The sequence below is a fragment of the Chenopodium album genome, chromosome 11 (assembly GCF_948465745.1).
Source record: "Chenopodium album chromosome 11, dcCheAlbu1.1, whole genome shotgun sequence".
Lineage (NCBI taxonomy): Eukaryota > Viridiplantae > Streptophyta > Magnoliopsida > Caryophyllales > Amaranthaceae > Chenopodium > Chenopodium album.
Genome location: NC_137844.1, coordinates 59,507,436 through 59,571,152, shown reverse-complemented (window position 1 = coordinate 59,571,152; position 63,717 = coordinate 59,507,436). Strand labels below are relative to the sequence as shown.

The 63,717-nt window shown below is 32.3% G+C and overlaps 3 protein-coding genes, 2 long non-coding RNA genes and 1 pseudogene across 5 annotated transcripts; 1 reads left to right on the top strand and 5 right to left on the bottom strand.

Moving 5' to 3' along the window:
- Positions 1-11,380: 11,380 nt before the first annotated feature.
- LOC145569487 (organic cation/carnitine transporter 3 pseudogene) lies at positions 11,381-13,389 on the bottom strand (annotated as a pseudogene).
- An 8,198-nt stretch (positions 13,390-21,587) lies between these two features.
- LOC145567019 (21 kDa protein-like) lies at positions 21,588-22,314 on the bottom strand. The gene has a single exon (XM_081626251.1). It carries the CDS (start codon positions 22,312-22,314, stop codon positions 21,655-21,657), a length of 660 nt encoding a protein of 219 aa, XP_081482377.1. The 3' UTR covers positions 21,588-21,654.
- Positions 22,315-28,897: 6,583 nt separating this feature from the next.
- Positions 28,898-29,733, bottom strand: LOC145569486 (pectinesterase inhibitor 9-like). Its single transcript, XM_081628828.1, has one exon. It carries the CDS (start codon positions 29,706-29,708, stop codon positions 29,070-29,072), a length of 639 nt encoding a protein of 212 aa, XP_081484954.1. The 5' UTR covers positions 29,709-29,733; the 3' UTR covers positions 28,898-29,069.
- Positions 29,734-31,987: 2,254 nt separating this feature from the next.
- Positions 31,988-33,545, bottom strand: LOC145569485 (uncharacterized). The gene is made up of 3 exons (XR_014096116.1): positions 33,396-33,545; positions 33,086-33,246; positions 31,988-32,546 (listed from the first exon to the last, which is right to left on the bottom strand). It is a non-coding gene; the product is annotated as an uncharacterized LOC145569485 (long non-coding RNA).
- Positions 33,546-34,924: 1,379 nt separating this feature from the next.
- LOC145569484 (uncharacterized) lies at positions 34,925-37,547 on the bottom strand. Its single transcript, XM_081628827.1, has 8 exons — positions 37,413-37,547; positions 37,051-37,200; positions 36,848-36,945; positions 36,322-36,394; positions 36,168-36,228; positions 35,999-36,084; positions 35,804-35,893; positions 34,925-35,135 (listed from the first exon to the last, which is right to left on the bottom strand). Exons 1-8 carry the CDS (start codon positions 37,500-37,502, stop codon positions 35,073-35,075), a joined length of 711 nt encoding a protein of 236 aa, XP_081484953.1. The 5' UTR covers positions 37,503-37,547; the 3' UTR covers positions 34,925-35,072.
- Positions 37,548-57,316: 19,769 nt separating this feature from the next.
- LOC145569483 (uncharacterized) lies at positions 57,317-59,782 on the top strand. Its single transcript, XR_014096115.1, has 3 exons — positions 57,317-57,481; positions 57,754-58,032; positions 59,735-59,782. It is a non-coding gene; the product is annotated as an uncharacterized LOC145569483 (long non-coding RNA).
- The last annotated feature ends 3,935 nt before the right edge of the window (positions 59,783-63,717 follow it).

The following is a 63,717-nucleotide window of genomic DNA, read 5'->3' as shown; positions in this document are numbered from 1 at the left end:
TCCTACGTACTAACATATTGTTGCTTTTGTCACAACATAGTATTCGAGTCATTGGTTGATGTTCCACTAGACCATGGAATTGAAGCCGTGTTACTCATTGTTGATTGACCTGCATTTCCACTATACACGAAAGCAGGAGGTTGGGGCATTGACAAAGCTCCAACTGCGAAATTAGAGTTGAGCATAAGAGCAATCGTCGACATGCTAGGTCTCTTCCTCATATCTTCTTGGACACATAACAATCCTAGGTGTATACACCTCGTTATTTCGGTTTTCGAGCAAGAGTCTCTTAGTGTTGGATTTATAAACTCCAATGATCTCCCATCTTTCCAACATTTCCATCCCTGCAATTATAACACCAATATTTAAGTTTAGTGATTCCTTTTCTACAAACTTAGATTTGTACATATCAACATAGCTTAGAAGGTTTTCAGTCATGCCAGATTGATAGCTCGTGGCACTTATCCTTATTCCACTCAGAATCTCTAAAACTAGCACGCCAAAGCTGTAGACGTCTGATTTTACGTTGAATTGTCCATGGACAGTGGCGGATCCAAGAATTGGACCTAGGGGGTTCGAACTTTATCAAACACCCGATATCCAAATGCACGGATATAAATCGGGTGTACAAGTATAAAATAGAATGTTCAAATAAATATCAATACACAAGTAAACAACAAAATAAGTCCAAATTTCAATAAAATTGCAAAATAAAATGATCCGATACAACAATACATAACATCATTAAATGTCAAAATACAATACATAAAAAAAAAATGCAAATTACAAAAGTATTCTTCGAGTTTTCATATTCCAAAAATGCTCCAAACTTTTCATGGTCACAACTAATTAATTCATAATTCATAGATCAAAACTCAAAATTAATCAGTACTACATCTACTGCAAATTAATTAGTACTACATCTACTGCATTACTGCAAATTAATTAGTACTACATCTACTGCAAATTAATCAACATATTATGATATTAACAATTAAGAAACTCAAAACTCAAAATTAAAACTCAAAAACAGAAATTGAAAAGAAAAAACAGAAATTGAAAAGAAAAAACAGGGAGTAAGTGAGAGAATGTTACCTCGAGTAGATCGTCGGCGTCGCCGTCGACCCTCGTGGCCTCGTCGGTGAGCAGTGGCGACAGGCGTGGTCGCGTGACGTGCGGCTTGAGATTTGAGAAGTGAGAAAAAATGGAGAAGAAAGTTAGGGTTTTAGCAAGCAGCAGTGTATGAGAATTGAGAAAAGAAAGGGAACAATTGAATAGAACAAAGAACGAAAGTTACAGGGAAAAAAAGGGAGAAAAGAAAAAAGAAAAAAAATTAAATAAAGTTGTGCGTCCTGGGTTTCGAACCCGCGATCTGTGGTACAATTGAGAGTCATTAAACCAACTGAGCTAGCGCCTAACATAGTAAATATTTGTTTAAGATATTTTATTTATAGGTTTATTTATTTTTTTTTTTAATAACTTTTAATTTTTTTTCCGGATCTAACGGGGTTCAACTGAACCCCCTGAACCCCCGCTAGATCCGCCACTGTCCATGGATTATATATTCCGGAGCCATATAACCACTGCAATTAGTGAAACAGAGAAACAATATGCTTAGTAACGCCACACATTTACATATCCCCTTGTATAATTTTTTTATTTTTTTTCATTTTGATCAAGCTTATAGAAATTAATAATTTTAGCTTACTAAGTCCCAATAATTCTGCTTGTATGGCAATAGGTTTTTTCGTCAAAGATCCTAGCCATGCCAAAGTCTGCAATTTTAGGATATGATGCATCTCCTCATCTAACAAAACATTGGCTGCCTTGAGATCACGATGGATAATTCGGATGGGAGAGTCTTCATGAAGGTAGAGCAATCCCTTTTATAATGTCATATCGCTTTGGCCAATCCAATTGTCTTTGCTTTTCAGCATCTGTAACACATTGAAGTAACTAGATGAATCATAATTTAACATGATAAAAGGGAAAACGTATATAGAATATGTAAAGAATACGAAGGAACAGAAAGAGTAATAATAAAAATATAAATGTTACCAAAGAGGAAGTAGTCAAGACTTTTGTTAGCCACAAACTCGTACACGAGTAACTTTTCTTCTTTCTTTGCCAATCAAAATCCTTCTAGCTTCACTAAATTTCTGTGTTGAAGCTTGGCTACCAATGCAACCTCATTTTTAAATTCTTTTTCACCTTGGCAAGAGCCGCTTGATAGCCTTTTTACTGCAACTTCTTGTCCATTTTGTAAAGTGCCCTAAACAAAAAATAAAGAGCCAATTATTGAAATAAATTAAGTACTACATCTACTATCTAGTAAATCTATATGTTGTAAGTACAAAAGAATCATAGAAACACGAGATTTTATTTTGGTGTGGATGTCAACTGTACTAGTCTATTTGGTAATTTGGTATCATTCCTCCTTGTATGTACCTTGTAGACGATGCCAAATCCCCCTTGACCAATCATGTGATCATCGGAGAAGTTTGTAGTGGCGGCCTTGAGGGCTTCCCATTCATATTGCAAGGACTCAACTATAACATTTTGATCGTCTGCAAGTGGAGGAGGCACATCCCCTGCTGCAGCATCCAAAAAAAAAACTAATAAGCGAGATTTCTTAACAACATTATTACTAATTTAATTAAGCTCATGTCTTTAATCTACAAGTTTTCATGATTGTTACCACTTTGAGAAATTGCAACATCTTCAGGCTTCTTCTTGCCTTTCCGACACTTAAGTGCTATAACTATGCCTATTACCAAAACTATGATGGCCGCTGATGATGCAGCAACAGGAATAATAATTTTGAGTTTTCCTGCAGCAAAACAGCCAGTCTCAAAACTCAATTTAAGAATTCATATTGCCTTAGCTTGTGAAAAGTTCATTCCAAAAAGATATTTTACCTGAAGTAGGAGTTGGAGACGATGATGATCCGGAAGCAAGAGCATCTGGAGGAGGTGATCCATCTGTGAGACAAAACAAATTATCATAATTGCCCTTCAAATATACAACGCTTGTATTGGATAATGGATATTACAAGTATATTATACTCCCTCCGTCCTTTTATTAGAGTCTCATTTCTCTTTATTATGTGAGTGATAAATGTTAGAAATGAGACTCTAATAAAAGGACGGAGGGAGTATTATGTAGCAATGTAAAGAAAAACTTACCTTGGCAGTAGGTATTAAGAGATGTAAGGGAATTCGCAACCTGGCAATAACTCAAGACCAATGTTACATTGGATTCATAGGAGGGATTTTGATTAAGGAAGGTGTTGACAAAACAGAAACACTGCTTCTCTATCTGAGCAGTTTGTTGTATGAGAGGGCAGCACAGGAACTCGCTCAAGTTAAACATCGAGCTTGATGAATTGAATTGTGACTCTGATCCACTGCGGTCTAAATGATCTTGCATACAGTTTGTAATGTATACCCAACACGCCGGCATATCTTTCTCGTTATCTATATCTTGGGCTGATGAAGGAGTAAGTATTGACAAACAAATAATTCCTAACATCATTGACAATAACACTTCCATGTAGGAGTTGTAACTGTTCCAGTTCTCTTCTTTCTTTCTCATATTTTTAGCTTTCTTTGGCTATATTTCTTTCTTCTATAACTTTCTGTAATCATATACTTGTATTCTCTAACTTCCATTAAATTTTTTTTCATAAGGTCAAGATGAAAGATGTATCAAAAGTCGCAGTACTACTAGTAGAAATGAGGTCACGTTTGAATGAATAAAAAAATATTACCAACTTGCTTTCTATTAGAAGGTGTCTGTACTAATTGGTCAACAGCTAGCTACATTCATGGATGGCCATCATATTAGCTCTTTCTCCACTTCAATTAAAAAAATTATGTAAATATTTTGCTCTGTTTCAAAAAAAAAAAAAAAAACCCATAAATTTTGCTCATTTTCTTATTTGAGGTGCTTTCAATAAATATATAAGCATATAAAATATGATACTATGTAGGATATATATCCACATAATAAATTAAGGTAAAAAGAGAATATAACATTGAAGTGAAAAATGGATACATACTCCGTACTTTATAAAGATGCCTTGTATAGTTGAAAAACAGGGGAAATTTTGCTTATATATAGATGTTTTCCAAGAAAATAAATTGTTTCATCAATTAAGATCCAAAGTGAATGAAATTCCTATTAGTTTGTAGACCATGGTAGTGAATGTGAGTCACTTCTTGTTGTTGTAGATGGCAATGAACTAGTGTTGCTTCTTGTTGCCGATAGGTCTGAACTGCTGCTGTACAAGAACGATGGGGGTTGAGGCGGCATTGAAGGAGCCTTAGACGCGATATAGTTAGAGCTTAGTATGTGACCTATTGTGTCCATTGTAGGCCTCCTAGTAACGTCCTCTTGTACACACATTAGGCCTAAATTCACGCATTTCATGACTTCGTCATTTGAGCATGAATCTCTTATTGTTTTATCTATGAGCTCCAATGTTCTTTCTTCCAAATAACATTTCCAGGCCTGATATATACATGATATAAAATCTATCAGCATAATACGGTAAGGTACAATTACATGTATAATATTTAATAGGTACCTAACTAAGCTTTATTAGCAATAATTTTAATAGGTAGCCTAACTAAGCTTTATTAATTTTTCTTTAGCAAAAACATGTACCGAGTATAATGTAAACTCACATAGATCAAAAGGTTTTCGCCTGCTTCAGATTGGTAAAGAAAACTGTTGACCCTTCGCCCACTTACAATTTCTAACACTAACACGCCAAAACTGTATACATCTGATTTCGTGGAGAACTGTCCGTGAAGTAAATACTCAGGAGCCATATAACCACTGCAATTCATGAAAACATAAAAAAAATAAGGCACACATATATAGAACCATACTCTTACAATTCAATAAGCGTAGACTGTATATATAGTTGACTTACTAAGTACCAACAACGCGACATGTATCAATATGTGTCTGTTCAAAAGAACATATCCTGGCCATGCCAAAATCAGCAATTTTTGGATTCATCTCCGCATCCAACAACACATTGCCAGCTTTCAGATCGCGATGAATAATTCTAACAGGGGAGTCTTCATGAAGGTACAACATTCCTCGAGCAATGCCTTTTATAATGTTGTAGCGCATTGACCAATTCATTTGCGCTTGTTTTTCAGGATCTGTATGTCATTAGTCATACAGATTCCGAAATTCCCAAGTTAGGAATCACATAAATGACATAAATCTCTCGAGTACACTACACTAAAACAGATTAACAGGTTTTAGAGTACAGTACCAAATAGGAAGTAGTCTAGGCTCTTGTTAGGCACGAACTCGTATACGAGTAGCTTCTCTGTATCTGCTACACAAAATCCAACTAACTTAACCAAATTCTTATGTTGAAGCTTTGCTAATAGTACCACCTCATTCTTGAATTCCTTTTCACCTTGCCTAGAGCTGTTCGATAGTCTTTTCACAGCTATTTCTCTACCATCCTCTAATGTTCCCTGACCAAAAACAAACATAAATTTTTGGAATTTATATTAGTTTCTATAACAATAGAAGTAAATGAATTTGAAATTGGTCATATAATGTGTAGTATTTGGACTAAGGTGAACAGCGGCGAGCCAAGAAAAACTTAGTTACCTTGTAAACAACACCAAATCCACCACGACCAATTTTTTGATGATCAGAGAAGTTGTTAGTGGCTGTTTGGAGAGTTCTTAGGTCATATTGTAACGACTCAACAGTTACAAAATCATTCTTTGATGCTGGAGTTTGAGGCAATTCACCAGAAACCATATTGCCTTCTACAACACATAAATAAAGAATTGAAATATCGAAATTAACCATAGAATTCATACATATATATGCCCTTTCTTAGTCTTCACATATAGATATTGTAATTTAAACTAGTGATGTGACAACTGACAACTAAATTTAGACGAATCATAAAAGCATTACCATAAATAGAATCATTTGTGACATTTGATATTGGAACTACGAAAGATGGAGTCATAGTTGGAAGGGCGGCATCATATTTTTGCACAAGTCCATGTACTATACATACAAAAGAAAAAATAAAATCAAGGATTGCATTACATAAGTAAAATTATTAGGCATTCTAATAATATATACAATTATATTAGCTTTGATGATTACCATCTTCAGGTTTTTCTGCTTTCGATTTTTTCTTACAAACGCATAAGCATATGACTAGTGTCACGATCACAACCACGGCCACGAATGCAACGATGACAGCAGGGATTATTATATGAAGTTTCCCTGTACAATGACCAAACATGATAAAAATCACGTAAACTACCTTTTGCTGTAGAATCCAATAATATATATTACCTCGAATTGACGAGGATGATGTTGAATCTAGAGAACTGGTCTCATCTGATGAAATATCTGCTATGCACAAAGCAAGTTAGTGATTAATGTTACTAATGCTCAAATTTAACTTGCATCTCATGTTAATGTCAAAAATACAATATTAATTATTTCAATCCCTATTTTTCATGTACTCTTTACGTGTTTTTTAAATCAGATCAAGCATTGCGTGCATTTAAATCTATTTATTTATAAGTAAATTAATATGTAAACAGTAGAATTGAAGATCACAAGGACAATATCACAATACTATACCGATTGGTGTAGATGGCACATCCAAGGTGGAAGGGCTTTGCGATGGCACACGACGTAAAGTTGGTGAAGGCGCTTCGTTGTCTGACCAAGGCATTTGGAGAAATGGAAGATCATAAGGAAATTCATCATCAAATTAAATATTCCATACTAAAAAATAAAACTAATCCCCCTTCACAAATTGTATGAAATGTTAGATAGCATAATAGTGTTACCAAAATTACATTACCAGGACATAATGTGTTATAAGAAGATGGGACTCCACAAACCAAGAGAAGTTGTGACATAGTGTTGGCAAGAGTGGCATTTGCATTGATAATAGACTTGACGTTGCAAAAACATTCCCTGTCTTCTCGTATATCTTCCTTGAGTACATTACAGCACATTGACGGAGCCGTCGACGCAGCATTACAATTTGACAATCTCTGCCAACACATCCCTAACATTGTAGAATCTTCTTGTGCTGATATTGCCATAAATTGCATTGTTAGCAACACTAGTGCTAGCCTTATAGCCGTTGCGATTGGTACCACCTTCATATGTTCTGCCGTAGACTTCATGATCGACTAATCGTCGATTATGGACTACTTAGCTTGTTCGTATATTTTTTTGTACTAGAGAAGCAAAGATATGCGTGCATTGAGTAAGATCATAACTTCATAAGGAGTACATTGTTAATAATAATAATGGAGTTTAAGTATAAATTTGAATTGACTTTATTTATTGACTTGTTCTAATTCTTGACAAAGATGTCCCATGTGCATAACTACGACTGTACTTATAGAATTATACTACTTCAGTTGACTTTACATTCATCTCCCTAATATAGCACTATCTGTAACATGCCAGCTAAATTTAACTAGTTAAGACATTTTGACAATTGCTCACAACTAACTTCTCCTCGATCGATCATGAATTTCCATGCTTTTAGTTTCGTTTATTTTTGTCAATTTGATCTCTTATAATAAATGTTATAGTTTCTAATGATAACCAATAAGCCATGCAAATTCTATGTATTTATTAGTTAATTCTCAATCTTGTACTGCAACACAAATCATAGACTAATAAATTAATTATTCAAAAATAGTGTCATGTCCATACTCGTAAAATGCACGTAACAATACTCTAGGCGCACTAGCTAGTTGGTTTCATGGTAGATAAATTGATGACTACCAAGAGTGAGTATTAAACTAGCTACTCGCCGTACATAATTATCTTTGTTCTTCATACTCGTTAGTTTCTACATTGATTAATTATTTTCTTCCTCTCATGCTTTAGCCTAATAAACGGAAGTACTTGCTAAGTTACTAACGCAATGTTTGCCATTGATATAGGATACTGGACATACATTTCAAAGTCAATTATGGTTGGTAATTGGTTAATTTAGTATTGTTGTAAGCTTGATTAAGATAATCAAAGTTATGGTGATGCCTGCGAACAGAAGTTTACAGGCGTTGAGGATAAATTTTAGCATCATTTTTAAGTAGCAAATTGCTTAATTCTATGTCAATAACAAGATTAGCAGCTTCAACTTGCTGTTGAAAACTAATATCAATATCGACAATATAACAGTATTATTCTGCACCTCGTTGTACTCCGGAAAGCTAATACACCAACCAACAAAACTTATGCTAGTACATTTTTTTAAATATTTATTACAGGTACTTTGCTAACAACTCAGCCCATTAGGCCCATATTTTGAGGTTTAGTGGACCAACAAATAACGCTACCATCTAAAGCACAATAGGCCATATTTTGACTTTCACTAAAGCCCATTATGCCACTTTCATGCATTAGCGATTCAGGGACATTGAGTCCAAACAAACAATATGGGTGTTTGTTTTGATTATTAACAGACATCATCATATCCCTAAACACTATTTCCTTTTTGTTGAAGACTTGAAGGACCAATTTTGATCTTTTTTAATTATATTTTAGTTCTTACCATTCTCTTGTCAATTAATCAGTTAGCCTTAGCCTCTCCGTTTCTTTTAAAATACAACAGTTTGTCAATTCTTATACTAACTTTGAATTATTTTTTCACTACTATATCAAAATCACAAGCTATTATGTAATACGTTGGATTAGTCACAATTTAGTTTTGAAATACCTTATAATACTACCTCTATTTCATATTATTTGTAACAATTTGATATAAAGTGTGAGTAAAAAATATCTTATCATTGAAAGTAATATGAAACAAATTAAAGGTAGTAATTATTATTAATACATAATTAGAGATATTGATGGTCAAAGTTATGTCTCGACACAAAGGATTCAATCAAAGTATTGTTATAAAACAACAAATTGAGTATCACTAATTTCATAATGTAATGATATTCACTCTAAAATTTTCAAAATTTTGGATTCAAGTTTGGATTTTAGGCTTCAATATATCGAGTCTAAACTAATTATATCCTAAGTACTTTTCAATTACTGATTAATATATTAATTTGCGTGTGTGTGTGTTGGATAGATACAGACTTTCTTCCTTCTTTCTTAGCCTAATGTGCGTGTTTGGCATGGAATCATAGAGTTTTTGTTGATTATATTGACGACGTAATGATAATGATTGATTCAGGGAGCTAAGCTAAGCTAAGCTGTCTGCACTACGTGCTGCTAATGAATTACTTTCAGTTGCTATTAAATTCATAATATAACTTCCTACTTTATTCGACCTTATCAAATATCAATCAATTAAGTATTCAAGTTAAAAATTCATAGCTTTCGTTTCTTGAAAGGGATGCTTTATAATTGAAAATTAAGTCGTGATTGCCACCCTTAAATATTTGCATGAATTTTGAACATAAAAAAATTGTCCACCAATATTAATGTTCAAACATCCAAATGAAGTAATGAAGCTGGCAATTGGAATGGTCGGTATAAGTTGCTTTCGATAAAAATTAGTTCAATTTGTAAGATCTTCTACGATTCTTTAGCTCAAGTTGTTCAGATCTTCAGCTCTGGACCACTGCTAACCTCCCCTTGTTTTGGAGATAAAGTGATCATCTTTGTCAATTCTAAACAATGACGGACAAGTATCATATCGTGTTTGAATTAAATTCTTATATAGAAGAGAGTGGTTTTAAAAATATCACATACCTAAGATGTTTGGGGCCATACGTATGTAATCCAATAATCCATGCATGTATTTACACATCAGCGATTCTGTCTACTACACATTTTATTTAACGATTCATTGTTGACTGGTTCACTTGACTTGTTTACCTAACATCAGTCATAAATTTGAGTCAATAGTTTGCTTTGCCGAATTTATGAAAATCTCTACCTATTTAATTTGACTTGAAGCCAAACCAATAAAGATATTTACACTGTTATTATTTAGCCTCTTTGTCTACTAATTAATACTCCCTCCGTCCCTAAATTAGATTCTTACTTCTAGCATTTATTCCTCACATAATAGAGAGAAGTAGGAATGTAATTTGGGAACGGAGGGAGTATCTAAAGTTTGTAGCTTATTTGAGCCAATAGGAACTTATTCTCTTCGGTGTCTTTTCCTGCTTGAGTTGGAGGAAGGAAGGAAGGAAAAAAAAAAAAAAAAAAAAAAAAAAAAAACTATGTATTATTTATTCTTGAATTGAGATTATATTATTACTGCCATACAATGGCTGCCTTTTCCTTGTCCTCATCCATTCATTAAAGCAATTCATCATGTTTACAGGACACAATTTTATCCCTATCTTTACATTATTGATCAATGTATAGTAGGGAAAAACTGTTGAATTACACATCTAGTATTTGTTTGCGACTGACATTTTTACAATAATGTTGCTAAGATCGAGTGATGTATGGGCTATCTAAAGTGATCGGGTGTAAGAATACTCCAATCATTGCAAAATGTTAGAATATAATCATGTCATATTCTTAATTAGTTGGTAAGATAAGTATAATTAATTTGATCATTAAGTAGAGAAGGAGGATCTTCAATGAGATTTAAAAAGTTTCCAAGTCAAAATCGAAAAATAGGCGCCCAACATCAAAGACAATTTGAACTGATGTTGTCTATTAATTGGGCTCACTAAAGACTAGTCTATGAAGGTTGCCAAAGCTATAGTATGTGAAAACAAAGCATCAGGATAATTTGCATTATACTTGTACAATTGCACATACATCATCCCATTTCTGTGAATTAGTTTAGGTTAGCTGGCATAAATCTTAGGCTTAATTTCGATAGCATCTTCCCCACCTGTCTTGTGTTCTCATTTGAACATAAAAGGTTTATCAAGTACTTATAGAAAGTGATGTATTTCCTTTGACCTCGCTTTTATCCCTCCCTATCATATCACATGATACACATTTTACAACGAAGTACAGTATTTAAAACATAAATGTTTTTAAGAAAATTTCTCTTTTCAATCAAAGAAATCAAAAGAGGAATCCACACTTTATAAGACTTCTATTTAATTTAATCCTCTAAATGTTCTTCTAAAACAAATACATATGAATAGAAAATTAGGGAATATTATATTTTAGGATGCTCAATGATTGATGGAAATACCAATAGTTCAAGAACATCATAGCCTCATGGAAATCTAGTTGAACCTAAAACATCAAACTACCACTACCAATAAAGTGAGTCAAAGATTCGTCAATACTCCCTACCAAATATTTTTGGAGATAACTTGAATTTTGTGGAATTATTGATTGTCAATGAATACTAGCTTAAAATACCTGTACCAATATCAATATTCGACCATGGAAACACAAACAATAGTAGTAGTAATTTGTAAACAAATAAAGTAATCAAAATTGTGGATCATCTCATACTATAGAGTTGGAATACACCAAAGTATGTATATGTAACATGTTACATTCAATTACCAACTAGCTAGCTCAACCTAGCTATAACATCTATGGTATTTATGTTTTTTTGCTCAACTAGTATTACTTGCCCACAAAAATTGACCCCATCCTAAGAACAAACAAACCAAAAAAATCTAAATTAAATAATCAATGACAAGAAACAGATCATCAATCATGCAACTTAACAAGCAGTCACCTTAGCTTCCAAAAGAATAATTAATGAGTTGCCCAGAAGCTGCCTAGCTTTTGTGCCTTGTCCTCCTCCTCGTCCATGGTATCCGCTAGCGCGGTTCCCCTGGTCTCCGGTAAGAATATCGCGAACATCCCACAACCGGCGATCACAATCCCAAACACCCCGTACGCTATAAACGGATCCTTACGCCCTGCTGCCACCAACGGCGGGGCAAAAGCCCCTCCAAACACGAGGGCTTGACGTGCCATAGACACGGCTGAGTTGCGAACACAAGTAGGAAATAGCTCGATTGTGAAGATTAACATGAGGTTCAACCCGGAAACAGCACTAAGGAATGAAAGTATCTCAAGAACAGCTTGTAGGATAATCAATTGCTCAAAATATCCTACAACAACTACCAAAATGCTGCACAATCCGCTCAATAATGTGAACCCGACTACAGCGATTTTCCTATCTAACCTATTAATTAAAACAAATGTCAAAAACGACCCTGGCAGTTCTGCCAATGCGTTAAGGGTGACACTCACATAGAGGTTAAACGGCAAATTCCCAAGGGCTAGTGGCATACCATAATAAACCACTCCAATCCCAATACACATCACGGAAACCGTTACTAGACGTCGAAGGGCCCATGCCCTCGACATTAAGACCCTCATCGCGGAGTACACATCAGTGTCATCTCCGCGAGGGGCCTCCTCCTCACCAAAGAAACTCAAAGTGAGTTGGCTTTGGTGTAGGGTCGCGATATTTTTTAACGCATCCATTGCTTCCTCGCGCCGCCCTCGGATAAGAAGCCAACGCGGGGATTCCCTAACAAACACAAACACAAGAACACAATACACCAAAGCTGGGATCGAAGCCCACATATACATCGCTCTCCATGATTCACCATTAGTCAAAAAGGCGATACCGGGTAAAGATAGAAAACCAAAAGAAAAGCAGACGAACCCAATCACACCAACCTGTCCACGCCACTGCTTACCCACCACTTCGGTGGCTAACACCAATGAACACGTCCCAATAGCCGCCCTTCCAAACCCCGAAACAAATCTCAAAAGCGCGTAAATCCATATATTTTCCGAGAACAATGCTGTAAATATACCTGATAATGACATCGCTAAGCACGAGATCAACAATAGATTCTTACGGCCGAGCCATGAATCCGCCAAAGTCGCCAGCACAAGGCCACCAATAAGACAACCGATAAAGAAAGACGAGGCCGGGAGCCCCGTCAGAAAAGAGTTGGCGCATTGCAAGCCATACTCCGATATAATTGTTGCCTTTCTGGGGGCGTCCCACTCCCAAGTGGCGCCCGCAGGAATGGCACAAATATCGGTCCCACACGAGCCCGACGTGCAATGCCACGCGGGCTCAGCATCAGTAAAAATCGAAATAAACGTTTGCTGGGCGTCGAACGCCCAAGCAAACGACACGAGAATACATTGGAAAACTTGTGCACAACCTAAGTTTCCGATGCATTGCTCGATTCGATCATTCACAATTTGATTTTTGTTCCGGGGTGGGTGACGATAATCATATTGACTAGAATTATGATCATCGCTTTGATTTGAAAGCAAAGGAGAAGAATCCCCCATAATTTTTTTTTTTTCCCTAGTTTATATTTTTTGGGGATTTGGATTTTGGAAGAATAATTTGGAGTATATACAAAGTACTCCGTATAAAAATTGAAGGGTGTGAAGAAATTATTTTATAATTTTCTTGAAAGTTGTGAATTTGTGATGAAAAAGTTGGAGGTATTTAAGGGAATGAAGAAACATTTAAGGACAAAAATCAATTGGGATCGACCAAAGCATGTGAGTTAAAAATCGTGAGTCATAGAAAATGACGTGGCGATGAATATGATCCTACGGTGACAGTATAATTCCAGAGATATCCCAGCCAATTATATTTTGACAGCTTGTCATTTAGATTTATTTTATTTAATTTTTTTGGAGTATATGATTTGATTTTGATTAAATGAAATTTTAAAGATTCGCCGTTCTAAAATAATGTTAGTTTTAGTAATGGTAGAACTCTAGGGAGGAGGAGTTCCAAGTTTTGTGGTGTATGTATTTACAATTTTGGAGTTTCCATTTTGTCCTTACAATAAAGGGAATTATGCAAATTTAGGGAGAGTGATTAGGGGTAGTGGGGATAATTTAACGATATTAGTGGGTTTTCTGTTTTTTTGTGTGGTCGATAAGTATCAAAAACACTGATTTTAGCTCAAATTTTGTAAACTTTTAAGTAAAATTATATTGGTTGCGCTTATATTTATTAAACACCCCACAAAAAATACTGTTAAACATAGGCAGGTTAAAATTTTGTTTTATTTCTATGAAGTGTCAAAGTTAGTTAATAAAAACACTCAATTTTTAAACATATTAGAAGTCTACAAATTTAATATTTTTGATACTTGATGTCAAAATATATCGAAGTTGTCAACGATTCCACACTATAAATTGATAATTAATAAATATTTACATCCAAGGAGGTGTGTGTATATATATATATGTATATATATATAAAAGGAATGAATTCTTCTTGAATCCTTTAATTATTTTCTAGCTATAAATTGCAAAAATGTACCTATTCTATTAATTCAGATCAAATTATGTATCTATTCAATTAATTAATTTTCAAAATATGTATCAAATTACAATTTTTATGAGTTGCACAAATCATTGGCTCAAGCTAAGAAGCTTGATTTTTTTTTTTTCAAAAAAAAAAAAAAAAAAAAAAATATTCTTCATGTTATAGCATTTAGCCTAAACGGTACTTTTTTCTGTGTCATTGGCCACATTGTATGGTCGAGGTTAATTATTTAGGGGTTACTTATTCTTTCGTTACTTAACCAATTAAGGGTTTTTGTCGGGGTTACTTATTTAGGGTTATTTATTTATGGTTACTCAGTCGGTCAATGATTACTTATTCTGGAGTTATTTAGTCGATTAGCGCGTTTTCCAGTGTAAGAGTAACCCCTGTTCGACCGAGTAACCCCTGAATAAGTAACTTTTGATCGAGTAATCCCTGACCGACCGAGTAACCCCTAAATTAGTAATCCTAAAATAAGTAACTCCGGTCACACGGTACGGTGTGACCAACTACATATAAAAATTTGTGTAACCCTAATTAAAATAAATAAAATTGTTGAGAAACTAATAAAAATTAGAGCAAATATAGTTATAACTAGAAAAGGCTAAAATTAATCCGTTCAAAAAGGTTGAGTTTTATCTATTTAAGCTCCAAAATTTCGAGATTCTGCTTGAATTCAAATGTAATTACAATAAGCCAAATTTCAGCGATCCTTATTCACTCAATTAGCACCTTAAATTTATAATCTTAAAAAATTACGGTATGGGATATAAAAAACTAGTGCACCTCTTTATCATGTATATTTACCGAAACCTACATCTAAAATTGACACCTCTTTTAGTGTCATACTATGCCTTGTGCAAATTTAATTGGTGCATGCCTAACACGTACTATTAGTTATAACTTGCAACCATCTGTCTGTATCAACTATATGGCAGAAGTCTACACTCATTCTTATAGCGAGACAAGTAGTACTACCAAAAAACAAAATGTACAACAAGTACTAATTATACTTTTTTTTTTTTTTTTGAAAGGAATTACTAACTATACTTCGTATATTAAAGAGTAGGTATCTAATCTTGTCAAGCAATGTACCTTACGTACCAATAAATATATCATGTGAGTATGTGACATAAGTGGCATAATTTTGAAGGAGATATACTTCATACATGAATAATATCCTTTTTGTTATTATTTCTCCATCAAAATAATAATAATAATAATGTAATAAAACAAAAAAAAAAAACTAATGAATACCCTAAAAGCGTTATATAAAATAAGTAAAAGTAAAAATATTAAATTAAAAATAAATATAATTACACTGATTGACGCGTAATTTTGATATGCATACTCAAATTAATATAGTAATACCACTTTATAAAATATTTTAAATGCATATCTAACATTGTGAGAACGTTTGTTAGCTAATTTTTAAAAATAATAATATCTTATTTAAAATTTGACGAAGAGAGGTATGATTTGTCCTAAATGCAATGGATCTTAAAAAAGTACAATCTTGTATCATTGTATTTTTAGTGAGTTGTAACGTTAATGTTGTCACATGCGATGTGATGCGCTTTTAGATCGAGTAGCATATAGTGCATATGTCTTTGGTTGAAATTGGGGGTATGGCCTTGTGCAGTATAATTGCGATTTCTGTCCATTTGGGGACCAAATTTCAACGGGGTGATACCTTACCATAATTGAATAAATTAATGTATCACTATAATTAGGGTAGGACAATGATGGAGTATTAAAGAATAATTATTTAATTGATTAATTATGTATCATTGAGATTTTTCCACTTCATAATGTAATAAATGAGTAATAAAGAGACATAGGTGGGACGGATTTACATTTATTACTCCGTAATATATCGTGAAACTTTGCACCAAAAAATTAATATATTGCGAAACTTGTACTATGAGAGCGTTTTCCTCATTCAATAAAAATAAAATAAAATAAAATAAAATAAAAAGTTTTTAGGATGATTTATCAACTACATAGTATAATTAGGGTTGATTAGATTCAATCAAATATAAACATGTGTTATTAGGTTGATTAGGTTCAATCAATCCTAATTTATTTTTTTCAAAATAAATTTAGGTAATAAAAAATTCACGACATACATATGTATGGTGGTTCTTCCTTTTATTTAGTTAGTTGTATGACTTGTATCGTTTTCTTTTTTATGATGTCAGATAAACTATCTGCTTGAAATTTAATTACAATTCCAATAGATGAGATATGCATGCTTGCCCTACTTTATCTTACATCAATAATTTATCTTAAATTCACTCTGCATGTACAAGGTATTAAGGTTATGCTCCAATTCAACTTGAAGTTTAATTTCATTTACATCATTGGTCAACTTATAATAGCTTAATTAGTTATTATACCCTCATAGTTTTTAAATGCATCTATTTTTAATTCTCAACAAACTTCAGTTACACAATATTTTACATCATTCAATTCACTTTCCTATAAACTATAACATGCAGGTCAAATTGATACACTTAAAAAAACAAAAAGAGTAACTAGTTAAATTCACTCATATTATATACTCCGTATTTCGTAGGAATTCACCCTACTCATTATCTTACACAATATATTCTGTTAGTGATGGAATTTACTATACCTAAATATAATCTAATACATACGACAGTAGTCCACATATGACTTGAGATACTATATCAATTTGCTTTGTCATCATCAGAATTATACGAATATTTACTCCATAATTCAACGTATTACACATTTTACGCAATACAAGTCTCACTATACACCAAAAGACAGCAACTACGTGGAACACCCTCAAAAATAGGTGACAAAAATTAATTTAATTCGCTATGAATATGTAAGAACCTTTTATATTGTCAAACTTTTAAACTCATAAAGTCATTAAAGAAATTGAGAATGTACCTCTCCAATACATTAATTAAACGACTAAGGTACATGACTATTGTCGTCTGATCATGACATACACAGTACATTAATAAAACTTCAATTTGCTACACCAGATTTGTTTAGGACTTTTCATGAAACTTTATTGGTGAAGGTACATATTTAGAATAATGGAGAACTACTCATATCAAGTGGGGTATTATTATTTTTTTTATTTGCAAAATATGTCCCATGTTAGTTTATGTGGCAATGGAGTAATTAACTGTATCATTACCTAACAATCTAACATGCATGTATGATTGGAAAAAGGTATCCCTAGTTTTCTTATACTTTTGCAATTACACAGACAAATTATACAGAGTACTAGTTGAATTGAATTGGACTTATCGATTAATTTGTATTTACACTTAAATGAACTCGATGATTCATATATGTTATAATTATCGGTGAAATAAACTTATTAATATTATAAGGGCAAATAATTAAAGAGATCGAACACACCCCTAATACTTAATAAAAATATGATTTTCTAGAATTAAGCAAGGGATAGATAGATCCTATACGGATTTCAGATTTATAATACGTACTGTGTGCAATGTCACATCAAATATAATACCTGTTTTGATGGTGGGGTGGGGGTGACAACTTGAAAATTATTGATTGCAACTAATTTAATGAACTTTACAACTATTACGCATGGAACTACTCGTATTTCATATCAAATTCTCAATGAAAACAAAGTTTTGACTTTGTCACAATATTTTTATTCAAAAAAAACATGTAAGATTAAATAATTATCATGTGTTTTAATCTATATAAACTGTGGGTACCATTAATTTATATACAACTCAATAATACTATCGCTATTCACTTGCAACTCTCCTTATACTACACGGGGTAGTTTCATTACTTCATAGTTTCATTACTTCATATATAAGCGTTCTTTTAGTCAAGTGGTACCACAAAATATATCAACTGTCTAGAGTAGGTGTATAATCCGTGTACACTGTACACAATACATGCCTTTTTTTAAAAATCAATTTTAGTGACTAGTGAGCATACGTACCAATTGATTTATACGCGGGTTTATCCAATAGTAGGCGGCTTGGTGGTAGGAGATAAGCAGTGTTTACTAGTACATTATAGCAAGTTGCCAAATAACTCAATTCTAAGTTGACCTGACCAAAAGAAATATAGTTGTGAAGGTATTGAAGTCTTTTGGATAGTTGCATTCCGTGGAGGTTATCTCATGTAATTACGGAGACATGTAATACTCCGTATACGAGTTGGACTGTTAGTCGTGTCTATGTCTATTGGTAGTTTTTAAAATAATTACGTATTTTTTATGATTATACAAAAATAATTGTGTTTGAGATGTACAGTATAATACATAGTACAGTACAATTTTATAAGGACAATGGTTTTTATAATGAATTTATGAAAGCCTTAATGAAGTGTATCCGAATCTCCTCAATTCCCATGTAAAAACAATAAAGACTATTAACAGGCTGACAAAACACAAAATTAGGCATGAAAATACTTTAAATTTATACTTTGGTATGATGCAACTTAAAAGATAGATTCTAGTAAAGAGAAACTAACGGTGGTTCTATCTTCTATCATCTGATTTTATTGTCTCATACTCAGATTCACTTTGTTTTCTTAAGTTACAACTATTACTTTATTCAATTCATATTTTCAGTCTTTAGTTGAGTTGTAATACGAGTAGATGAGTGTCACATGCAATGAGGCATATATGGTCATATAATTTTCTTTGTCTTGGTGTGGTTATTATTAATTATTATTACTCTATGTTATTATTCAGCAACTTTGTTTATTTTTTACAAATGAATCACAAAGTACGTACAAAGGTACATTTGATCGATTTCAGCAACTTTGTAATTGCGATTTTTAGGGGGCTACTTGGATCTGCGGGGCACAACTTTGCCTTATTCAAAAGGACAAAATAGCGTAGGGGTATATTATAGACTAGTAGTCTAGTAGTACTCCGCCGTATTCTATAAAAAAATATTCTATTTTACAATGTCACTAGCTGTGATTCAATTATTTAAGATGGGTAGATAAGATAAATTAAGCAAAAGTTTTTGACTCGTTATTTATTATCTTGCAAATTAATATTGATTGGTCATTGGCCAAACGCCCAAACCCTTTAAAAGAAAAAATCGAGTAAGGAGATTGATTTATTTTTGGCCGTATATATTCATAGGCCAAATACTTGAGAGCAGAGGTAAGGAAATTCCTATCCATAAACATCCTCAAGTTCAGTGGCGGATCCAGAAAACATATTCAACGGGGTCAAATAACATTTCACAAATTTTAATGGGGTCAAGTGAATAATTTTTATAGAAAAAACTTGATTTTTTTAGGAAAAAGGCTTAATTTTAGAGGAAAAAATTTCCTTCTTCCATGTTCAAGTGGGGTCCCTTGACCCCACTTAGTTGTAATTAAGTCCGCCACTGCTCAAGTTATCTTTGACTCTTTGTATATGAGATGGATTTTAGATTAGATAAAGTACGTGGTCAGATGAGTAAAATAAGTATTGGATGAGGATAGAAATTGAAATGGACGATGACTCCAGTGCGGTAGTGTTGTATTTAATGTTTACTCGATGGGGTGAAGACATAAATGAATTACGTATCTGTCAATCTGTCATCATTGGTATAGGAATGAGGATTAAAAGATCAACTTTCACATCCTAGATCTATAAGTATATCATAATCAAAAAAAATTTCTTAGCAACTCTAAAAATCTAACAAATTATATACACACTATTATTTGAGTAATTGTGAAGAGAGGTAAAGTGGAATGTCAAGAGAGAATTGAACTAAAATTTGGGCTATTTTTATTCGTGTAAACGTTGGTTTATTACAAAATCCTGTTGGAGCCCACATATCACTTGAGTTGTGTTTTGGACAACTGGGCCATGCACGTTCGTTATTTCACTCTAAGCCCACCCATATGTTGTGGGCTTACTTGGGCCTCTCTTGAAAAATTAAGCCCAAGACCAGCAAGATAATGATTCTTGAAAATAATAATAAAATAATAAAAATGCAAATTTGCACAGCTCTCCCCCAAGATCAAGATGCCATTATATACTTGGTTGGAAGACTTGGAACTAAGAACATGTATGTAATGCAAAGTAATATAAGCTTTAATAAGGTAAATATAGACAACCATTTATGCTCGTATCGAATCTCGATTTTGCTTCCCCTAGCCCCTCAAAGTCTCATCATGAGACAAACCAAGTACGAGTCACTTGTTAAGTTGCCAATGCCCGAATACAATTTTAAACAATGGGTTATCGTACATGACCTCCATTGCATATTAGACGCTAACTTGATACAGTATTAACTTTTAAAGTATTCTACCAAATTAAATATATTTATAAAAAAATTAACATTAAGTGTATTTGCCATGCTCGTACATAATTCATAAATACACTAGTCAGTTTATGTCTGGCTCTTGTTCAACAAAAAACAGTTTTCGAGGGATCTTGATTATCGCTCAATTTATTCATACTGTATTACAGTACGATTGAAGAACTATTACTAGTTGGTAGATGCCTGATTATATTGCCAACCCGTTTAGTGCAACTGTGCAAGTTAAGATATTATAGTAATTTTTGTAAAAGCTTAGAATACTCAAATTTGTATGTCTTACATCATAAGAGATAGTTTCCAAACATTTATAGTCAGAAAATTATATGGGAGTAGACATTCTAGTTCTTCCGAATTGAAACCTCTCACAGGTCAACCCGACCCAGTTAGTGTTCGAGGCTCCTTGTGATCTGAGTGAGAGTGGGGTCATGGAAAGGGGCAAGGGAATCCTAGTTCCTAAATTGCCTCTAGTGGGGACTAATCCCGTCACCTTATAGTTGTGAGATAACAATTCTTACCACTTAACCAAGTATTATTTTGGTGAGGGTTTTTGAGTTTATTGGTTGATTAATTAAACACTCACATTAATTTCAAGGTGGTAATACATATACTTAGTATCTGCCATCTTTTAACGTCATTGTTACTCTACTAGTGTCATTACTGTCATGGACTCATAGTGGGTGCAGTGCATTATTTGACTCTTGTTTAATTAAAATAATATTTTATTGGACTTCCTAATTACCAATTTCCAATAACTAATATATTAGAATAACGGTAGATGCTACAATACAAGGTCCAACAATCTAAAATATTGATTTATCAATCATATTTGATCTCTAATCTTATCAAAAATATTTATATAACTACGGAGTAAATGATATATAGGACATATTGTGTCAAAAAAAGATATATAGGACAGATGAATGATTGTGAAATAAAATTCAATATATAGCTAAATCAAAGAAATTAGAAATGTTTACTGTCTTACAAAATAAAAAGTAACATTTACACATTTAGGGGTGATTTTCTTGCCTTTAGGCTTATACATCAACAAGCTAATTGATGATTATCAAAAGCAATAATAATACAACAAAATTAAGGATGATTTTCATGGTGATGACCAATTTTAGCAGCAGCAACATAATAACGCTTAATAAGCGCTAAAGCATTACTAGTCAACTGACTTAGCTTAACAACTTTACGTTGAACTATTAACTTAACATTTCCATTCATACCACTTCCATCAAAAGCATCCCTACATGTTCCGGCATATGTTAAGGCAGTGCTTGTCCATGTTTCGACGTCGCTCGCCTCCATCTCCGTCTCCGTCCAAGCCGGAGCCCCGCCCATCTTCTCGATTGACCGTGCAAGTTGGGCGGCGGAGGTCCCCACTGCCATGGTGCAGTCTGATAAGGCTGCCTTCTCCATGGGCTTAAGTGCACCGGTCTTAGAAAGCCGGGCTGTGGTCTGTGCCGCGGACTTGGCCTCTATGAGGGCTATAACGAGGGCCTTGGTAGCGAGTCGTTTCGGGTTGTTTTGGATTTGTGATGCCTGTGGGAGAAGGGTGGCGTAGCAAAGCGTAGGGTATGTGGTGGTGGAGCAGCACTTTTTGATGAAGTTTGTACTACTTGTGCTCGTGCTCGTACTCGTGCTTGTGCTTAGTTTTGTGGAGGCTGAAGAAGGGTTAAAGGATAGAAATATGAGGACGAGGAAAATGATCGGAGTAGTAATATTTTGGGGAAGTGAAGATTTCATGTTTGCTAACTTAACTATTAGAAGTAGCTAGGACTTGTTGAGTTGATTTGCTAAGTATTTGATACTCTATCTTGTGCTTTCTATAACAAGTGAGTGTATTGTTTACGGTAGGCGTTTGTTTCCCTATTTATAGCCCATTTGCACGTTGCACTTCACATAAAGAAGTGATAGTCTGCTAGCTGGCTTAGCTGCCATTCCTAAAATATTTAGGGCATATCCAATGGGTAGGTACAACGGTTTGTAGTTTATTTGACAATATTTTAGCCTATATTATTATTAGATACTTCATTCGTTTTTTTAGCTGTAATAAAATGCTTCCTTAAATGCATGACAATATTTTTCTTGGCTATGTCTTTTTCTATGTATAAATCACTATGGTAAAATATAAATCACTAACTATGATAACATAAATATTCAAACGTTACTATGGAGTGAAAAGAGTGGAAGATACACAGTATATGTACAATCTTCTCGAGTGGCCTGGTGATCAAGCTACAATGAAAGAGTAGCATGCAATGTCAATCTATAATCAATATACACTACATACCATCATTCTATAAATTGCGGCAAATATAATACTCGTAGTAGAGTACAACTAGTGATAGAAGATGAAACCTATATGGTCTCAACTATTAGATTAAATTTTGGTTGAGTTAGCTAAGATTGTACTAATAAAGGTAGCGTAATAAGAAGGTCACAACTAAATTCAAATTTGATACATCTCTTATTTTAATTTTGCGCTATATGATTTATAGTATTACAAAGCTTATTCATATTACTTTTAAGGACTATGTTGAACAAAATCCTACATAGTAATATACACATTTAAAACTTGTAAAAATCATTAAAATATCAATTTAACTAAAATATTCAACCCTATATAAAAATTTTAAAATGACAGACAATTTCTCTATTGATTCGTGCTCTGAAATGTAAGTAGCCAGCTAAATTTAATGCAGGGGTTTGCTGACTATAAGTAGGTGGACTAGGAATATATAATGAAGATTGAAGAATGATGAAGATATTGAAGTAGTGCTCGGTGCTCGTAGAAAATAGGAGCAATATATATATATATATATATATATATATATATATATATATATATATATATATATATATATATATATATATATATATATATTTTTTTTTTTTTTTTGTTTTTTTATTTTGAAATTTGACATTGCATATTTCATATTTGCATAGGTGGTAAATAGATACTACCTGATCTTAAGATTCGTTTGTTGGGTTGTTGTATTGGAAGAATGGGTTAAATCTCATAATTTATGGTTGTTGGGCCAATTTTATAGTACAATGAAAATATTTTGCATGGATTTTAACTTCTTTTTTATTTGATTTTGGAAGATCAATTACGGCAATAATGTATAGGTTGAGTTAATAATTAATTACCTAGTTGTTGATCATTTTTATTGCATTTTTGTTTTTTTTTTTTTAATCAGACCAATCATACATAGTATTATTCATGTATAATCACAGGTTGGTAATATAATTTTCAGATATCATATACTTCGTATGTAACTAATTAATTTAGATATCACTTTAGCACTACTTGGGTATATTTTATTACTCTATGATATTTAATTTGCAAAATATTGTAAAATGATACTCATGAGATTTTATTGTTAGAGGTTAGCTAGGTTTTTGCCCGTAAAATAAGAAAGAGGGTATTTACAACTGTACAACCTCTAGGGAGTACGTTAGGGTATATAAGAAGTCAAATATGAAAATATTAAGTTAAATAACGACTTATAGCAAATATTGGTTAAAATCTATTATCATTCTAAAAAGTAATATTGCTAGAATACTAGAACTGTGTTTAGTTGAAAAGTAGTCAGAGTATAGTTTATTTGTATAATTGTATACAATATTTAAATTCAGAACGTGTCAGATAATTTGATACCGATAATATAGTAATAGTAGTCCTTAGACTCCTTACTAATTAATCTCCCTCAAAAGTTTCTTCTTAGGAAATGTGCAGCCCATTTTATTGCACATAATATGAAATAGGAGAAGTACATAAATTGCTACGAAGTTACCCATCAATACCTATATACTAAAGTAATCCCCAACATTATCCCCTAATACACGTGTCACCCTCTGAGTAAAAAATTTCCCGCCCAAACTTTTTGTGTGTGTGTTTTTTTTTTTTTTTTTTTTTTTTTTTTTTTTTTATCTTCTAAAAAAGTTTGTTACAAGAGATAAATTCAAAAAAGAAAAACTAAACTTCTTATTAATGAGTTTTATTTTTTTTTTATTTTTTTATTTTTTTTTGCAACATGCGCATATTTATTGAGATACATCTTATGGTATATTACATACATGAATATGTTTTTTTATTTTTTTTTTTAAGTTTTTTACTTCCAATGATTATGTTTTGTATGTAACCTTTCTAATAAAGATAACAAAACACTACTGTAAAAACCGTGCAAGGCACGGGGTTTGAACTAGTAAAATAATGGTAACTTATGGTTCATGGGTGAGCAGAACCATCCATCATTGACTTGTAAACTTATGCACAGGTTAGGATTCCAAAATATAGGATTATTAATCTGGAACCTTCTTCCTTCCTCAAAGACCTAGTGCCCGCAGTTGCTAGCTTACTTTGAATCTTAATTGATTTAATTAACTCCTTAACTACAGCTGTTACGGAGTAAGTTGTAATCAATATCTTTTAGTCCTAAACTATATGTAAATTTACTAATCACTAACTATTGTTTGTGGAATTTTTCTAACAGATTCATTCAAAGGTTTTCTTACAAACTATATATGTGTGCAATTATTACCTAGTATTGCTAGTAACTGTAGTTATTTCATTGATATAGAGACAATAGAGTATTTATAATGATTTTTTTTTTTTTTTTTTTTTTTTTTTTTTTTTTTTTGACAAGAATATATAATGAGTTCTTAAGTAAAACATTGATATTCGAAATTGATTAATAATAGACCACATATTAATTACTTCTTGTAGATAAATTTGTACGGAGTAGATGATATACTCTCATCACAGTACTCATAAAATTGAATGTTATCAAAGTAATTTCACATTACAAAAACCCGAGTAGACAGATTTTGTTTCTACTGCAAATAGTCAAATAGCCTAGTATTTCAGGACCAAGATACATATCACTAATTCATGATATTGTATTGTACAGAGTAACTCTTTCTTATTCTACTCCCAATGTATTAATTATATGTGCACAACTAGCTATACATCACCAATGCAGTAAGAAATAACATAAATTTACAAATTACAATTATATAAAAGCTGCTTCTTACAAAATTGTACTTACGAATCCAACTAAAAGATTACTAAATGTCAACGACTTAAACTCATTGTTTAAGATTAGATGAGTAAACGATGTGTCTTATGCAGTAATTTGACACGAAAGAAGCCCTTGTCAAATCATCACTACTTGGTTCATTGTTTGACTTTTGAAAATTAAAAAAGGATAAATACTTTAGAAGAATCTAGACTAGCTAATAATTTATGCATATGCATTTGTGGTATGACTTCGAACTGAACAAAAATACAGACAAAAGTGTAAGAAGAAGGTTTTAGTAATACAGAGTTTTGTCCTTTTTAACAAGTGAAGTGATCGAGTCAAGCAGACATAAAGAAAGTTCCTAGTTTCAAAGTTTTCGTGCATCCATTTAAGGTACAGCTACAATTACCAATATTAATTATTACTCTCATAAAAAAATTATATTCTTAATATGTAGCTTAGATATCAAATTGTAGTACTATGTCGGAGGTTGTTCTAATCTGTTTGCCAAAAAAAATCTTGTATTCTTTATATTCATTCTTATCTACAGCGCATAATGTAACCCAATTTTTAAGGCAGTGCCTATTAATTTCTATTAACTTCGATCTGCATATTATTGCAACGATTGTTAGGGTCACCCACCTTGATAATTTCTTACTCCACTTGCAATTCGGGCGAGTTGACTAACTTTTTATTTTTCGTACATGTTATATTTAACTTTTTACACGGTTTATATATGATTTCATTAATCACATTTTATTTTACAAAACTATAGTATGCCAAATGCCATGAGTATTTCCTTTGTTTCTATTGAATGATTTTCTTGATTGAAATAGTTTATATGTAATTCTACATCATCATCACTTTTTTTTAAAAAAAATTATAATTGTGCATTAATTTTAATGTATACAGTTCTTGTTTTTATTGAATTATAATTTTTTAAGGCATAAGAGCAAGAGTGAGAATCGATCTCAGAATTGTTTGAAATCGGAAAGAAAGCTCTAACCACTTGAGTTATCCCTCACTTTCTATTGAATTATACAAGTATTTGTGCATCAATAGTTATTTCTAAAATATTACTACAAGTACTGAGAAACAAGCTTGCAAAAAAAAAAAAAAAAAAAAAAAAAAAGTACTGAGAAACAAAGCTCTTATAAATAAAGACTGAGCTTGTTTTTTTTGACTTGTCGACTTCTTAAAACATAAAGTGAATATTATTGAGCCAAAATGACAACTTTTGTCAATTTGTCTAGATAATCATGGCATTAGGCATACTATAGTTTTATAAAAGCCACATAATTTACTGGTATAAAATTATATAGACAGTCTGTCTTCTGCTTACTAATTTACTGGTATAAAATTTGGTCCAAAATATTGTAAGGCCCAATACGATAGTCCAAGTCTACTATTAGAGGGCTAAACCGTAGATATTAGAATAATACTTTTATCAACTGGGCCAACCTACCAAAAGTCCAATCCCATTGCATCGAACCTTCTCTTTGCTACTCTTATGTCTTTTGTGAGTTGTTTGTAAGTTTAATTTTGTGACCTCGTTCAAATTTGAGTTATCCAAAACTTGATAACTATTAAAAAGGTTTTCATTTTACATTCGTACGGTTATGAGATTAAAACCTATAGAGACAATTTAGGGGACATTATTCTGAATTTATAAAAGCCAATAATCCTAATCGAAATTAAATTCAATCCAATTCAAATAAATGATAAGGTCCTTGTCTTTGTAAGGGTTTCCCACTCCATCTGAGGTGGCCCTCTCACCTTCACTATTGAAGATTTTTTGGCATCACAAATTAATGGGGGTAATCTCTTGGGTCCTGGTTTAAGTGTATGACCCACTATAATGCCATTACCATATACTTTGAACTTTGTAGATTCCAAATTTGTGACCCAAGAGAGTAGTACATTAAAGTGAAAACATACAAAATATGGCCTCTAAAATGAGAAGGGCTCCATTTTCATTCAATTATAAGTCATACAATTCTTGTAAAAATTTAGGTCCCTTTATAATGCCAGTATGCAACAAAAGGCTTCATATTATGGTAAAACATTATATCAAAATTATCAAATTATATCATTGTTCATGCTATTCTCTTTACTCTAAGAAAAAAGATTAGAATGAAAACAAAGATGTGTTACGTGTGTCGTACACTCATTGTCTTCATCACTTGTAGATCCGATCATGCCAAGTATATTGCATATATGAACTGCCATACCGCAATTCGCGGAATATATAGACCATAAAGCCAAAAATTGAACTATTGAAGACAAAAATTGTTTGATTGACCTTCGTCTAATTGTCTTGCATGTCACAATAAGTACAAATCCTAGTTGAAAAAACAAGCAATCGTATTTGAATACTCCAATTGAGTTCAATTATTTTATTGGGATAAACCCAATTTCCAACAGTTCATAGTTTATTTCTTTATAGCTCAACTTGGTACAAAAATCAAAGAAACTGACCATTATACCTCAAGACCATAACAGCATAACTTGATTATATTCGCCACATCGAAAACAAACAAAGATGCTAACATGATTGAAGAATCCCACTAAAATATGTCACTTAGATTTGGGATTGCGGGATCGAATTAGTTGAATGTCTTGTAATAGTCGTAGGTGGTATTATATTTATTATTTTCCGAATAATAATTTGCTTATATTGAATAAGACACAATTGAATACTCGTATAGGGTAAAACACGATATCAATCGTAATATTCATATATAGGGTTAGGGTAAAGACGAAGTACTTAAAAGATTCGTCGTTCTTATATTGTTATGCCATGAGTCTCATGCTAGAAATTACCAAAGGAAACCCAAAAAAGCTTATGATTAAACTCACATTATATTTAGGATTTGGACAGTAGGACATCCATACTTTCCAACAAACCAAAGTCACAGGATTGCACCCTTTTCTTTTAGTGGGAATTGTAGGTCTCTCTCCACCCACTTTATTTTTTCTCTTTTGTGGGGTAAAGGGGTTAAGGATTGGGCCAGATTGAACATATATGCAATATATGAGGTCGGTCATGAATGATTAAGATCTATAGATGTGAATGTATTCCTAAAAATTTGAATAAAAATTAATGCAAAAATTCAACATTAATGACTCAAATGTAAAAGATTTTCTCGAAATTTTGTTTTAGTGTTACAAACATTACAAACCAATTCATCAAGTATTCAACTTTGATCAACAAGTGTACTCCCTCCGGCTATTTTTTTCTCAAACGAATACAAATCAAAAGAACAAATAGAGACGAAGAGAGTACAAAATAACACAGGTACTTATCACTCAATTACAACATGATTAAACTACCAAATCACACCATCGATCTTAGAGAACTCAAAACAACAGAATGTAGAAGCTCAGTCACTAACCTTTGTACTTCACAGCTCACACATTATTAATTACTTCCAAAAAGAAATGAAAAACAAAATTAATCCAAAATAAAGGATTTTAAACTTGTAGTTTGGCAAATTTATACCTAGAAACAAAGCGATTAACCAAAGCAAGAGCATTACTAGTAAGTTGCGCAACATTATTAACCCTCTTTTGAACAACACCCTTAACTTTCCCACCTTTATTATGTCCATCTGATAAACCATCAACACAAGTACTTTCATCAGTTAACGCACTACTAACCCAAGTTTGAACATTACTCATATGCCACATAAAATCCTCGCCATTAGTGTACCCTAAATTCGCAAGCTCCTCGAACGAACGTGCTAGTTGATCAACCCCATCACTCATAGTATCGATACAATCTTTAACTGCCTCGAACTCTCTATGTTTGATCCCTTTGGCATTTTTCATTCGTGAAACAAATCGAGCAGCTGATCTGGCCTTAGATAAGCTCACCACCAACGCGGTTAAGGCTAGTTGGCGGTGGCTTCGGCCTATCTTGCTACCAAAGCCTGATAGGCTGTGGTAGCATAGAGGAGGGTATCGCGTGGCACGACATGATGACTGTATGAAACTTGAAGGGTGTTTAGTGTGCTTAGTTGGAGACTTTGGAGGGTGGTGTGCTATGGTTGTTGAGAGTATAGCAAAGAGGGAGGAAAGGATGAGGAAGAGAGTAAATATTGGTTTTTCCATGGTTTATTTGTTTGAGTATCTTTGATTAATTGATTGTGTTATATGAACTTTTAAGGGGTTTAGGGGTATATAATATGGGAAGATTATCTGGTAAAAAAAGTTTGGTTTGTCTGTCTATTTTGGCTTCTTTTGAGGATTGTTATTTGTTTAATGTTTCTTTGACAGTAGTGTTAATCAGTCTAGGAGTATATATCTTGGATCAACTTTACTAATTACTACTTACACTGTCCAAAATAGAACAACTTTACTAAAGTACGAACTTTGTTTCCTAGTACTTTTTCCGGACTAGATTTATTCAAAGGGTAAATAAAATTAAAACTGTTATAAAAATATTGGATGACGATTAAAAATAAGGCAATCATAAAGAGACAGTATGAGAACAGAGGAGGGGTAGATAAGTAGAGCCCACTAATCCAACTTTTGTAGTAATCATAATGGGCAAGGGTGTAACAGATGAATTTGCTGGAAGTAAAAATGTGTAGTTACAACTCTTACAAGTTTACAGCTGAATGTAGCATGTCATGTTCATGTAATATGGTGCGTCATTAGTCTCATTACAATATGATACATGAACAAGAACAACTTAAAGTTCTCCACTGTGGGTCCAAATAATAAAGTTTCAAAATGTTTTTTTAAAAACTTCTTTTTTTTTTTTTTTTTTAGCTTTTCTTTATTAAAAGGAGTTAAATTGAAATTATTGCTTGGATAGCGTTTGGTTTGTCGGCTCGGTTTCCAACTACCCCATGCATAGCCTTTCTGTATTAGTATCGTTGTTGTGTTACTTGTGTATTCAGTCATTTTAGATAATTAGCTAACACGAATAATGAAGTTGTAAACCAAACAAATAAGGCCATATTTTGATCAATAGAAAAACGGATGGATGAAAAATGTTTATAGGTTGCAAAATCAAAAGTAGTTAGGTACAAACATCTTAGTTAAATCAAACAAATTTTTTGATGAAAGGTAATTATAACAAGTAATCTTATTTATTTCATGAAGTATGAATGATTTTTACTAGTACTAGTATTAAAACATAGAAAAGGTAAATTTGTTTGGCAAATCAATCAAGGCATCTCATGTTATTTGAGATCTTAAATTCTTAATGTAATGTACTATACGAAATTTCGGATATACATCGATTTAATTGAAATAATAATTTCTTGATCCCTTTCGGAAAAAAAAAGAAAGAAAAAAAAAAAACTATTTGACCATCATGCACTAATTAAAACAAATCTCCCAAAAGACCTGTAAAGAGAACTTTTGCAAAAGGCAACAATAGGCCAATAAGTAGAATAAAAGAATGCATTTGGATAACTGTTTGAAAGATTTGTCATGATTCTAGGTAAAGATAATTAGGTGAGTGCTTAGTAGTGAGTATTAGCCATTTTAGGGCACAACCGCACAAGCCTTTGATAAGGTCAAAATTCACTTTAGCTAGCAGTACTACATTATTGCTTATAAGATCAACTATTTTATAGATGTTGAAAATTATGCTTAAGTATGTGACGTTTGTAATTTGATGAATAATGCTTAAAAAAAGTATAAAGGAATGAAATATAAGGGAGTCTAAGCTTTCTCTCATATTAAAGGTGTACATCGTGAAATCAACTATTTTTTAATATAGATATTGAAAATACTTTAATTTATGTGATTTATTTAATGAATAACAAAGTTACAAGGCTGATGTAGAAGTACTTTTCTCTCGAAGGTGAACATCGTGAACAGTGGCAGATCCACGAAGGCACAAGGGGTAGCACATGCTACCCCTAAAAAAAACAGTGTTCAAAGAGACCCGACCGCTTATTTAAGATAAGCGGTCTCTTTGGGGCTGCTCTGACAAAAGTAATAAAATTTCGCTGGTTTCCATGTTAGAATAATAAACTGTTATCTTAAATAACAGGTCTCTTTAAGGCTACTATAACAAATGTAAAACAGTTCGCTGCTTCCATGTCAAAAGAAAAGAGAACTGTTATTTGTAAAACAGGTCTCTTAGGTTCTGGGTTTTTTTTTAATATTGAAATAAATTACTTTTAATTGTAATTGTACATAATTTTTTTAAGACTCTCATTTAAGTTATAAAAAACTATAAAGTAGTAGAATTTGTAATTTTGAAATTATAAAATGTATATATTTATACTTTAATTTTTTTAATGACCGTACATAATACAAAACATAACAATAAAAAATTAAAATGAGCAACTTATTATTCTTAAAAACTCCTTCACTCATGAAATTATTCCAATTTTTATTGCATTTTTAATATTTAAAGGCTAATTATTAATAGTAGTATATAATATAGATTTTTTTTCGAATTTTTGTATTTTCTTCTTTATTTTTCTATGCTACCCCTAGTTACAATTCCTGGATCCGCCACTAACCGTGAAATGAATTACACTTGTTGCCACAGACTTGTGATGCAATTTGGGTAAATTGAGATGGTTGAAAACTAGCACTGCACAAATTTGCAAGCACCACCAAATATTTGAAAGTATATGTGGATGATCCACAAAGTGTCTGATATATTTCAAGCTGCATGCATAGAATTAACAATATGTAATTAGCTTATTAACCACAAATATAAAACATTAGTTCACAACTACTAACAAAGTTACATGATCTAACTTGTATATGTACATACTAGATTGTAGCTTAGTAACAACTTGATAAATCCACAAGAGGTGATTCCCTAAGCTTTTTAAGGCTTTTTGCATTGCCAAAATAAGCTTTTCCAATCTCTTGAAAGGTACACTGTACATACTTCCTATGTTGTAATTCATTATTATTCAACTCTTGCCGAGCTCGTTTTCTTTCGAGAGACCCTTTAGGTGTATTCCAAACCTATACATATATACAAAGATAAGAAATGCTCATATAAAAATGTATAAAGAGTAACTTTCACTAACATAATTGATAAGTGGCTTGAGAATTGCATACACATTGTCTTCTAACTTTAAAGGGATAATAATATTGTTTTGAGTTAAGAAATTTCTTATTGTGTTAGCTAAGTCGTTATATGAAATAATATTTATTGTAAGATATTGTAAATGGAAAAATGCAAGAGGATATTAGACAAACCCGACTTGTATAATAGAAAAAGTTAGCTTCATATTGATCAAATGATATGCCATCGCCCAAGATCTTGTACGAAAGGTGGTTCATAAGGAATTTGATATCAAAATACATATTCCTAGATGTTAGATGATATATTGATATGTCACAACCATTAACAACAATCTTTGACAAAGTATAATAATCATAAGAGATAATTGTGATTATCTTGACTAATTGTTAATGAACATACATAATTAACACAAACAAAGAACATCATCAAAACGAAAAACAATTTCACTATACGAGTCTACGGAGGAGCAACATACCCTGATTTAGGCATTACAGAATCCGGCGACACGAAGAGCAAGTTAAAAGTAAATCCTAGCGTTGCTAATCCCGCAAGAGTCAGCAGCAGATTCAGTGGTTTCTTCAGCAGAAATCCCATTTATTTAATTTCCTAATTGTACTAAACCCTAGTTTAACATACCTGTAAAACCACGTTAATGTATAATAACAATTGATTGAATTAATAAGATCATATTAATCAGAATTACTAATGAAACCATAAATAATTAACAATTTCAAACAAAAGGAGAAAGGGAAAATTGGATTGAAAATTTAAAACTCTTTACTTACCAAGTTCGTAATTGGCAAATCGATCTAATTTAAGAATCACAGAGTCCGGAAGATAAAGATAGGGGTTCACAGTATGTAGGGTAAAGATTTTGCAAATATTTATATAAAGGAAATTTTGACTTTTGCTACCTCACAAACACCTCGATTTCACTTTTGCTACCTCGGAAAAATTTTATTTTATTTTGCTACCTAACACTTGCCCTTTTTTTAAATTTTGCTACCACTGAACGGAATCCGTTAAGGAATCCGTTAAGTGGGTCCATAAAGACACGTGTCATGTTATTATTGGCCCAAAAAATAAAAAAAAAAAAAAATTAAAAAAAAAATAAAAAAAAAATTTAAAAAAAAAATAAAAAAAAACCTAAACTACCCAGCCACCACCCCCGCACCACCCCCGCGCCACCACCCCCTTCCCCCACCTCACCGCACCCCTCCCCGAAGCCACCAGCCGCGTCGCACCACCACCCCCTACCCACCGGAAGCCTTCCCCTCCCTTTCCCGCAACCGCCTCGCCCCCAAAAACCACCAAAGCCAAAAACGCACCACCACCCCCTACCCAAAAACGACCACGAATTTGGCCTTAAAAGGCCGAAATCGGCCGATCAAGGCCACTGAGCCCCAAAATCGGCCAATTTCGGCCATTTGTGGCCAAATTCGTGGCCAAATTCGGGTCATTTCGGGATCTAGGGTTTTTGGGTTTGGTGGTTTTTGGGGCGAGGCGGCTGCGGGAAAGGGAGGGGAAGGGTTCCGGTGGGTAGGGGGTGGTGGTGCGACGCGGCTGGTGGTTTCGGGGAGGGGTGCAGTGAGGTGGGGGGAAGGGGGTGGTGGCGCGGGGGTGGTGCGGGGGTGGTGGCTGGGTAGTTTAGGTTTTTTTTTATTTTTTTGAACTTTTTTTTTAAAATTTTATTTTTATTTTATTTTTATTTTATTTTTTATTTTTTTGGGCCAATAATAACGCGACACGTGTCATTATGGATTCACTTAACGGATTCCTTAACGGATTCCGTTAAGTGGTAGCAAAACTTAAAAAAAGAGTAACTGTCAGGTAGCAAAATAAAATAAAAATTTTCCGAGGTAGCAAAAGTGAAATCGATGTGTTTGTGAGGTAGCAAAAGTCAAATTTTCCTTATATAAATTCGAAAACCAATTATAGCGGTTATTTTTTTTAATAATTTCTTTTTTTTTTTAATTTTGATTAAGTATTGTTGTTCTTGTTCTAGCTGTAATGTAAATTGTATAAGAAATTAAGAATTAAATACTCCTGTTGACGATTAATAAGTACGGAGTATATTTTATTGTTCATTATTAAAAATCATAAAATAAAAAAAATTATGAAAATAGAAGATATTAATGTTTTGCACAGATAGATGAAAAGCCGTTGCCCAATTTATGTACATAGTAAAACAGAATCCTTGTTCTTGCAATCTCTGAAAATTGATTGTGATATCTTGCAAGGAAAATCTCTTCTACATGCCTTATCTAGGATAATTGCACGCATGATCATTGTTCAGTACCTCAAGATGCTCCCGAAATTTAAGTCATCAATAATATTAATTTTGCTTTACACCAAAATTTTGTGAAAATTTTGAATTTACATAGCCTCAGCTTGAAATGCTAAACTATATAACCCATATATTAGATGATCGAAGAAGAATGCTCTTGCAATTCACTGAAATTCTATACTGTTACATATTTGATAACAGATGCGCGAAGCTTCTCCATGTATTCTGCAGCTTGCTTCTGTAAAGAAAATCAGAATCAGCTTTGTTAGCTTGCAAAATCTTATTCAAGCAGGGATTGATAAAATAAACATTCCTATGGACTGGACTATAGTCCAATCTTGAGCCAACTTTGTGACATTTTGGGTCATATTTACACTTGGGCATTAGACTTTTGTGCTCCCAAACTAGTCTTTAGGTCCATGAAGTTGGTGACTTGGTGGACAGGTCCAAGTCGGTCCGTGCTGAGCCTATACTGGCCCTTTGGCCACTTCTAGGTGAAGTGCAGGGAAACAATAGTTGAACGCCCTGCACTACCATCTAACATTACCAAGAATCAATCAGTAGGATGCCTCAACATAGAACAAATTTCAGAATCCTATAACCTCAGTTGTTCTGGTTCTGCAGTTTTCTTCTGTCACCAAAATTCAGTTTTCTGATCCTAAACTTTTCCTTACCAAAGTAACTTCCCTGTATAACTCATGCTAGAGAATCCCAGCTAATATGTCTTCCAAAAAGTGTGATCAAATGAGAATCACCCTCATGATGTTCTCGGAAAATGGCTAGGCAAATCGATCATGTTTAATATATCTACTCATTATCTTATAAGCTAGACTCTAACCAATGTAGCTTGTCCTGTTATATATAAACACCACTAATGAATTTTAGACAGAATGACTAGGCTCATACCTGATCACTTCGATGTGCACTTGCTATGTTCTCATCAAGTAGTGTCACCAAAGAAATATTCAGCTCATTATGCTCAACCATCTCCAATAGCTGCACAGCAAGGCCAATGACATATGAATCCGTATGACCAAATAAAAGATTTTACATTAGAGGCCGGGGTTTCATTCAGAAATGTGTCAAAAGTATAGTACATACTGTAGAGTTTACGTCCTTGGAAGTGAAGATTTTTGTAAGACTTTGCTTAGCTTTAACAAGCTCACTCTGCAATTTATCATATGCTTCTGCATAACAGCAAAGGACCTAAACAGATGAGCTTAACGTGCAAGGACTATCGAAAAATCATCTAAGGTTAACATTAACAGACCTGTTGCTTCTGAAAGAGCCTTTTGCAATGCCTCCAATTCAATCAATCTGTCCTCCATTTCCTGCACAAATAAGTAAAGATTAGTACATCATACTTAATTTTGATGTCAACTACAGTATCAAGTATACAGTATAAAATTTATTCAAAAAAGCACCTCAGTTTTAGCCATAGCAAAACGAAGCTGGCCTATTTCGGATTGTAATTGTCTAAAAAATCCATCATTCAACCTGCAAATTCAGCAAGAAATAGTATTGTTGTTATATCTTAATGTGAAGCATCTTCTATAGAGTGAGCAAGCAATTTACAAAATAAAACAACTGAAAGTGTGCCTTAGACCCTCAATAGGTTAGAGCTCAAAATGATCACTTCAAATGGGCTCAAAATAGCTAAAAATTCTACAATATTATTCCTCAAAAAAGGCACCACAATAGACTGACATGACAAAAATATAGGATAACAAGATGATAGTTTTTCCGAACATTCTAATACAGTACTCCATGTAACAATTTTATTCACAACGAAAAGAGCATATTTTCCTTAAATTCACAAGTAACTTTCCTTGAGATAAATAGAAATCCAATATAAACATCATAAGCAACATATATCAACATGGAAGTTGTAACATAACATGATTCAAAAAAGTCAACTTCAACCAATAACAAAATTCATAGAGAAGTTACCTTGGCCTCAATCTAGCAATCTCAAATTCAATCTCCTGAGCCTCAGTATCAAGAAAATACTCAATCAACTCCGAATCCGTATCCGGAATAACCCGAGACTGAAATCCAAAATTAAACCCAATCCAACAATCATAAAACAAATAAAAAATCAAATAAAATAGAAAAAAACTTGAAATAATTAGTATTAGTAAGTAAATAATAACCTGACGAAGAGCTTCTCGACGTTCTTTTTCTTCTCTTAAATGACGTTCGTAATCAACTTTAGCATCAGCATCTTTTTCAAACCGACGTTTGAATTCTAACTTGTCTATATGCCCTGTTTGTGCCGGTGTTTTGAATACCCCTTCTGGATCCTTCCTTTCCAAAAAAAAAAAAAAAAAAAAAAATCACTCTTTCAAATTTTAACAAAAACATGTGTCAAATGGTGTAATTAATGCTCGACTATGCTTAATAGGTGTATTTTGAAGTTTTAACAAACTACATTTACGACCTTTAAGGCTGTATATATCATTTTCCAAAATCCGAAACAAATTAAAAGCGGAGAAAAAGGAGAAGAAGAGTTTACCCAAACACAACAAATTTTGGGTCTTGAAGGTACTTTGATTGAGTTAGGGAATGAGCGTAAGTGAGCAACTCCGAAGCTCAGAGCAGCCATTGATGATGATGATGAAAAAAGATTGGTTTCTTTGTTATCTAACGGATAGACTTTTTCTTATCCTTTCTAAATTTAGCTATAAATAAAACTACCACACATATTTTTTGGACGGGCCTAGCCCAAAAAGGATTTGAGTGGGCCTAAAATATGGCCGACTTTGTGGGCTAAGATGACATATTCATATGGCCATCGCAATTTGGATCATATATTCAAAGTACAATTAGTATTATGTGCACCATGGTACACCTAGAAATAGGTGCACCACGTTTATACTTTTGAACATTTATTAAAAAAAAAATTGAACATTTTACAAAAAAATGAACATTTAGTAAAAAAATATGAACACGTCACAAAACTGAACATAAACATGCAATTTTTATGTTCAAATTTTATAAGGAAATGTTCATTTTGTATACAGTAAATGTTCAGTTTATATTACAAAACTATTGAATTATTACGAGTCAGACAAACTTTTTTCAAATTAGTCTGACTCGTAATAATTCAAAACTTGCGATTGTTCAGATTTTTTTTACTAAATGTTCAAAATTTGTTATTGTTCATATTTTTTTTTACTAAATGTTCAAAAGTACAGGCGTGGTACATTGCGATTATTCAGAATTTTTTTAATAAATGTTCACAATTTGCGATGTTCAAATTTTTTTTACTAAATGTTCAAAATTCGCGATTGTTCAGATTTTTTTACTAAATGTTCAAAAGTATAAGCGTGATGCATTGTGATTGTTCAGATTTTTTAACTAAATGTTCAGAATTTGCGATGTTCAGATGTTTTTACTACATGTTCAAAATTTACAATTGTTCAGATTCTTTTTACTAAATGTTCAAAAGTATAGGCGTGGTGCCCCTAGGTGCACCATGGTGCATCTTAAAATTTGCCTTCAAAGTAGTAAGTGTCCGTAATTCAAATTGGACTGCGTAATCCATGGGCTAATTAATACAAACAAGGCCTGTTTCGTATAGGACCCATTACAGTTATTGGACTTCCAATGGATATGGATAGACCTGCAATTCAGACCCATACCCGATGACCCGACCCGAATGACCCGACACTCGAAATCGACACGAAAATAGTGACCCAAAATTGACCCAAAACCCGAATCAACCCGACCCAACACATACCCGACCCGAAGTGGAATTGACCCGACCTTAACCCGAAACCCGAAATGACCCGACCCAAAACGACCCGACCCGAAGTTGACCCGAGACCCGAAATGACCCGACCCGAAGTGACTCGATATCCAAAGTGACCCGACCTTTAACTTGAATTAATTGACCCAAATAGACTCGAAACCCGAAGTGACCCGAACCAAAATTATCTTATACCTTAAATGACCAGAATCTATTTAAGATAAAGACTTGACCTGAGCAAACCAAAATAGAATAAAACCGCAATCAAACTGACTTAATTTTTTTTTATTAATTTGTAATGTGTAACAGTGTAAGTAATTTACATATTTTGAGCATTACTTTTCTCGATTTCTTCGGCCTTTTATCTTTATAAGTTATTAAAAAATCATAAAAAGATTGAAATTTAATGACTATTCTACAGAGTTTGTCCATAAGATTAAAAAAATTAACTAAAGCTCGAAATAAAAGTCACAATTCTCACAAGTCTAGAAAAAAAAAATAGTACAATAATAATGCGTACATAACATAATGTTCAATGCCAAATGAAATTACAAAATAATCTAAAGTCAAACATTATTGTATTCCATGAGAAAGGTAGCCTTAATAAATATAGTGAGCTTCTCGTCAAAAAATATATAAATGTATACTAGTATATAGAGTTGAATTAACCCAATGCATCGACCCGAAAATTAGACCTGAAGATTGACTCGACCTGAAAATTGACCCACCCGAACTGACCCGACCTGAAATGTTGCCCGAAACCCGACCTGACCCGATTATCAGTTGACCCAAAATCAACCCGAAACCCGAAATGACCCGACCCGACCTGACCCGAACTTAACCCGATATCTTTTTGACCCGAACTTGACCCTACCCGAAATGACCCGACCCATACCCGACCTGAATGACCCATTTGCCAGGTCTAGATATGGATAGCATCAAGTATTAATTAGTTTTGAATTTATTAAGGGGTAGCTTTCAATTTCAATTTTGTATTTTACTCCTCCCGTTTTTAAATACTTGTTTCACTTTTATTTTTTGGCCGTTTTTAAATACTTACTCCATATCCTTATTTGGAATGCTTTTACAATTTTGTATGTTACTTCTTATAAAACAGCTCAACATCTTCAATCATGCTAACCAATAACTAATCATCTTCAATAATAGTGAGCAGCATTATACACCCCTCCTAACGGTTTGACCATACTAATTTATTTTAATAAAATATACTTGTATATGCTTATCCTTAATATTTACAAAATATATCCTAAAACCTATGACAAAGAATATATATTATATATTCTCAATCAGCTGCTATAAATAAACTCTTAGATCATCGTCTTGTGCTAGAAATTCATTCATAAAAATGGGTATAATAATTAATGTCATGTTGATAGTGGGAATAGTATGTTTGTCAATGACTATAATGCCCTCGTTCGCGCAAGATGTGATGAGTCCAACCCCTGCTGTATCAGGGTCATCAGATGCACCAGAGTGCCTAAAGAATATAGGAAAATGCACGGCTAAACAAATCAACCCAAACGATCCATTTGCAGAGATAGACTACTCAAAGTGTTGCTCAGAGTTGAGAACTGGAGTAGCCGATCCAAAATGTTTCTGTACTATTGAGGATACTTACAAGAATTATACTCCACCTAATATTACTGCTTTTAATGGAACTATTGTCGAACCCCGTAAACCCTCCCTTCTCCGAAGTCGAGCTGGAATACAACAAGATTTTTCAGAACTGTAGTATTGACACCACTTTTGCCAAATTGTGCGATGGTACGTATATCAATTTCCTCGATCTTATCTCTAGTACATGTTTTTATACGTATATTCATTAATTAGAATTATTGTTACATATTTCTATATTTATTTATTTTGAAATCTTAATATTCTTTCATTCTCATGCAGGTGTAGTGACTAATTCTGAGAGTGAGGCGGGGAGGATGTCCACTAAGATTATATCAGTTGTGGGATTGATTCCTGGTGCACTTTTTGTTTGGCTGATGATCATGTCTTAATTAAGGATCATAGTAATCTGGACTTATGGAATTAAAATTATCTCTACTCATCATGTTCGTTTGTCAAATATGTTATTGATTTTTATTTAAGTAAGGGATTGAAATAATTCTTGTAAAATAAATAAATAAGGGATTGAAATTTGAAATACCTCGTATGAAAGATATCTTTTTCAAAGATCTGAATGGAATGTTGCATTTATTAAGAAATGAACGAAGTTTGTTTTCTCTGTTTCTATTTACTTGATTTGTTTCATTTATCACGTATGCCAATGCATAGAGGTAACCATTACATACTCACAAGAAGCATCAAAGGACCGAATGTAAATTGTGTAAAAAGCCAAAGTAATTCAAGTAAAAAATAACAGCAAATCGAAGTGTATTAGGGTGAAATGTACATGTTTTTGGACATATATAGACTAACGCCATATTTACCAACCGCTTATAAATAACGGTAATTATTAATGAGGATAAATTTGTACTATATAAATTTGGGAAGAAAATAATTGTTTATTCCCATGATATATAAGTACCATCCCACAATTTGGCATTTCCATGTAAATTTGTACTTACTATATATATATATTTTTTTAAGACATTCCCATGATCTTTTAAGATAACCTTTAATTTGCTTATTGTTCTCATAAGTTTTCATTTCCATCAATACCACTTTGCGCGTGGTAATAAATGATGATGGAAAAACATAATGAAAATAACTGCTCATAAGACATTTAGACAATCTCGATTATTATAATTATGAGTTGTTTACTAAATTACATTTCAAAATCACAAGGTCGGTTACCCACAGTCTCTACCAAACAAACTTATTACATGGCTGGTAACAATGGCTTTATCACCTTTGCATAAATCTGTAATGTTCAAATTAATAGATTATGTATATATATCATACATTATTGTACTTCACTCATTTCTTATACACTCCATATTCCATAATAATTGACACTCTTTGACTTGTATCTTAAAATATGGGACTTGTATCTTAAAATATAAGGTAATATGTTAACCAAATGACTGAATTGGAAACGTAACTAGTTGTACATTGTAATGGAGCAACACATGGAATACATGATTTGGATTGATTGAGTTGGATACCGGAAACTAAGAGTATATTTACATCCTCGCATGCCTAGCCCTGAAATTAGCCAAGTCAATTTCAAAATTTTTGAATTACAACTTGTTTATTAGACGAAGGAAAAAAGTTTTATAGAGAAATTGCAACTTGGAGGCATGTGCATCCATTTAAAGTTAGAGATTATTGATTGATTGGTATGTCTAGCAAGTTGACATTATTATTGTTTGTCAATGGCTAAAAGAAAAAAACAAAGAAATGAAATTAGATGACTTTGCCAAAATCTTCGATGAAAGTTTTCAACACAATAAAATTATGGCTATTGTATTAAATCAAATCGCAACCGTTTATTTTTATTGACTAGTGTGAACCGTTGATATATTTTTAAAAAAATTTGACCAAAAAAAGAATTAAAAAAAAAAAAGAAAAAAAACCACGTTCAATTCTTATTAGTTTGACAGTTTCTGTTTCTTCTTTATTTACTCAGCATTTTCCCCCTTTACTTCTCTTTAATCTTTGTTCATGATCCATGCATACTGATTGTCATCTTCACAGTATTTTTTTTCTTGAATCCACCCTTTGCTTTACTCCATTATGTTTTTAGCTTTTTATGGCTTTATTATTTCAAGCTAAATAGTTGGGAGTCTGGAAATTGATTTCAAAGAATAACACTATAACAGTTAATTAGATATTGGCATTTGCAAGTTCCATTTTTACAATGGGATAACGAAATCGTCACAATGCTATTGTGAATAACACTATAACAGTTAATTAGTGATACGGCATTAGATAAAAAATTCATATAGAGTTACTTGAATTATATGCAATATGTATCCATTCCAAAACAAAGGAAACAAAAGGAAACGATTGAAGAGAAGTAAAGGAAAAAAACTTAATAAACAAAGAAGGAACTAAAACAGAAAACTGATAAGAATGTGATAACTTTTTAATTTTTTTTGTTCAATTTTTTTTAAAAAAATTAAACACAAAATAAACCATATCAACGGTTTACGTTAGTTAATAGAAATGCAGTGCTATGATTTAATTTAATACAATGGCCACAATTTTATTGTGGCCACTCAAAACTATTTCTTGTTTTGGTTTATTTGTTCCCATCTAATCAATATTATATAGCAAGAGAAAATTTCATGGGAATAAGTTCACAAATATAAAAATGATGAAAAAAGAGTGAAGGAGATTTCAGAAGGTAAACCCTAATTTTTTTCAAATTAAAAACCTAATCCCAATTTTTTTTTTTTTTTTTTTTTTTTTGGTGTTTCACCCGATTCACCCTTAGGGCTAATCCGGATTCAAGGGGTGGTTAGGTTCCACTCCCCTCCCGATTGTTGTTGTGGGGGATCGAACACGAATCCTCTCTACCAAGTGTAGCCCCAATCACCACTACACCAACATCCAATTGGTACCTAATCTCACTTCATGCACATACAAATTTACTCTAAAAAAAGTCTAAGGTCTTTGCAAAATTCAAACAGTCAATTAATTCATAATCCAACCAATAAACGATGACAATAATCACCACTTATTTCGTCATTTAGTTTTCTATAGGAAATTCCAAAAAATCATAGTTTTCATATATATTACCCCGATGGCCTTATTAATACTTCATGGTAATCGGTTAATGCAATTATTTTTACATAAACTCTCTAAAGACACCATTTATCTTATACATACATAATTAATCATACTCGAATCATTATAAACTTCTAACAAAGTGACTGAAGTGGCCAAGCTGGAAGATTATGATAAGTATATACAAAGTGCAAAACAAATAATCCAAACATCTTCGATCGTGAGCGGCATAGTTACCTAAAGAAGTCAAGAATTGAAGAAATTAAAGGATTCCTATACATTGACTTTAAGATTTATTACATTTTGTATATGCACAAATGGCTCATTAAAATTAAAACGTACTCTAAAGAGTCTAAACTATATCAACCTGGCCTATTGTTTAATTCAATAAGGGACCTTTTGTTACTATAAATAACGACCCTTAGCTAGTTTTCATCTCTTCATTACTAGCAATATATCAAAGAGTGATAACTATTAATCAACTTAAAGATATAGAGAGATCGAGATTAAACAAAGAGATGGGAGAGCTAACAATGGTGGTGGCGGTAATGGTAATGTTGTCAATTACAATAATGCCGTCATTGGCACAAGATAATCCTATGGGGTTACCAATCTGTTGGGCAAAGATAGACGATTGCACTATTAAGGCAGGAATAGTCGACCCAGAAGATCCGACGGTTGATTTCAGTATATGTTGCCCTGTAATTAAACCACAAGTAGCCAATACAACATGTTTTTGTAGCATTAAGGATTACCTCAAAAATATTCCTAATGAAGAACCCGCTGTAATTGCTTCTAAAGTTGAAGCTTTGGCCAACAAACTTCTTTCTGATTGTAAAATTAGCTCCACTTTTGATCAAATGTGCAATGGTATGACACTTCTTTTCTTTCATCTCTTGTCCTTTCTTTTAAAAAAATAAAACGAAGTACATTTGGTACATTAATTATGATTCTTTTTTTAAAAAAAAAAACCGGCAAATGTGTGTATATTTTCTTTGGCATGTGATTGCCAAACATTGTGCAAACAATCGTCCATACTACGTACTAAATCTACTAATGCTTGAAAAGTGATAATAATTAAGTACAGTATTATAACTACAAAATAATACTATGCGGTGAGATAATTAATCTCGCTGAAATAATTTAATTTGCAAACAATAATAGTAGTATATACTACAAGTTATAAGCTAATTGTATTCGTATGTGTAGTAAAAGCAGTTACAACCGTACGGTATAACAATGTTATTAGAGATAATATAATGTTTACAATGTTCTCTTTCTCCTGCAGGGGTGAGTGAATCCGAGAGTGCAACAAGCGAACCTACAAGTGAAATGGGTAAGATGCCAGGATTGGGGAAAAGTGGTGCCCCCAATAAGATTGGATCAGTTATTGGATTTGTTCTCGCGACTGCACTTTTTGTTTGGACGATAATATTGTCTTAATTCGAGACTACATGTTATCATACTCTATATTTTTATTTGAGATTCACTTAATTGTATGTACTAAGCAACTACCACTAATTACTGTTTGATTGCGAATTTGTATACGAGTTTTATTGATTTTGCTTGCATGTATGATGTATCATGCATGAGAGACATAGGGTTTGAAATATGAAAGATCAAACGTCATGAACTCTCTGCATGCATGCAACATTTTTTTTCCCAAGACCATAACGACGTTGGTTATACGTTTTTCATTTGAGTGTAGTTTTTGTTCATATATTATATTTTTAAAAATGTAGCACGTCTTTGGAGAGTATTGAGGGTCTTCCAAGAGAGTATATGTTGAAAAATTAAAATTAGTCTAAATTGGTCAAAAGTAATCCTACAGTTGACTGATGTACTGTAAAACTAATGCAAATCAGGAGTACCCAAAAGTTACTGGGGGAGTTGTGATTGAATTCTTTACTCTAGTTATTGTGGATATTGGTCTATGTTAGATCTACAAAAGGGTGGAAGTTAACTTTGACCAGCAAAAATATGTTTTTGGAAATTTCACTAATAATAATACGAGCAATTTTTTTATTGGCCGCTTTACAGATTGAGTTTGGGCTTGTATATCATACTGGATCGGCCCAATTTAGATTGTAGACAATTAAGCATTGAATTGACTTGGGGCTATATCTCCATTACAAATCAGGGCCATTATCTAGCGGACCCTTTAGAGTATTGGGCTTTCCATGGGATAAATTTAATATTATTGGATTAATTAATTATTAATTAATTATCAATTTAATAACAGGTAGCTTTCAACCCCCTTAGGCCTTAGTTGGAGCTCGGAGATTAAAATTTTGTATGTCATAAAACAGCTCAAATATAGCAACTTCAATCGTGCTAATCAATAACTAATCATCTACAATCGTGAGCAGCATTATAACCACCTAACGGTTTAATTATCGTAATGATTTAATAAAATAAACTTGTATAGTTGTATATGACTAATAATCATTTTAATCTATTAATTAATTCTTTTTTTAAAAAATTAATCATTACTTAGCTACTATAAAAATCCAACTCAATTAGTATATGTGTACATAAATTTTCCACATAAAATCAGAAATTCTTTCATAAAAATGGGTATTAATAATGTCATGTTGATAGTCGGAATAGTATGTTTGTCAATGACAATAATGCCCTTGTTCGCGCAAGAAATGGGTAGTCCTACCCCTTCTGTGCCGGGGTTACCAGAACAACCAGAGTGCCTAGCGAATATAGGAAAATGCGTGGCTAAAGAAAATGCGCACGTAACAGATCCAACTACCAAGCTAGACTACTCAAAGTGTTGTTCAGTGATCGAAACTGGAGTAGCCAATGCAACATGTTTTTGTACTATTGAGGCTCTTTATAAGAATCTTACTCGTGATCTTACTGCTGATCTTAAAAATATGTCTACTACTTATAATGTTACTTACAAACCACCCGCCATTCCTCCCTTCTCCCAAGTCGAGCTTGAATATAACAAGATTTTTGATGAATGTAGTATTGACACCACTTTTGCCAAATTGTGCCATGGTACGTATTTACTTTTCCTCTCTCTTTGTCTCTCTTACATGTTTTTATACATATCGTTACCTTTATCTGAATTTAATTTTGAAACAAATATAACATAACACAGTCAAATGATCAATTTTACTAATGCAAACAACTAAAACTACTACTTCAAACTATAGTTTATCATACTACATAATTGTACAGTAGTTGTACTCGTATATGTTGACTTTTAAAGAATTATGTTATTCCTTATTTTATTGATTTGAAATCTCAAATTATTAATTTATTTCCATGCAGATGTGACTAATTCTCAGAGTGAGGTGGGGAAGATGTCCGAAAATGGTGCCACTAAGATTGCATCGGTTATTGGATTGATTCCCGGTGCACTTTTAGTTTGGACAATGATCATGTCTTAATTAGAGGTCACATACATATCATTGTAATTTGGATTTTTGGAATTAATGATTATGTATGCACAATTATTGCTACTGTTTGTCAAATCTGTTGTGAATCAAAATTTGAAATTATGAAAAATATATTTTTTTTCAAAGGTGAAGACAGTTTGCACTCAATGAGAAACGAAAGAAATAGATTATTATTTATCATTATTAAAATGATTTGGTGAACATATGTACCTCTGGACTTCAACTTTAAAAGCACCAATAATAAAGACCGGTCAATCAAAGCAATTTAGTAATTCTTTTTAATAGGAATGATATGTACATATTATGACAGCAAAACATATGACACATTGGCATGATGCGAAAATTTTTAGAGTAAAGCTGATCTTTGTTTAATTGGTATAAGTTTAAAAACGCATGATAAAATTACTCGTAAATTATTAGTACGAGTATAATAAATAAATGTATTTTATTAAAAATTTTCTCTTTTGACTTCTTATACATATCTTATTGGATTATTTATAATATTTTTCTTAATCTTCACAATATTATCATTATTAATAATTTTTGACCAGTGTGGTCAACTTTTACTTTAAAAGTACTCGCAATATGACTTTCAATCAATTAATCAATGCCAACTCATCACACATTGGTAATTAGGCTTCAACAACGAATATTCAGGCATCATATATAATATAAATACTCACATTAGTCATACATACTGTGTATCGTACTCATTCAGGGCCTGTTCCGATTTATTAAATTGAGCTGAACTAAACTGAACTATTTATGAGAGAAGGAAATTAGAAACTGAACTAAACTGAACTGAAATTAAGCTGAACATAACATGCCCTCAGTACATGCCTATATTTGAGGGTGGAAACTTTTTGATATTGTTAATATTAATTAATTGAATGAAAAGTTTATGTTTAGTACATAGTATGCATAATAAAGAACTCGTTAAAGAAATAAGTGATACCTGCGGAACAATTGCCCTTTTTTCCCGTTTGGTATCGGTTTGACAACTAATTAATTTCACCTTTTTTTTTAATTTTTTTTTTAAATTTAATAAATACTGCTCCTAACTATCAATAATGGCTATATTTTGATTCCAAATATAGAAAAAGCAATACCAGTTGAATTACAATTTGAGGGCTTTTTATACGCCTCAGTTCAGTGAAAATAAGTTCAGTTCAGTAAAATTCAGTAAATTTACATAATAGAAAATCAGTAAAAATAATTTCAATTCAGAAAAAAAAAAAATTAAGTTCAACAAAAATAATTTAAGTTCAGTAAAAATAATTTAAGTTTAGTAAAAATAATTTTAGTTCAGCAAAAATAAGGTGAAGTGATGAATGGGGCTTAAATCCTAGTATGACAATGCCTGGTCATATATTCAAAACTAAAATCATATTGCGCCACTCCTAATTTTATCAAGAAATTTGAATGACTTATGAAGATCACCATTGAGCAAGATGATATGAAAATCAATTATACTCCATATAGGGGGGGGGGGGGGGGGGGGGGAAGCAGTAATCCTGTGCTAAAATTGACATTTTAAAACATCACTACAAAACAAAACCTCTAAACATTTAAAAAAGTCCATTGCGTTAAATTTTAATTTTACAAGAAGAAAATTTCCAAAAAAAAAAAAAAGGAAATTTTAGGATTTTAAATAAAATAACTCTTATCAATCAATCACATAAAGCAGCCAACTATATAAATTACTATTTTAACACCGTATCATATTCTTTAATTTTCTTACAGTATTAATTAATTTCAGCTAATTAGCATTGCCAGACATAATATGATCAGTTCCATAGTAGAAGATTTCAGTAAATACAAAACAATACTGCTACATGGAAATTTTCAAAAAAAAAAAAAAAAAACTCCAAACATATTCGATCGTGGTGGCACAATTAAATCACAAGGAGAAAATTATACTAGTCCTAAAGCTTCTACTTAAGAATTAATTAATTAATTAAACGAATAGTTTATAGTACTAGAATATATAATCTAAAACCAATTTATTTCCATTGATTAATTCTCTTTGGGTTACTATAAATGACTTTTAGTTTCATACATTTTATACATAGAAGCAACAACCAAGTAAAATCGAAATCCATTAAAAGAAAATCCCATACAACTAAAGCAAAAAAATGGCAGGTGGAAAACTATACATAGAAATAGGGCTAGTAATGGTTCTAGGAATGATGTGCTTGTCGATACCATTAACAACCACAGCGGGATCAGCACCAGCACCCGATTCTGGTATGCTTGCTAAGACGCTGCCGTGCTGGGATAAGATAGTACGGTGTGTAAACGCCACCTTCAACGAAACATCGTTGTTGGACCTAACTGAGCCTACGTTCAATGCGAGTCACGTACTTTGTTGTTCGGTCATCCAGCAACAGGTGAAGGATGATAAACAGTGTTTCTGTCGCGGTGCTGATATCATTGTTGATTATGATAACTCGCATGTTTCAAACTTCAATCAAGTTTTGTCTATCTGCAATGTTACTAGTCCTCTTACTGCTTTGTGCTCAGGTATGTATGTTATTATTTGCATGCTTTTTTTCATTTTTACAACATAATATTCTGTCTACATCCCTACCTTTTAAAAAGTTTGAGTTAACTCTTATGAATAGTGTTTGGATAATTATACCATCTCCCATGCCATTATTGACACTAATTGTCTTTTTTTTTTTTTAAAAAAAAAAAACTTTTAAGAATAGTGTACTTATATATATATAATACTTCTAAAAATATTTGTTTATACAATTTCCTTCATTAATCCTACCAACAACTAAAGTTATAACATAATGAGAATCGAGAGACTCTTCTGACATGGTTAGCTATGATGCACATTGAATTTGTTATGTGTTTGTTAGCTACTTAGCTTCATGCCTTCATCTTTCTTTTACGCAGAGTTACATTTTATGTTGCATTGGTTTTTAGAATAAGTAATCAATGGATATGTACCTATAATAATAATAATAATTAGGTAAAATTGGTATAAATCACCTTTTTTGTCCAACTTTTTTGAAAAAAACACCTTTTATATATTTTTTTTTTTACTAAACTACCTTTTAAGTACCTAAGTTTTTTTATTGCACCACCTCTATTTCAAATCTAATGGATTGCATCTCAACCATCCACTTCCAAATCATCAACCACAGAAAACCTTCCCTTCCATCTCAACCATCCACTTCAATTACCTCAATTTGGGGTTTGAGAATGAACAAAGATTACAATTTAATTTTTGCAGCAAAATTAGGTTTGGTTTTTTTTAGAGCTTTACTCAATTTAGTCATGCATTTATATAAAGGAGAAGGTAGAATGTTTTTTAGAGTGAAAAAATAAAGGGTTTTTCTACATAGTAACCCTATAGTATTGGGTTTTCTAAGGTATGCCCACCCTTTTGAGAAGTTCCACACTATAACCCCATGGTACAGTTAGTAACTTTACGGTAACCTGCGTCAACGAACATTTAAGACGGACGTTAGAAGAGCATGTACTCCGTCACCTAATCAGCTAATCTACACTTTTAACTGTACCTTTCTCTCTCCTAGCCTTGAAATTAATGCCCTCCTTAACTCTACTCTCTATTTCATTCTCTTTCATTTTGATAAAAAAAAACCTGAATCTAATCTCTCACCCAATAAACCCTAAATCCTTGAAATCATATTCTTCAAACAACGTATTTTTAAGGTTTATTGAAGGGCAACATTAGCATTAGTCAGAGGAGAGCAAGGTGAAGACGGTGTAACTCTATAATCCTTGATATCTTAAGCTTCGCAGGTTTGGAAGGTGAGAAATTGCATCGTGGGCATAAAAATTCCAACCCACAAGTCGAATTTGAGGAGAACGAAAACATTACATGATAATATTGGTGAATGAAGAACACTATAATGGAATTGTAATAAATTAGAAAAGGAAGGGGTATTAAAGCAAGGGAAAGTAGGACTTAAATAAGAGGAAGGAGGGAAGGAAAAATTCCTACCAATACTAACAACCAAGTGAAATGCTGGAAGAGCATAAAAACATAACTCCGTTAAAGATAAACTAACGGCAAGGCTACTGTAGAGTTTCTAACTGTACCATAGGGTTACAGTGTGGAACTTCTCAAAAGGGTGGACACAGCTTAGAAAACCCGATACTATAGGGTTACAATGTAGAAAAACCCAAAAATAAATGATTTAGGAGGGAAAAACACAAGTTGCGGGCCCCCTTTTACGTCTCAGTTAAATTTTTCGTCAAAATTTGAAATAGGGGTGGTGCAATAAAAAAAATTAGGTACTTAAAAGGTGGTTTAGTAAAAAAAAAAAAAAAAAAAAAGGTGGTTTTTTCAAATAAGTTGGTCAAAAAAGGTAGTTTATACCAATTTTACCTAAATATTATTGTTATTTTTACAGGTGCTTCTGGACAGAAGATAGGATGGGCTTTGCTACTCACACTCTTATTCATCGTCAGCACAACTTTCACGTCGTCTTAAGGACATTTGCATGCAAATTCTTTCATCTCTTCCATGTCCTTCTATATTACTCTTCGTATGTAATACGGAGTAACTATATTCTTCAAATTTTTACTTCAATTATGAAGATTGCTTATTGAGGCGTTGGATTATATATCGATCTCTTTTTAAATAATAAATTGTAACATTTTAATTGTAATTGTATTTGAATTACTGTTTCTCAATTTTTTTGAACTTCAATTATTGTTGTATGTGTTAAGAATATTGGTCCTCCCCTCCATCAACTAACAAAATCACTTTAACTTGTATTTGAATAAATGAAAAAATTGCCCGAAATAGTCACACCTTTGGGGCGTTCGCTAAATTGGTGAAATAAAATAAAAATAAATTACAATAAATTATAATATCAAATAAATAAAACAAACAAAAAAACTTAAAAAAAATTGAAAAATAAAAAAAGCCCAATCACCACCCTAGTCACTGTTAGCCCCCTCTCCCCCTACCAGCGGCCCGTCAACCGACAATCACTTCCTCCCCCGTTGCCGACGACCCTATCCCCTCCCTTTCCCCATTCCCGTCTCTAAACCCAACCCCCAACCCGAAAACCACCTAATTAAACGATACCCAAACTCGTTCAGGGTGGTTTTATGGGTTAAGTATAGGGTTTAAGGGTGCTGTTTCTGGGTAGGAAACGGGGAGGGGTTCGAGTCAGGTGGCGGACGAGGGGAGGGGGCAGTTTTTGATAGGGATAAGGGGAATATTTGTCGGATTGCCGGGGTGGATCCCGTTGAGGTGGGGGGTGCGAAAATAGGTCAAAGGGAGGGTAGGGTGTCGATTCAGGTGTGGGGAGGAGGCAGTTTCCGATGGGGGGAAGGGGGAAATGGGTGGTGTTGGGGTAGTGGGAGGGGAACCGACCGGGATGGAGGTGATCGCCGGCGTCGGTCGCTGGCAGGGGCTGGTAGTGGTTGTGGGGAAGGGGGGTGGCTGGGCTTTTTTTTAATATTTTGTTTTTTTTTTAAATATAATTATAGTTAAATGCTTAATTTTTTAATTTTGGACAAATTAAGTTATGACACGGGTAAATTAAATTTAATAAAATAAATAATTTTTTAACCGGTTATTGGTCACTCAAGACCATTTTGAGGGGATTGAGTTAAGAAAAAAAAAAAAAAAAACATTACGGAGTAGTTAATGGCACACAATGCAAATACCCCTTTGTTGTATTCTATATAGATTCCATACATATTATCTGCCTATATAAATAATTTCTTTGGAGTTATTGTTTGTAGTTAGTGCCGTTTCATTATAATTTAGTAATGATTTTCTTTCTGTTGAAAAATATAATAAAAAAATACTTTTATCATGGCAGATTAGCGCTACGTTTGCGTATACAGTATACTCATGACTTAATTCTTAAGATATAGGTGCGATTAAGACACAATACATTAGTTTTTATATGTTACAGAGAATATTATTGGTTTTTGCTCCGTATTAATTTTACTAGTATGATAAACTTTTATTTAATACTTGGCAGGGCTCTAGATCGACGCCACATAATTTCATTACTAGTTAGTTAATTCAGATTCCAATTTCCTTCCACAAAAAAAAAAAAAAAAAAAAAAAAAAAAAAAAAAAAAAAATATCTGATTCCAACTTTAACGCTTAGAAAGTTGAATCTTTATTTTGATTATTTTTTTCTTTGTATCTTAAATTTTTAGTTTATTGACAATTATTTCTTTTGTGTTCACTGGAGAAATAGCAACACGTATTTTACCATTGCTTTCATTTTTCAAAACGATCTTTGACTAATAACTTCAATTTTTATTTTTAAGAGGTACGGAGTACTAGTAATATTTCAATATTTGAATTAAATTTTGATAGATTGAAATCGAAAAGTACATTTATATAAATGAAGTTTTATTATTTCAATTAATGTTGAATTGTATGTGTAATGAAAAAAAAAAGGTCTGAAAATTGAATAAAATAGCAGCTGATATGGACTTATACCATTGAGGAAGTAGATAAATATGATCGATCTCATGAATTTCAGCATAATAGTTTGAATATAATTTTAACTATATTCCAGCAAAACTTGATTATGCAATTGTTTATAAATATATATCTATATGTACAGTCATGTTAGTGATGTTAAGACTTAAGAATATACATTTATTACTTCTTACTTCTTATAATATAAGATAATGTCCTCCATATATAGTTGAATTCAATGGGTAATATTTTATTATATATGTGAAAAAATAAACGTTTCAATAATATTAAACCTTAATCGGCAACGTAAATGTTACGCAAATTAGTCCTTGCAGGAAGTGTATATATATTAGCTCCTTAATCGATCATACAAAGAAGCTAGCAAATAAAAGCATATATCTTATATAGATATCGGAGTGAAGATAAAATGATGAGAAAATCCATAGAAATGAAGGTGGTGGCAGTAGTTATATTGCTGTGCATACAATTTATGCCTTCATCCGCACAAGAAGCTCCTATTTCAAACTCCGGCTTACCTCCAGCTCCTACACCTCTAGGTACATACGCACCTTTTATTTATCCCATATAATATGGAATGAGCTTATATACATGCTCTACTCCTATTTAATTTATGTATTTGCATGGATCAATTTTTATTTTTTTTTGTGTAAAGAGAGCTACAAAGGCATGCAAGACAACCACAAATATAAACTTTTAAATGGTTAGATCGATGCCAACTAGTTTCGTTGCTTAAAGTCTCACCACCTCTGAATTTTAAGCAACTAAGTTGACATCAATCTAACCATCCAGAGGTTTATATTAGAGGTGATCAATGGGCGGGACGGACCAAGGTAAAAAAAAAATGCCCAATATCGGGCTGTGTTGGGTAAAAGTTTGGGTCGAAAAATGTGTGCCCAACCCCGCCCAAACTAGGCGGGCTTTTCGAGCTAATTTAAGGCCAGGCAAAAAAACAACTAAAATTGCATAAAATTGATTTCTCAAGCTTGTCCAATTTTTTTTTAAAAAATCGGGTCGGGCTGGGCCAACTTGACTCCGGGCCAAAAAACTGTCCAAAGCCCGCCCAAAATCAAGCCGGGTCGAGCCAGACTCAACTTGATCACATCTAGTTTATATTTGTCGTTGTATTGCATGCATGCATGCATTGTATATTTAGGATTACTTAAAATTGCCTTTTAAATAGAAGATAGAGTTTGTTAATTGAACGTCTGGCTAATGTTTGACTAATCATGAATGCTCGTAATATTATCAGGTAATGAAGAGTTTTGTTGGCTTAGGTACCAAGATTGTGTCAACGATCATATCAACAATACAGGCTCAGATCCAAAACTTGATCCAAAAAGTCCATCATTTAATGTGACAGAATACCTTTGTTGTCCTCTCGTTCAACAAACAGCACGTACAGAAAAACCTTGTTTTTGTACTGTGTCCACATTTCTTCAGGAAAATCCTTCCCAAGCAACCAACGTTACCCAACTCTTGTCTATATGCAACATCGTCGACTCACATGCTGCTCTTGACAAATTTTGCCAAGGTAAAAGTTGTTAGTGTGCTCAAGCGAATTTATTAACTTTTATTAATAATTTTTTTACCATACTATATCTAGAATTTGGGATGGATTATATCGAAGAATGAGGTTTTTTACTATACTTTTAGCTTTTTTACGAGTTAGAGCCCTCCATAAAAATTATCGATCATATTAAATTTAACTAGCTTAGTACTGTAAATTATGATAACTAAATTTAAATAGATCTAGTACATTAACTATTTAGGTTTGTATAAATTTACTCCGTAGTTTATATCATATTAAATACGCATAATATTCATTTAGCAAAAAAACGTTTGATTTTTTTATTTTTTTTTATTTTTTTTATTTTTTTTTTGAATTCGAAATTGAAGGTGAAGTTCAAAGCCCAACCGCCGCAGCTCCTATGATGCCACCTTCAGGTAATCTAGATCATTCTTGATTTACTTAAGTGTGTTTTATTGTTTAATTTGTTAATTAGCTTTTTCATTTTTCTAACAAGATTAAAGTGTAATAATATAATTGCAGGTGATGATTCTTGAGATGAACAGGTGCTTCCAACAAAACCGCTATGAAGTATCATTTTGTAGCTTCTTGGTTCTTATCAGTTATCAGACATTGATGAATTATATACTATTATACATTGTATTATATATTTTTAACTTTGAGTGCACTACCTTGTACATGAATAAAATGTTTGGACATCCTTATAAATAAAAGTAATGCATGTACTTTATTTATTTTTCTTATAATTTTATTTAATTTCTTTGGATATACATTTTATGTGGATGTACCAGTACCACACTACCATTCTATATCCATGCATTTTATCGAGTGTTATTTTACAAACAACATTTCATTCAAGGTCAATTTATTTACTTGGTTCGCGTCGTCATCATTAACAAGTCCATTTACCCTCGTATAGATATTAACACAAACTTTTAGAAAACGCGAGTTAGTTTACGGGTTGCACACAAGAAATTGATCCAAAGTGTTATATGTAGTCAACCTCCAATAGCATATGCTTACCCATGATAAACTTGTATTTCATATAGCTAACACTTAACCGACTAATGTCATTACTAGTTGTCATTGCACATTTGACTATTAATAATCTATTGCATGTTTCCAAATGGCATTTTTTTTTTAAAGGGGAGTTTTCAATAAATTCAACATAAAAAGTCATTACAGTCAAAGGTGTTTAAAAACCTATTTAGACTGGATCAGAAAAAATGAATCGGACCAACCCTAACTTGGACCCGTTATCTCTGTGTCAAAAATGATTTTTTTTTCAGTTTTTGGTCCAATCTGGTTCAAAGCCCTTCAAAAACTGATCTTTGACTAAATACATTTTTTTTCTTAAAATTATGCATAAAATCTTTTTGATATTCTTAATCATTTACAAAAACTTTAATTTTTTGAGTTTTTTTTTTTAATTAGACTTACAAATAAAAAAGACATTAAAATTGGTTTTCCATTATTTTATTATTTTGTTGAGTCCTCTCTTGGCAGTCTTGGTCAATTTCTTAAACCCTCTCCGCTTCTTCAGAAAGCATTATTAAAAATTTAGCCTTTTATATAAGCATATATATATATATATCAAAACCGGCAGTCGTTCAAATCAGTTTGGTCTCAATTTAATCGATTCGATCTTCGATTTTTGAAATTTTATTTTCTGTCTTAGCTTCAGTCCGGTCTAAAGCCGGTAAACAATTATTTTTATCCACAAGTAAATCATAAAACATGTTAAAAAATACATACTATCTACGGAGTATACAATATCGACTCAACTTGCAACAAACGCAAATTAAAGTCAATTGACGCATGTATAGTACTTTATAAGTTTTGTTATATTCAAAAAAGATTTTTATTTCCATTAATAAGTGACTCATGAGTTCATAAATTTTTTCTAAAATATTGAGTCAAACTGATTTTTCAATGATATATATGTTGTACTCTGTAATAAATTATCGCGCCACTAGTTTTTCAAATCGAACCAAAATCTTCTTGTACTATATTGTCTACATAGATTAATAGTCAAACTGATAAGTATATAGGTTAAAATTTCCCAAGCTTTTGTTGTGTTTTGTTATTATACTTTGTGATTTTTTTTTTTTTTTTTTTTTTTAAAAATATTCAAGCCTATAAGGAAAAAACAGAGGTTACCATATGATAGCTTGAGGTACTAATATTTTTTTCTCTCCACATATCTTGCATGCAAAATATAATAAATTGTTAAAATCGATACAAAATAGTAATCAAACTTGTATTCTTAGTATGTACTAGAAGAAGTTTATTTAAGATATATATAATCATGTATGTACAAATGACGGATTTATTGAGGAATAGTTCTTGATCGATGTCATTCCATAGAATAAGTCATCAATACATTAATTAATATACGGATAAATTAGTTTGCTTGGAAGCTAAGAAAGTTTCAAACTTTCAATTCAACAAAGACGGCATAATTTGATTTACGGGATAGTTCTTGATATGCCTTGTATAAATAACCAACACATGCATGCATAGTCCATAGTCGACTATATACAGCGGAAAATATAAATTTTGAAAACAAGTAAAAGAGAAGGGAAATCAAAGAAATTAAAACAGGTACAAATGAAGGTGGTTGCATTAATAATAGTATTGTTATCTATACAGTTTATGCCTTCATTAACACAAGAAGGCCCAACTCCGAGCCCCGAAGTTTTATCTCCGGCCCCTACACCGTTAGGTAACTCACTCTTTCCTTTTTCCGGTACAAGTTTTAATACTCCATACTTCATACTTCTATTATATTATTAATTGATTTCAATAATTTTTGAATTTTTCATTACAATAGAGAAAACATGGTATGCATGGAGATAATAAGTAATAAGTAGTTATTGAATTATTTTCCTTGCTCCTTTTGCCTTCATTTTCGCCCTAATTTGTTGGTAAAATTTGACGTACATACGTTTAGATTATCTAATTTACTGTTATTGTACGTGTGTTAACCCTCACCAGATCTAGGAGGCTGCTGGGATGGCATCTCAAATTGCTGGATTGATCATGTCAACAATAGCCGGTCATTGCCACAATACGATCCATTGAGCGCTTCGTTTAATATGACAGATTTCTTTTGCTGCTCTCTCATCCAAGAAACAGCAAGCACTGAGAAACCATGCTTTTGTAGCATCAGCTCATATCTTAACCAAAATCCCGCTGTATCTCCCAGTTTTGTCCAGATTTTTACTACGTGCGGCATTGTCACCTCAATACCTGCACTTGACGACTTTTGCCTTGGTAATACGGACTGTTAATTAATACTTGTTCGTCTGAATACATTGTTAAGTTTGTTCAAATTAAATTAATCAACTTACGCTATCATCATAAACTATTAATTTGGGAAAAATGAAGTACGTGGATATGTTTTCAATCAACGAATAAACAATAATTCAAGTATATACATAGTAGTAAAAGATATGCATACAATTCTGTATTTTAAATGCCAGTGCTAACTTGATCACCCAAAATTTAACATGTTAAAAAGGATTAAAATGTCTTATTAGAGTATAATTGATGATAAATGCCTCATGTAAGGACAACTTGTAGAATGCCCTAAAAAAAATAGAAAAAGGAAAATTGGTAGAAATATTTACCATTTCCTTTGTAAGATGTGATTAGCTTTCTCTATTTTAATTGTTATCAGTGTGAGATAAAACCTAAAAGGAAGTTTCGTCCCAAAATCATATAAAAACTTGAAGAGTATGTAGCCTCTTAACCAAATATAAAGGTTAATTCTCTCTTTTTTCATGTGATTAGAGACTAAGAGCATGTTTGGTAAGAGTATTTTGAGGATTGGAAACGGATTCTATTAAACCATTATCGTTACCAAGTGTTTGGTTAGAAAGGTTGGGTAACAATTACCATTACATAAGGGTAATGGTTTCCACCCATTTATTACAACCTCTCTAAAAGCTAAGGTAAAAAATACTCTTACCCGGCCCTCCTCAAACAAAAATAAAGAGAGTGATGTTTAAGTGATTTATTTCCATGTTTAAACCAAACAATGAAAAGATAATTGTTAATTAAGTTATTCTTTTCCTTCTCCTTATTATTTCTTTTCCACTCCATCACTTTTCATACCAAACGCACATTTAATTAGAGCATATCCCAACATATTTTAACCCTATGTGCTTCCAATCTTTTAATTTCTATTACTGGCAAATTAAATTCAATCTTATGAATGGTAATTCTTACACCCTCAGCTCCTTCTCAAGCGATAATTATTTCCTTTTGTTGATAAGTATAAAATATTGATCAAGTATATTACATTATTACAAGTTTACGTCCTCCGTTCTTAAAATTAATAATATTTAGACTGTAACACTATTCATCATATTTTTAACATTGATTAGGGCTTATTTATATTTACTGAACTGAGCTGAACTAAACTGAGCTGAACTGAACTAAATTGAATAGAGCTGAAATGAATATTTTATGAGAGAAGGAAATTAGGAGTTGAACTGAACTAATTGGAGCTGATTGAACTAAACTGAAATTAAGCTGAAGTGAACATGCCCTGCGAAGTATTTTTATAAAATAATTTATACATAAATTTTTTTTAATAAAAAAAAAATTTATTGTGTTGATTAATCCTCTCAAATCAAAATCAAATGTTATTGTGTATATAGTGTTGAATTGGTCTGAAATCTCTGAATGTACTAAATATTTTCAAATATGAACTAATTAATTATTAATAATACTTAATGATCACATTATTCACATATTTATGAGGTAGACCTTGTGCATTACCATTTCACACGTCGTGTGTCAGTCAAGTTGTTGCAAGAAATTATGAACAGAGAGATTAATTACTACAGTACTAATTTTGTGAAAAGTTGTTTATTCAAACAAGTTGTCTATTTAAATTTAGTTTTGAGGATGGCTTATATATGAAGCATTAAATTAAGTTATCAATTTTCTCTCATGCTTAAAAATGCAGGTGAAGCTTTAAGCCCTGTCGCAGCTCCAACGATGTCACCGGGTAATTGCCTTTTTTGCCAATTGAATTTTTATAGAATGGATAAACTTATATTTCCTCCATCTCAAAGTATAGTGCATATTTTATTTTGTATTGTTTTCGAGACGTACTCTTTGAAATGTTTTAACATTAAACTGGCATAGTTGGATAACATAATAATGGTAGTTAACTTACAACTAATTGTACAAGCATTACATCAGTGGTACGAAATGTTGCAAACTATATTGCATGAGTTAAATTTTAACAAATTATTCTGTCTACAATTGCAGGTAATTCTTAAGATTATATTACGTTTCTCACAAGATTGCGATGTCAGGCCATTATCTTCTTATCTTCTAGTGTATAAAGTTGATTTATGGAGGTTTATGTCCATTATCTTTAATTTTTATGAATTAAAGTATATATGTATAATAAGGAACGTGCTATTTGACCTTCTAAATGAAGATTTCTGTATTTGTTTGTGTGATAATTTTCATTTTGTATTATTTATTTTGCAATTATATAATTACAAAAATAACCTTCTAAATATACTCCTAGAAGTTTGACTCACTTGTCATTTACACTCCATTCGTGTCTTTACAATGAATATATCATTCGACAAATTATAAAAGGTTTAAAGTATGAATAGACGAATCTAATAAGACTACTCCGCCTATTTTTTTCATATAATATAAATCATGATACTCTGTATATGTTAAACTTAATTTATTTTATTTTGACTATATATATAATAATCGTAAAGGTATTAAAGTTGTACTGCTATGTAATACGTAGTACGAATGAGAGTTTTTATCATTCTTACACTCAAATTTCATTATCACCTCTAGTTCTCTCCCGTACAACGATATATTTTTAAAATTTTACTAGGAAAATGACTAAATTGAATTGAATGAGTCTACTATACGAGCTATCTACCGCCTTCCACGAAAAATTCTTTCGTAGCTTGTATAATATAAGTCATCCAATGTTGAGTCATGGCCGGTCGCGATCCATATCATCTTACGTATGTGCTCCTAAGGAATTGGCTGGCTCCTTGCTTGCTTGAGCTAGCATATACATATAATAAACTTATGACGAAGAAGCATGTATCATGTTCATGAAGCGAGCCGGTGAAATACTAGTATTATACAAAACTGATGGCCGGCACATACCACGGTATGTATCTACGTGAGGCACACTATCATATAATTCGTACTTTCTTAGCATTTTTCATTAATCAAGTTCAATTCACTCCCTAAAGTGTCCCTAAACTTAAATACTCCATATAAATATACGACCATAAATATATATATATATATATATATATATATATATATATATATATATATATATATATATATATATATATAAGCCTCATATATTAGACTTACCTACCAAATATACAAAACATACATTAAATATTCATATCATATAGAGAGAAAAAGATGAAAACATACGTAGGAACGGAAATGGTTATTATGATGGCGGGAATTGTGTTGTTCATGTCAATGCAATTTATGCCCTCATTAGCACAACGAAATACTCCGTTTTGCTGGGACAGGATCCAGACTTGCCGTCGAGGAGCCGAGACACCGATGGAATTCCAGCAGGTGTGTTGCCCTGTGGTCTTACAAATAGTATCGAATGAGATGCCGTGTTTCTGCAGCATCAAGTCTAGTCTTAATGCGACCGATGTTGATGGCATCTCTATGCTTCTCTCCGTATGCAACGTTACTGCTTCTTATAACACAATTTGCCCTGGTGGTATGTTTAATTTTCCTACTATTCTTTTATGGACTGACTATTTTGTGCCATTTTTTTTTTTTTTTACAACTAATTAGGTTTCAACCAAGTAACTTTTGTTAAGAAGTTTAATTAAATATAAAGTAGTATTTAGATTTTAAGTTAAAATTGATAAATATTTACTGTACTACCCTAGTGGTGTACTACCTTTGTTCTTTTATATTCGATCTACCCGCTTATTATAAATACGCAATTTGAGAAATTGTTAAAATTGTAGACATGCGGGTGTAAAATAAAATAAGAGAGAGTGTAAATAAATATGTAATTATTGTACGATAAAAGAGATAAAATGGTAAAAAAAATAAAAATAAAAAAAAAGGCCTGGGCATGCCATAAATAGAACGGGCTCAAATAAAAAGTGAGTCCGTTGAACAAAAAATAAATAAATAAAGGGAGACAGACAATACAAAAATTAGGGTTTTGCTGTTTTTTTGACAATCTATTAGGGTTTTACATTTAAAAATATTAACATTATCAAGCTTTAACAACACCTATTGGTACATTATTTAATTTGTCATGCATTCAACATTTCTAAATTAAATCTATCTATCATTAGTTTAGGAAAATGTATTTTTTTGTATGGAGTATTATAACTTAACAATTCTAAAATGAAGGTCCTAGTCCAAGCCCCTTGGGAACTCCATCAGCTCCACCTCTATCGACTACTCCAACACCTTCTGCTTCATCTCCAGGTATAATATAACTAGTTTGAGTTTCCTATAATATTTTGCTTCTTTTTTATTAAACTTAAAATAAAACAATTGAAAATAATGTAATTAAGTTAAGGTTAATAAATCATGCAACTTTTGTTTTGAATTGAAGGTCCTAATTCAAGCCCCAATGTAACTCCTTTAGCCCCACCACCAGGTAATTCCTTAATTTATTTGATGACATATTAATTAATATTAACACATTCAATTTCATTAAAAAATCTGTTTAAATCAGCTTCAATATATATTCATACTCATTAATATTGCATACAACTTTGGTTTGTTTTGAAGGTCCTAATTCTAGCCCTAGTGATACTCCTTCATCCCCAACACCAGCAGGTAATTTAACTCTGCTGTTTCATCCACGACTAGTATCAAAATCGACAAAACGTATTCATGTACTTTTATTACTGTGAAGTGTGAGTAACCTACATTGACACAAGGAGAGTAATTTGGTTATTTCATAAGTCTAAGGGGTGCGTTACTAATATTATTATTATTTGTCACATGTACGTAACTAGCATCAATTAAGTACTTATATAAGCAATCAATCTAATCTATTAAATTAAATTAAACTTCAAGGTGAAGCTCCAAGCCTTACTCCAACGACAACACCTCTAGGTAATAATTTCTTTTCTATTTTATTTGGGTTAGTTAATCCAATCCATAATATACACAGTAGAATATTATATTCAATTTTAGTTTATGGATTGGAGTATTTCCCATTTGGTATAAAGTGTTCAATACATATACGGAGTATATATTTATATACATGTAGAACTTATTATAATATATGGGCTATTAACAATTAATTTTAATTTCAAATTGAAATCGTAGGTGAAGGGCCAAGCAGTGCTCCAAGTCCAATGAATCCACCTCTAGGTAATCTCCTACACATATATATTCCCTATCTTTGTGTACGTACATTTTCATGTTTGCCTTGTTAAAGCTTTATAATACGCGTATTAGCTATTAATCTTGAATTGTGATTTAATTAAAATGTCTAGGGTCAGCAGAAAGCCCGACTGCTTTGAGTCCGAATGGAAATACAACAGGTGATTTCTTGCGTAGTTTTATGTAGTATAACAGCTTTTGGTCGTTGAGTTGATTATTTGACATTTTCTTTTTCCAAAGTCTCTATCGATTTTAATTATGGATCATTGACAAAGTTAACAACTTTAAATTTTGTAGAAACTGGTGCTTCTAACAAGATTGAGATGGTCGGACCACTTTCTGGCCTACTTGTTCTCTTGACTTGTGTCCTGTTTTAGAAGATTAGACGGATCAACATGTATTTTGGTCTTTTGCACAATAATATACTATCTACTTTGTATTTAATTTCTATTGGAAAATTCTTTTGGATTTTCTAATTAGTGTATCATTTGATATGTTGATTTTGAGACTTATTCAACAATTATCACAGTTAAATAAAAAGATTATTTGATTTCAGCT

Coding starts and splice junctions, on each gene's coding strand:
- LOC145567019 (XM_081626251.1), bottom strand. CDS start 22,314: ATGAAATCTTCACTTCCCCAAAATATTACTACTCCGATCATTTTCCTC.
- LOC145569486 (XM_081628828.1), bottom strand. CDS start 29,708: ATGGAAAAACCAATATTTACTCTCTTCCTCATCCTTTCCTCCCTCTTT.
- LOC145569484 (XM_081628827.1), bottom strand. CDS start 37,502: ATGGCTGCTCTGAGCTTCGGAGTTGCTCACTTACGCTCATTCCCTAAC. Junction 36,085..36,167: donor GGCTCTTTCAGAAGCAACAG/GTCTGTTAATGT, acceptor GCTGTTATGCAG/AAGCATATGATAAATTGCAG. Junction 35,894..35,998: donor CCAAGGACGTAAACTCTACA/GTATGTACTATA, acceptor CTTGCTGTGCAG/CTATTGGAGATGGTTGAGCA.